A 51,388-nucleotide genomic window follows, 5' to 3' on the forward strand; every position below is an offset into this window, starting at 1 on the left:
TTTGACGTATAAAAATGCCCTTGTGGCGTATTTGCTGAATAAATGTTGAAGAAGTTGAAGAGCGGAAGTCATTCCTTATTTTTGTAATAAAAAAATGTTCTGAAGGTGTTTTGTTTTTTTTCACCCGTCGCTTAATAAGCTTGAATTTTGTATCGCTCTCACTTATAGATACGGCGCACCAAGGTCGAGGTGCAGTGCGGTAGTGTGTTACAGACTTCAGGGTTAGCAACACAACAAAATTGATTGTAATAGAGAGGTAAAGTCCAAGAAAAACACGTACTTATTCTGACATCCAAAACAGATGGCGCTGTACTGCGCCATGTGTTTTGCGGTCACTAAGTTGTCAAACGTCAACTTTTGAAAATCAGTGTTACCGCAAAAATCGCAATATGTATTGAGTAGTACAGCGTCATCTCGTTTACCTGTCAAATTTGAAGCACGAAATTGTCCTAGACTCCACACATCTTACTAAATCAAAGTATCTTTTCACATAACAATATACTAATAAAGAATTTTTATTTATTTACTTACTTCCTATTAAAACATAAACTCCACAAATAATACATACTTAGTATTTTAAATAAAATGAGCCGAGAACGTTAAAAAGGTATCGATGTATCGATAAAACCTAGTAACAGTAAAAATCTTCTGGGCAGCACTAAAACCGCCATGTTTAGTTCTAAGATGACGTCACAGTGGCACGCATTATTCGTTGACGTTTCACTTCCATAGGTTTCATATTTCAGTGGTTAAGCATTGCCACATGGAGTTATAAGGAGTGAACTGTCACTTTTTTTGCCATACTAAATTGAACCTTATCACAGAGCCAGAAAGACGTTCGTACCACTACAGAGAAAACGGTCCACTTGAGATAGCAAAGGTGGGCCGCGGTGTCTCACTGGCACATGTTGCCAATGTTAAAAATATACCATTATGGTAGTATTTATATCAATATACTACTAAAATTAAATACCTTCTTATATTATTTAAGTGCTATATTCAGAGTACGGTTCTGATATTTTTTAGGAAATTTGTAAATAATTATGATGTCAATATTATTAACTGATTTAACCAAGCATGTGCACAACAATAAAAAACACTAATTTTGATATGGTAGACATTGTAGTAGTAAGTTTGAATATTAATTGGTATCCCTAACCTGATGACATATTTACAAAACACGTGAATGCAAAATTTCTTAAAAATGGTGAAGAAATGTTGCGTTAAAGGTTGTGGGAGTGAAATAATTTCTAATTGTGTAATATCGTTTCACAAGGAAGCCACAATTATTACATTTTACGATAAAAATACAAGTTAGACATTGTCAAACTCATTAGGGTGACCATGATGTCGGCACGATGAGAACCAGTTTTACCACTTCCTTTATGGTTTTACACAATTCTTATTACGTACTTAAACGTAAGTTTTCATAAATAGGTATGTATTTATTTCGGCATGTTTAAATTGGTGAAATGAGAGCCAATACAGAATAAATAATTGCAAAAATTGAAATCCAAAGTCCTTAAACATTACAGACACATTTATAAATTGTTATAATAATAAAAAAACACATAGATAATAAAAGAAAAATAGAAGTTTATCGTAATTTACTGACTTTTGGGACGATACCAGAAACGTTGCTGGGAATTTAGCCCTCATACGCACTAGCGCTTTTTCAACGCGCGTTACAAAAGGGGTTGAATCCGTTCACACGCTAAATTCGATTTAACGACCAACGCTTAAAGTCGAAAAAAAAAACAAGGCTTGATAAAAAGCGCCACCACCATCGTGTGAACAAATACACATGTTTCCATTTGTTTCATTCTAACGCGCTTTTATAACGCGCGTTGAAAAAGCCTCGTGCGAATGAGGGCTTACCCTCTTTGGAAAATTTACTGGAAACGGCACATCACTAGTTTCTTTACATTTCACGACTCTTCTCTTTTCGTACAGATGGCCTACCACCGTGAACACCGAAGTTCGCAAATTACGGGCATCTTTCTCTTTTACTTCTATAAAGGAGTAATTACAGTGACAGAGAAAGATGCTCGCAATTTGCGAACTTCGGTGTTTATGGTTTTCGGTGACGCCGAAATAATTTTTAGCTTGTAAGATTTTTACTATTGTACGTATGTTAGTTTGTAAGGTATGTATCTATGGGCCTTAGTCGCCTGATAATAAATGATATTTATTTTTTTAATTTAATTTATGCTCCAGTGATAAGCGTCCTAGTTAAAAACTATAACAAACGGGCGTAGCGGATCCACGCGACCCTGAGGCAGTGGCGGATTTGCTCTAAGGCCGAGTAGGCCCGGGCCTAGGGGTGGCAGTCTATATGATGGGTGCTGAGAAAGGGGCGTCTAGTGCTTGCTACAGGGCCTGGGGCCTAGGACGGCAAATACTGTAAATCCCCCACTGCCCTGAGGGCCTACCCCAAACCACTTTCGACATTTTGTCTCTCTGTCGCACTTGTAAATTCGTACGTAAGTGTGACAGAGAGGCAACACGTCGAACTTGGTTCGCGGTAGACCCTCTGGTTCTGTCACCATATCTGTCTCTCTATCTCTCTCACTCATACCCGTGTTCTTGACAGACGTTACGGCGGACCACATTCCTGACGATCCACCATGTTCGTGGTCCAGTGCGCCTATTAGCAACAGCTTTTAGAACAACTAAATTAAGTGCCTAAGGTTGTGTGAAGCGTTTTACAGAAGAGAAAAAAAACTATATCCATCCCTTTTCAGGCCATAATACTAGTACAGCGAAAATACAGTATGATTATCTATAACTATGCACGAATAAGAAAAGATCCTGGCCAAACTATATATTCAATGTTATCCTAATATCCCACATACATATGACTTATGGTCACCCTAATTAGAAAGAGATGCAACGGCCCACCTTGACTTCTCATGTGGACACACTTTTTGGCTAATGTACTCTGTCCGGTTTACTCTCTAGGTCCGTGCATTGCCATTGTCATATCTGTAGAGCCCTGAACATAAACCATAGACAAACGAATTGACACATTTAATTTGACATTGACAGTAAATTTGAGTGAAGGCTAGCTAGCCGTAGGATGGCGATAAAATTTTAAGAAAAGAAAGGCTGAGAAATTCTGAGCGTAGGTGTAGATTATTAATTAGTGAAATAGTTTGTTGTTTGATAAATTAAGTACTTATTGATAGTTCTAACTTCTCTTAATTATAATAATTCTAACACACAACCCCGTAGAAAAGTTTGTGTACGTACGTGTGTGGAATATTTGTTGTGAAAACTTTACAAAAATAAGTTAATGAAAATGTATGACACAAATTCTGATAATGAAAGTATGGATGTGGCTTCATCTGGTGTATCTGAGTCAGCAGCGAACGATGCTTATCTGGTACCGGAACGATCAAGAAAAGCATATGATAAAATTTACCAAGATTTTATGAACTGGAAAATAACAAACGATATACAATCTTTCAAAGAAGAGGTGATATTAGCATACTTTCGAGAAATGTCGGACAAATTCAAATACTCTACCTTGTCAACAAATTTCTCTATTCTAAAAAATACTCTAGTTCTGAATCATAAGGTGGACATCTCAAAATATTCTAAGGTGATTGCTCTCATAAAAAGTAAAGCAGAGGGCTATACAGGGAAAAAATCCAAGACATTTTCACCTGTTGAAATAAATAAGTTTTTGAAAGAAGCAAATGATGATGAATACCTTGCTGCTAAGGTAACCTATTGTTTATTGTTATCCTACTCTGTGTTTTAAATATTAACACATGTACTTACTTATTCATTCTATGTTACATTTACAGGTTGCCTTGATATTTGGCATTGTGGGTGCTTGTCGGCGACAAGAATTGCACAGACTTCAATTTACAGATGTAGAAGTCTGTGGATCAAGAATTCTTGTGAAGATTTACAACACCAAATCAAATACTAACCGAGTGTTCACTGTCACTGGTGAATATTATGAACTTGTTACAAAATACATAAGTCTGCGGCCTGATCACTGCTGTAGCCCAAGCTTTTTCATACACTACCATGCAGGCAAATACACCTCAATGAGTGTAGGTATTAACCAGTTCGGTAATCTAGGCAAAACTATTGCCAAATTCTTAGGACTTCCTAATCCAGAGTTGTACACTGGACACTGTTTTCGAAGGACATCGGCAACAATATTAGTTGACGCTGATGGAGATATTTTACCTTTACGAGGGCATGCTAGATACAAAACAATACCTGTATCAGAGCCGGAGGACTCTACAAATGACTCAATGCCAAGTTTGGTTGCAAACAAAAGTATTGGAAACAAAAATGATCATAGCACAACAATACAAGAAACTTGCTCAAGCAATGTAACAGAGAATAACATTCAAGAGCCAAATCAGTTTCGGAAGTCCTTTGAGAATCAGAGTATTGAACATGTAAATATAAATATTACAAATACAGCTACAGATGTTGCAGAGAACTCGATGGAAAACAAAGATGAAGTATGGAGTCAAATACAGAATTGTTTTTTCAAGAAGAAAACTGATGTAAGTGTGAACACTCCAGGCACGAGTTTATCAGAAGACTACTTTGATGATTCAATGGAGGATGATGATAAAGTGAGGAATCCATCTGAAAATCCCTTAGAAGACAACAGCAGTAAAATTGTAAACATCAATGTGCCAGGCGCACCCGGCAATTTACAGCAAATGTTGAGTACCTTAGTGCGCTTCAACAATTGCAATATTCAAAATGTTAATATTTATTGCAATAAGTAAGTAATACTTTGAAACTCTCAGGTGGTTATCACACTGGCCCATCAGTGTGCAAGTGAATGACTGCTATGCACCATATGCTATCTGGGATGTCCATTGTCCACTCACACTGTAAACTCCACAGTGTAATAAGCACCCAGAGTCCTTTCCCTAAATCTGACTATTATAATAATAAAGCCTTTATTTCTCGTTTAAAAAGTTGCTTTAAAATATATATTGATTAATATATCTATTTATTTTATTGAGGTACCCAGAGTGTTGGGCAAAGGCTATTATTATATTATAATAATCCAACTATTTTATAAGTAGGTTTAAGAAAAGGCAGGAGTTTTTAATTTGCTATTTGTAATAACACTACTAATTTGAACTAAATAAAGAATTACATACATCTGGTGAACCAATCAATCAGGTTTTAATTTGACAGTTATTCAAAATATTAAAATGCAATATGTAGTGTGCTTAAGTATCCCGGCTCATAGGCTCCTAGAATTAGACCAAGACAAGTCTGCAACGATTTTGACAGCACGCGCAGTGCTAGTGTTAATTTAAACGTCAAACTCGCATGAAATTATGACGTATAAAATAACACTTGCACTGCGTATGCTATCAAAATCGTGTTAATTTAAACGTCAAACTCGCATGAAATTATGACGTATAAAATAACACTTGCACTGCGTATGCTATCAAAATCGTGTTAATTTAAACGTCAAACTCGCATGAAATTATGACGTATAAAATAACACTTGCACTGCGTATGCTATCAAAATCGTTGCAAACTTTTCTTGGTCTAAGTCTAAAATAAATTATATGGACACGTAGGTGGTTTAAGCTCTCCATACCTATACGTAAACACGGTACTCGACTGAAAAGCTCTCCATTATATCACGATGTATAAAATACTAGTGTTTCACTCGGGGGCATATTTTGTTTAACCCTCGTGCTTTAAACCCTCGCAAAGCTCAAGATTCCATTTTTCGAACCACTCGCTACGCTCGTGGTTCAATTTTGGGATCTTTCGCTTGCTCGGGTATCAATATTAGCACGAGCGGTTAAACAACAACTTCCCCCCTTGTAAAACAAATAACTATTTTTTTTTTCAGAACGTCGTCTTTTTTATTCCATATTGTTCCGCTTAAAAACAAACATTTCATCAAAACTATTAGAAAGATAAGAATCGAAATTAAAATTATAATTATCAAGATGTGTCTTCTGGTAGCAGGGCGGCAGCAGCGCGGAAGAGCGTGGAACAGGGAGGCAATAAAGCTTTACAAAATGAAATCCACAATTGTGTCGCTTAAATTCAAACTCGGGTAAATCCATTCGACCCTCTCAGCAAATCTCTACCCTATTACCTTTTCTTAATACCAAAATCGCATAATCTGACAGATGGATTTACCCGAGTTTGAAGTTAAGCGACTCAATTACTATAAATACTTCTTCTCTTTAATAACAATCGACTTGCATGAACTACATAGCTTCCCAATCAAATAAATGACAGCAGCCACAGCCACCATCATCAGTGCTAATGCGTCTAAGTACATCTTCTGGTACCAGGGCAACATCAGCGCGGGGGAGCGGAGATGCGGCGCGCCGCGCGTGCGCACCACGTGCTCCACCCAGTGCACCAGCTCTTTGCCTGGGGGGACTGGGCGGTCGTGGTAAATTAATGATAATTTTTTTGCTCGTTCACTGTACCTGAAATTATAAACTTAATAAGTAGGACCGTAAACAAGTTATGTTTTCATTCCATGCCTAAGGGCCATGGCACACTGCGTCCGATTCGCACGTCGCTCCGAACGACGTGCGAATGGGACGCAGTGTGCCATGCACCTAGTTGTTTTGGATCATGTTTTCCACTACCACCGTAGCCAGTACTACAAACCTGGTATTACTGGTGACCTCGTCAATGGCTTCCTTCAAGTCCTTATCTAAATCGTAGCCTAATTCGACCACCTTGGCGAATCCTTTGTGCGCGGCGCTCTTACTGTTGATATATTGATCTCCGAACACTGGTATAGCGATGATGGGCTTGCCGAAGTGAACAGATTCTGTGGTAGACAGTAATCCTCCGTGTGTTATGAACAGGATGCAGTTAGGGTGTGCTGAAATAGTAGGTACATTACGATACAAGTGCGAAAAATAGCAAATTCGCAATGAGTGGCGATAAATTAAAACACGACCGAAGGGAGTGTTTTAAATCGACACGAGTTGCGAATTACCTATTCGCACGTGTATCGTACAACGTTTTACACTCGCGTGCAAAAGTATTGCATCACTTGCATTTTTTCCTCCGCACCCAATATCTTTGTAATTCTATATCCGTTTCTGAAAATTTTGGTATCAACTGAAAGCTTATAATGTAACGCATTAGAAAAATGGTAAATTCAATGAAATTTCGAATCTGAAGACTAAAAAAAAAACAGAAAACTGAATGTAGTCGCATAATGCTCCAAAAATAAATCAGGAAACTTAAGAATAAAAGTCATTTTTTTAATACAATATCAATTATTATTATTAAACAAGTTTCACAAACCAAGTGGTTTTTCATAGACCTAATTAATTTTGTAATGTGATGATGAGGAATAGCGTCCCACTCCTCCAGCAAGGCTCCCTTCAGCTCCTCAACATTGACCAGGGCAGGATTCCGCTTCCGAACCCTCCTTTTTAGGTAGTCCCACATGTGTTCAAAGGGGTTAAGGTCCGGGGTCATCGCTGGCCAGTCCATGGTGTCGATGCCCACTTCGAGAAGGTAGGCTGCGGTGGCCCTAGCGGTATGACACGGGACATTATCCTGCATTAGGATGAACGCCTCATCAAAAATACCGGCATAAGGAACAACATGTTCCTCCAGGATATCAGTGATGTACTTGGCAGCGGTCAATTCACTGTCACGGCCCCCGCCAGGCACGAAAACCAGCTGTGTCCGCCCGTCGTAGGAAATGCCGCCCCAGAACATTACGGATCCTCTGCCATAGGCGACCCTTTCGGAGAAGTAACATTGAGCGAACTGTTCTTCCGGCCTTCTGTAGACTCTTCCTCTTCGATCACATCCATTCAAGCACATTCTGTACTCTTTCAAGAAGAGAACTGGGGTTCATTGCTCAATGGTCCAGTCGTTGTGATTTTCAGCAAACTCTCTTTAGGCGGTACGGTGTCGCGCCAGCAATATGGGCCCCGCTGCGGGCCTCCTGGGTATCAAGTTCGCTTTCTTAAGTCTTCTTCTTATTGTCCGCTCACTGGCAGCCACTCCTTGTACCTCACGCAGACGCTGCTGGATGGCAATGCTTGTATGGTGTCGATCTCGGAGAGATGTTGTGACAAAGAAGCGGTCGTCCCTCTCTGATGTACACTTTCTGCAGCTGCTTCTTGGTCTTTAAGTAAAGGATCCGGTCCCCTCGAACCTCTGGTAAACTCTGCAAACTGTAGATTGGCTTAAATTGAGCTCGGCAGCTACTCAACTTTGGCTACGCCCCGCTTGCAGGGGCTGGACGATTTGGCGGACTTCAGCTTCAGTGGTTTCCATTTTTCCAGGTCTTCTTCACGGGAAAATACGCGGAAATATGTAACGATCGACTTCTGATAAGTGACTGATAACAACCCCTTCTCTACCCCCCGTTTTATAGGGGTCAAGGGTAGCGCAACTCGTGCGCGTGATAACGTGAAACCGCTCACAAATCGGGAAAATGCCGATAATTTAAAAAATACTGGGCCGATTTCCATGTTTTTTTACTTTTCGTAAAGCTGAAACTTCAAGGAACATGATTACATTTAAAAAATTTAGCGAAATTAACCAGTTTACAAATATATTGGGTGCGGACGAAAAAATGCAAAGTGATGCAATACTTTTGCACGCGAGTGTACAGTACGTATGGCCCTTTAAACTTTTGACATTAATACGCACGAAAAGTGCTATTTTACGCACTAGTGCGGGAAAATAGGACCATATGTACTGTAAAAGTAATACTCGACTCATGTCGATTTAAAACACTCCCTTCGGTCTTGTTTTAAAATTCGCCACTCGTTGCGAATTTCCTATTTTTCGCACTTGTATCGTAAATAACTAATTTTTAATAACGGTACAGCTATCATAACATTTTCCCAAATGCGATAGTGTAGTAAAATAGTAATCTAGAGATATACCTACTCGTATAGTCTACCTATAAAATTATTTCTAAGAACTACATACTTGAAGGAATTTTATAAAAGTAGTCCGGTACAAAATCCAATGCCAAACAATATTACCCAGAATGCTTTGTTGAGGAGCCCATTTCAAAATGTGAACGTTTTCAGGTATATCTGACAGGATTTCTTCATACTTCCACAGAACCGTGTATTTTAGAAGGCCGAACATTTTAAGCAGTCGCTTTTTTAGGTCTTCCGGCATATCTGTACTTTTCAGCTTACTTCCCATGCTGAAATATACGACTCCGTGTTCTGCGTTGTCCATAATCGTTTGTAATTCCTGGACCAAAATTATAAATTATGATTTATTATGATTTAAATTTTAAAGTTAATTATGGATATAACAGTGAAAACTATAAACGCTTTTGTAAACACCATCGCCTACATCAATTCCTGGGATCAGATTCCAAAATGTACCTACTGGTACAGACTGAAAAATATCCTTTTCATATCTCATGCTCTGAAAATGGGTCGTTGTTGTTCTAAAAAGTGCGCAGAAGGTGATACGTTTCTGCTTTAGCGCAGAAAAGTGGTGTACCTACTCCTCTGCGTCCCCGTCCCACAAGTAACTGGGTGGAAACAAAATGGAAAAATAGTGTCTTTATTTCCCCGCTTGGAACAATTATAATTGTTCAATTTTTCTAATCCCGTATTGAATTTTTTTCATCGAAAATTATGTGACTAAATTTTAAAATAAAATTATTCTTGTTTTCTTATGTTGGATTGTATTTACTCGATTAAGTACATAAGGCGGGAACTAAAAGGAATACACCAAAAATTTTTTTAAACCTTACACTTGCGTAAATGAGCAAAGGCAGAATCTTATACAGCCATAGTTAAACGTTTGAACGTTATTAAATAGGGTTTTAAAGTTATTTAGCACTATATTAGTGAAAATAAAATTAAAATACAAGATAAAAATGGCTTATTTCACTCATCAATTGTTATTTAAAAAATATTTAAATTCTTAAAATATTTTTAGTGCGGTAGTGTGTTACGGCTCTAGAACAAAAAAGTAAAAAATTAAAAAGTAAGAGGCAATCCCGCTGATTTTCATACTACATATTAATAATGAACAAATCATTTTAAAATACTGCAGTTTGTTAAAATATGTGTTTTTTCGTAAATATTGCAATATAAATGTTTTTCGCTAGGGGTTATTTATCTTCACACATGTAAAGTCTCCGATTGCAAGTAAGTCCTAAGGAAAAAATCATGGCCGTAAGTCTATTAGGTAAGTACAATTGTTGAATTACTGATTTTGCAAAATTGTCTTGTCTTGTTTGGTTTCCTCGCATTCGATATGAAAAGTAGAGTGTTTAACTCGGGTGAAATGCACCATTTCCGTCTCGGACTATTGGCGCTCGAATGCAGTGAGACTACCTCGACAGAAATTGGTGTCTTTCAACCCTTGGTTAACAATCTACTAAAGCCGTACAATTATCAACTCCGACACCTTCAGAATTTGCTTGTTTTCTGTTTAAAAACGACTCCGAGAAAGTGCTGAGATTAGCAAGGCAGAAATGAAGTATATATACCTGAGGTAACGGCTTAACCTCGGTTTCCACGTGGTAGCCTCCAACAATTTTATAATTCTGTGGAAGACTAGTGGCCTGTCCCAGCGACGCGTGGGAGTCTGCCAGGACGAGCGACGCATTGTACAACACATCGTCATATGAAGGCAGAGGCCTACCTCTCTTTGCCAACACTGGCCCATAAATATCCTTGTAGGCTTTTTCTGCTATTGGATTAAAGTAGCTGTAACAAGTAAATATATTTCATGTTACCTCCGCTTTTGCTGATTGTGTAAAGTGAACATAAGAAAATAAACCAACCAAAAGCTAGATATGGAATAAACTAATGAAACAGTAAAAGCAAAAAGGAGTATACCTATTGTCGACACTTTCCTCCTTTTAGTTACCTCGTCCAAAAATATTACTGCCGTAGAAAAACTAAACCTTACGATTAATATCCCGATTCAACTAAAAATTTAATTGTAGGTAGGCTTAGGGGATTAAATAAGTCGGTTGGACGGATAAGGGTTATACGGGATGGAAATTCGTGATGATGAAATTTTATCCTAAGAAATGCTCACAAGAACTTCGCAAAAGCCACCCTAATGAAAGCCCACAGCTCTTCCACCCGCTGCACCAGCGTAAAGGGTGGCACGTTGAGAGACTTGCAGTTGGCAACGTACGCGGGGTTGCTAGGCTGGTCGATCAGGCGTAGTATCAGCCAATGCGGATCGAACGTGGACGCCCAGATTAAAGGGCAATTGAATACGGTACCCAACCTGAAAAAAAAATAGTTATAGAGAATTTGGGCTCTCTAATATCCTTGAGTTCCTCCTTTCGTACCTACACATCAAAATATTAGGAGAGAGTGGGCATATAATTCCACTTCATTCATTTCATCAAATGGGATGAAGCATAGATACCTAATTATATTGAAAAACTTCACTTTCTATTATTATTTCACTTGGATTGTATAGTCTGGCAAACCAAATTTGTCAGTAAATAAGATTTGAAAAAAACCAGCCCACCCAGCGAGTCGGACTCGCGACAGACATCACACAATAAAATTTATAACAATGTTATTTTTTCTTGACGTGAAACGTGAGTTAAGAAACAAAAATGCGGTTATTAGGGTTAGGCTGTTTTAGGCTGGTTTTAGGGACACAGCCGCAAATGGTTTACGTGAAACGTGGTGTAGACAGCTATTGCGAAGGCCGAAGGGCGAGATAAGCGTACAGCTGGAGGCCCGAAACGTCCCGAAGAGGCGGGCCTACCCGCTGCCGAGGCCAAACGTCGAGCTGCGGGAGGTTAGTGCTCAGACAAAGAACAATAGTACAAGTGTCCAAATTCGATGATCAAAGGCTGAGCCCCGCGTAGAGCCGAAAGCCCGGAGTGTCCGACCTGTGCATGTTTCCTGAAAATTGCACAAGTATCTTAAATGTGATGGCCAAAGGCCCAAAGCGTTCGCTAGAGGCACACCTACACGCGAGGCCAAAGGCCTATGACATGACTAATACTTACCCACTATAAAGTTCATCAAAAAGCCACTCTGCAATAACCACATCAAAGTGCTTGTTGTGGTCCGTTAATAGTTGTTGCACGTTCTTGTTCCTCAGCGACATCTGAGCGACCTTTCCATAGTAACCTATTGTTAGGCTTTGGTCTGTTATGTCATACTCTTTCTTCATGATTCTTCCTAATTTCAATGCACGCCCTAAAATAATGTTACCAGAATATTTGTTAACAGAAAACAAGCTACGAAAATTCAATTAGGTACATTCAACCAGCTCAGCTGTTAAAAGTTAATACCTACACATAAGTCTATTTTATTCTCTAGTTTACCACACTAGACTCTAGTGTGTTTGCTGCATTTCAGAAAGTTGTTTGCTGGTAGCTATTTTATTTTTCTAGAATCCATCTAAGCTAACTATGCATCGTCTTGGCAACCCAACTAGCAAAATAGTCGTATAAGAATTGATTTACTCAGCCTGTAATCGTATAACAGCCGAGTTACGGTTGTTGAAACACCAATATATCGTATAATAGCGGTTAACTCGACTATTTAGCAATTTTCGCTAATTAGTGCTATAATCATGTCGTATAAACGTTTATAGCACTATCTTTTAGCACTTTTATTCCACCTTTTAATAAATGCTGAGTTAGCGCTACTAAATCACCTTTATTCAGCATAATTGTTCTATTAAAATCATATAACAGCTATAGAATAGCTAATTGTCTGAATAAGGCGCTTTAATACAACTGTTACTCAACTCTCTTCTCTGTTGCTATAAAAGCCTATTAAAAGCAATCCAATAACCATTTGGCAACAATGCTGCTGTAACAGCGCGCTTATATCATAATTCGGGTAATGGGGTTCAAACCGCTGTTATAGGAGCTGAAGTGTATTTACAGGTTTTATTCAAAATGTATTCAGCTTAGAGTACTTTTAAAGAGTTTTGAACTACATTAACAGCACAAGTCAGCCATGTTGTCGTTTCAATATAGTCCGGTGGCCAACTGCATGAAACCCTACCTGATAGAAAAATAGAAAAATCCTACTCTGTAGGGGTAGCTGACTTTTAGTAGCATCAACTGCTCTTGGTCGGCCGCGGCTTAATTTGGCAAATTTTGCGCAAATGGCAAAATAGTGGCACAAAAATTCATCAAAAAAAAACCCCATCGTATAATAGAATGAAGCTTGCATGGTAGGATAGCTGCCTTTGAGGACAGCAAAACAAAAGTGGTCAGCTACATTCTGTGTTGGCAGGTTCCTGTGTCCGACCGAATTTGTGGTACCACGTGACAGCTACAATTTACCTCATCGAAAAATAGAATGAAAAAAACTGATTGTAATACCTACATTAAATTTGTTGACGTATGTCTTGGTCGGCCTCACCTTAGCCTGATAGCTTTTGCAGTCCGTCCGCATAAAAAAAATATCAATGGCAGCAATCCTACCATACAAGTGACATTCTATTTTTCGATGAGGTAAATTGTAGCTCACGTGGTACCACGAATTCGGTCGGACACAGGAACCTGCCAACACAGGATGTAGCTGACCACTTTTGTTTTTTTGATGAATATTTGTACCACTTTTTTGCCATTTGCGCAAAATTTGCCAAGTTAAGCCACGGCCGACCAAGAGCAGTTGAAGCTGCTAAAAGTCAGCTACCCCTACAGAGTAGGATTTTTCTATTTTTTTATCAGGTAGGGTTTCATGCAGTCGGCCACCGGACTATAAATCCATAAACATGGCGACATCATGTGCTATAAGTGTAGCAGTAAACGCAGTTACTCGACTTATAGTCGAATTAATGAGATATAACAGAAACTAGATCGTGTAAGCAAATTTTTACTTATTTTAATTAATATTTTTTTATTGAAATTTAAGAAAATAGGCAGCCCATGAATATATATGAACCAGTGCCTTTGGTTTTATCAATAAAGTATTTTTCGCGCTAGGTTTTACTGTATTACGTGTACTCACAGACAGTAAAAACGTATGTACACAATCACGGTAAAAATAAATGTCATGGATGACAGCAGTAAAAAAATACTTAAGTACCTGTTTGTTTTATTAGATACGTGAAGACGATTAGGCCTCAAACTTAATCAAATAATTGAAATATAATCGCTTACCGGAGATCGTTTTTAGCACATATTAGTTGAATAAAAGCATCTTACACATTCAAAATGCCGAGTAAAAGCAATTCGGCTACTTTTACGAAACATTTTTGCTGAGAAAAAGCAGTGCGGCTGCTTTTATAGAACACTTTCACTGAGTAATAGTAAATTGCTAATGTTTATAGAACGAATAGTCGAATAAAAGCACTATCGTTGCTATTAAAACACTAGAAGTGCTTTTATCCACTTTTACTCAACTCTTACAGCATCGATTTGCTTCTTACGTATCAGAGTTGGGCAAAAATTAACTTGAATAAGAATAAGAATAAAAACAGAAATTTTATTCTTATTCAAATCGGTTTGAATTAAAATAATTCTTGCACTAGTTATTTTAGAATAAAATTAAGGTGAATAAATCATGTGACTTTTATTTTAAATGCGGAATAAAAAACAGAATAATTATTCTAGAAGTGGGACCATTCTAAATAAGGTTTTATTCAATTAAAATGTTATTTAGAATTAAGTTAATTTTTGTAGTACAATCGGTTATATTTTGTAAGTTGATTTTCACCCTTCTATTTAAAAGTCGGATTGAATTGATATTTGTTACTTTAGTTTAGGTACAGTACACATTCGCGCTATACACTATCTAGTTCTATCATCCGATCAGGGTGCTTAGCCAATATGCCAAACGTTAACGCTCCGTAGAGTTGCGTATAGTCTCTTTCTATCACTCTTACATATTAGTGCGATAGAGAGACAGATAGCGTTTCGTTGTCGTAGCACAAACGATTGCCATGTTGGCTACGCACCCAAGGTGCCTAGCCAAGATGACAAATTTTCTTTTTAATTTAATAACCAAATCATTAGGTAAATTTAGCTGTTCTGGGGGCCTAGCCAAGATGCCAATCGCTTGTGCTCCGACAACGAAGCACTTTCTGTCTTATCACTCTTACATATTAGTGCGATAGAGAGACAGAGATAGCGTTTCGTTCTCGTAGCGCAAACGATTGGCATATTGGCTACGCACTCAAGGTGCCTAGCCAAGATGCCAATTTTTGTTTTTAATTTTATAAACAAATCTTTGGGTACAATTTAGCTGTTCTAGGGGCCTAGCCAATATGCCAATAGTTTGCGCTCCAACAACGAAGACCTTTCTGTCTCTATCACTCTTACATATTAGTGCGATAGAGAGACTGAGCGTTTCATTGTCATAGCGCAAACGATTGGCATGTTGGCTACGCATCCAAGGTGCCTAGCCAAGATGACAATTTTTCTTTTTAATTTAATAACCAAATCATTAGGTAAATTTAGCTGTTCTGGGGGCCTAGACAAGATGCCAATCGCTTGTGCTCCGACATCGAAGCACTTTCTGTCTTTTCACTCTTACATATTAGTGCGATAGAGAGACAGAGATAGCGTTTCGTTCTCGTAGCGCAAACGATTGGCATATTGGCTACGCACTCAAGGTGCCTAGCCAAGATGCCGATTTTTGTTTTTAATTTTATAACCAAATCTTTGGGTACAATTTACCAGTTCTGGGGGCCTAGCCAACATGCCAATGGCTTGCGTTCCAACAACGAAGCGCTTTCTGTCTCTATCACTCTTACATATTAGTGCGATACAGAGGCAGAGATAGCGTTTCGTTGTCGTAGCGCAAACGATTGCCATGTTGGCTACGCACCTAAGGTGCCTAGCCAAGATGACAAATTTTCTTTTTAATTTAATAACCAAATCATTAGGTAAATTTAGCTGTTTTGGGGGCCTAGCCAAGATGCCAATCGCTTGTGCTCCGACATCGAAGCACTTTCTGTCTCTATCACTTCCACATATTAGTGCGACGGAGAGACAGAGATAGCATTTCGTTCTCGTATCGCAAACGATTAACATATTGGCTACGCTCCCAAGGTGCCTAGCCAAGATGATAATTTTTGTTTTTAATTTAATAACCAAATCATTAGGTACAATGAAGCTGTTTTGGGGGCCTAACCAACATGCCAATCGTTTGCGCTACTACAACGATACGGTATCTGTCTCTCTATCGCACTAATATGTAAGAGTGATAGAGGCAGAAAGCGCTTCATTGTTGAAGCGCAAGCGATTGGCATGTTGGCTAGGCCCCCAGAACTGCTAAATTGTACCCAAAGATTTGGTTATTAAATTAAAAACAAAAATTGTCATCTTGGCTAGGCACCTTGGGTGCGTAGCCAACATGCCAATCGTTTGCGCTACTACAACGAAACGGTATCTGTCCCTCAATCGCACTAATATGTAAGAGTGATAGAGGCAGAAAGCGCTTCGTTGTTGGAGCGCAAGCGATTGGCATGTAGGCTAGGCCCCCAGAACTGATAATTGTACCCAAAGATTTGGTTATTAAATTAAAAACAAATTGTCATCTTGGCTAGGCACCTTGGGTGCGTAGCCAACATGCCAATCGTTTGCGCTACGACAACAAAACGCTATCTCGGGCTCTCTATCGCACTAATATGTAAGAGTGATAGAGACGGAAAGCGCTTCGTTGTCGGAGCGCAAGCGATTGGCATCTTAGCTAGGCCCCTAGACCAGCTAAATTGAACCTAATGATTTGGTTAGTAAATTAAAAATAATACGGTTACTGAAACTATGCGACAGTCAATTTGTAAGGTTTTATTCCATAAAATGGGTATAAATTAGACAAGAGACTAACTACTATTACATCTACCTAACTATACGTAATTAGTACCTATACGGTACCCAGACCACATTTTTATTCGTGGAATATTATTTCGAATAAAAATCATGATTATATTTATTTGATTAAGAATATGTTATTCTCATTCAATTTATTCTCATACGAATTATTCCCGACCAAAATTATTTGAATATTTTTGACGGGAATAAAATCGAGATGATTTTATTCCTACAAATTCTTATTCAAATAATGATTTTATTCTTGAATGCCCAACACTGTTACGTATACAGCGCTTACTCGATTTTTATAACACTTTTAGTCTGTATAAGTGCGCCTTTTTCGCGTTGAGTAAACGCTTACAGGACTTTTATACGACTGTTTTTACACCGTTTATAGCACCAAAAAGCGAAAATAAAAACGTGCTCTCAACTTTTATAGCACATAGATTTGCTAGTTGGGAAGCGACAGAACGCGGAAATGCCGCCATTATATTAGTCAAACTCCTATTTGGATTATGTACCTACTGATCTTTAACTTACCTTTAACGGTAATCAAGTTGTCACTGACGTCAATTTCACGCAACTTGGGGTTTGTGCTGTTTGAAGGGAATGATGTGACAAGCGTTACCTGTTTACATATAAAATTGTAAATAATGGGAAAGAACGCTCCGCACTGAGAAATAAAACCATTAAAACATATTGAAATTGCATTAACGTTTAATGCTTTAAACAGTTCCATATGAGCCTATCGAACAAAGCAGTAAATTTTACCGTTCGTACGTTACGTAGGTACATTCGTATGTACATTTGATGATATTGTATATAGCAGTTAATCTTAAGAGCCAACGGGAGTGGTCATTTCTCCATACAAACGTACTCCTCGTTTTCCTGCGTGGTTTTTGAAGCTAGAGCAATGATTTTTTCAACACAGATTAATATTGTCAATATCTGTGTCGGACCGTTTTGCTTTTTTTGATATTTTTGTTTTTTAAGGCGCTAGAGCCCTTCAAAAATGGCCAAAATGGCCTAATTGACTATGCCGCAATGAGAGGCGTGGCATTCAAAACTGATATCAATTAGCCAAAAAAGCAAAACGGTCCGACACAGATAATTTCATAATCATTTAGATTTCCAAATTTGGTTACGATTGGTTAAGTTTTGGAGGAGGAAACAGAGGAGTACGAAACCTCGATTATTGAGATTTTTACGCAGGATTTTTCGCCTTGTCCTTATCGCACTACTTTTAGGTGCCGCTTCCGTTAGCGAGACGGGTATATTTACCCAAAATATTTAAAACTCAGCTCCTGTTTCGTCTTAATGAAATCACTTTAATGTGAGCTCGATAGATCATATTTTTTTCAGTGTTGAGATGTTAATTCATTTTCACTACATACGGGGAGAAAACTCCTAAGCGCTACGGTGCAGTAGGTCATGGTATAATAATATACTCCGCCTGGTACTCTATTGCGAGATTCGCGTATGACCTAACTGACACGCCTACGCCTACGTCATCATGCTGTTTACAGGTTCTCAAACTTTAAAATGTGGGAGAATTTTAACCAACGGTGAAAATTATTTTAACGGCATTAATTTTAAGTTATTCATGTAGAAACATAGTAAAATAAAACAAATCTAATGTATTAAATTAAACTTTATTTATCTATACAAGACAAACGTTTGAAAAACTAATTCACAGTTACACATTAATTACCAACCTTAAGACGTGAAAAGTTTGGAAAACACTGCGACTGCTGACACTGAGCGAGAAGGAAATAACAATTAACACGCGTTCGACAAGGATGACGGTCAGGTCATGAAGTAATCTAGATCCGAATTGTCAAATGTGACAGCGCTATCCTGTGTTGCCAGTAGTGTAAACAGAATTACCTGAACGTCTGAAATTTATTTCGTGAATCGGAAGATATTGCTAACGAATAATTAAAAATGACGTGTTATTGTAAAATTTAAGATAAAATACATATAAATGAAAATTATAAAATTATAAAGAAATATTTTAACTCATTAACCATAGGTATAATGTACCCATGTAACATGTTATGTTGAAATAAAGTGGCAATGTTATTGTGACGTAGGCCCGTGTCACTCTGGGAAGAGAAGACCATGTTTTATTAGACCATGCAGTAGGTAAGGCACAGTGCCGTAGGTAGGTCTTGGGTTATACGGACTTACAATACAACTGGGACAAATTCAGGGAAACCCGGACTTATAGGTGGCAGCCCTACATTAAGCAACGGAGCCACGCCGTTATGTCGACTAAATAGTGTTTAGTTTTAAGTTTATAAAATGCATATGTATGTATTTGTAATATGGGACTTGTTGCCTGAATTAACTTTCTAAATAAAATAAAAAATTAAGCTAGCTGGTGTGTTTACCTCATGTCCAGCCCTGGTGAGATGCCGGACATAGCCCTGGGCGAGGATGCTATGGCTCTTGCCCGGAGACGGGAACATGACTAAGATCCTGTAGCCATGGCAAGCACAGGCCATCAGAAGTAGCGCAGCTAAGCATCGTTGAATTCGAGGCATCGTCTATAATGACCAAGAAATCCTTAAATTTTGATAAGCGGCCACTTTCCAAAATCACCTTGGACATTTATAGTGAGCACTCGTAATATATCCTCAAATTATATGGTATTACTTTTATTATTAAGTGCACAAATCTCGCGACGATTTTTCGGCTACTTTTTTAACCCTAATTAAGTAAATTTTGACCTAGGTATGTAAGGTACAGATCATTCCTAAACCTTTTAAGGCTTAAGAATAATGAGATTAAAATGAGAATCTGTGTGTTTCTTAAGCCCATTAAATAGATAAAAGGCAAAAACATTAACTTACCGAAAATATTAAGGCAAGTTAACAGGCAGGCACATTAATTTACCGAAAATATAATAGTTCACTACTGCTTATTAACACTTTTTATTTACACACGTTTACTGATTGTTCGATGACTAGACGTAAAATGAAGCCAATTTAAAACAACGATTGTATTAGATATTCCATAAACCTCGACTTCCATGCTCATAACTTATTATCTAATGAATGTCTAATATTCTAAATGATAATTATTTAGATGAGAATACCACTGATCCATTGTGTGAAGGTTAATAGGTACGTCATCCGACTTTAATCGCCGTCGAAGGATTATTTTTAACTAATTAGGTAGTGTCTATCTCTATACGAAACGTGAAGCGTAATAAAAACTGATAATGATCCATATATGTATATTAGGCCATGTATGTTGAACCCTTTAAATTTTAAATGATAATTAATCGTAAGATTAATGTGAAAAAGGTAGTGTATGCGTTCAGTTCCGAAACGTTCAACATCTTTGTTGGCAGACTAGGATAACGATTTTTTTCATATTTTTGGACCCATTGTTCAAAATATGTATGTTGCCCCTTTCAATTTATAATCGAGAAGAGGGAAGAAAGTAAGGAGGTGTGAGGTAAACTTGAAAGAAAAAGAAAACATTTTAAATTCAATTTTAATTAACAACGTGTAGGTGGGTAGATTTCAAAATCCAGCGAAAACTTATGGTTCGGTCTTTATAAAAAAAACTAGTAGGTTGTGCGAGTTGCAACTTTTTTATATGTTTTTAAGAACTATTATCTTCATGTTCCTTCAATTACCATCTCCAATAACTTAATAGTTTTTTTTATATAAAATGTTTTATGTGTCTAAAATCATCACCGTCGACCGGAAAAATCTGAACCTTTTTGTTTGCAGTGAAAATTATAGCATACCTATCGTACGATTGCGATTTTTCTTTTACTTATATCTTTTCCATGTTGTTGTTTAACACATGAAAAAATATGCAATAATTCCTTCACCGAGAAAGTACATTTAAAAATATTTAAAATTTTGTCACGAATATTCGTCAACACCGTCATGGTAATGTCAATGTGAGCTTATCTCGGTGTATGAACAACGAAATACCGCTAAAGGTCCTTGCCCTATTTTTAACTTTAGTATAGAATGCCAAAAATGATTTCACTATAAAGTCACATCACTGAATCGTGAGAAATATTACGAACAAATTTGTAAAACGTAGTTTGTCACAACAGAGCATCATCACCGTTATGCTTTGGTTTAAAAAAGTTACAAATGATATATTAGAAATAATTACTGAAATGAATGGCAAACTACATGAAGTTTATTGTGTAGCATACACATTAACTACTATTATTCGTATTCTAGAAATAAAAACAAGAAACTCTCAAATCGTCAACACCATACCCATCATCACCGGTAAAAAATGACGACCGGTGATGATTTCATGTGTATGGTGATGACGGTTCTCAGAAACTTTTCTAGTTATTTTGCTATAATTCATTATGAAATTAAGCTGTATGTTTGAAAAACGTTCTCTATGTCTTCTAACACTATATAATGTCTACCTTATAAATGTAGAAGAAGATATAACTATTTCTTTCACACTAGAGGATGCTTAGTTTTTAATTAACATTTTGACTGAAGTAGGCAAAATTTAGGTCATTTAGAACTTAGAACATACAAATGTTTTTTTTTTAATAATCTAATAATGTAAATCGTGCAACTTAGAGTCTGTAATTGCATGTTAGTCGTGTTAAAACAAAGTATTTAAACAAGCAACATATATTAAGTTTTAAGCGACCATAGGCTACGGTACTGGCTCACTATCGTGATGGCTTTATGTTTATTGATAATATTATATTAATTGATGTATATAATTACAGCAATTAATAATTATACCATTGGGTAGTCACCGGACCCAATACCTAACATTTTGTAACTTATGACATGCATTACAAGTAGGGGTCTTGCAACTTATAAAACACTGATTATATATTAATGTTTAGCTATTAAACAACATATATATATGGATTTAAATCATTATAGCTATTTTTAAAGTTAATTAATAAAACAACAAAAATACAAACTTGTGCAATGAATCAAACTATCAAAAAAAAGTAATATATCATAAAAATTAAGCTCATTGGTAAGTCAGTAATTTTATAATATGACATAAATACCAAGTTATGCAGTAGATAAAAGAAGATGCGGGTTTAAACTGATAATAAGAGTACAATATTGTTAATATGATTTAACATTGAAAAAACCCAAAAAAATAAATGAATACATAAATTGCCTATTTCGGAACATAAATTATTTAAAATTATACAATAAAAATACTTGTTATATATTTATAATTATATGAATAAAATGTATTTTTTATAATTTTCTAAAAATAATTTATGTAGCTAGTCTTATGTTCAAAAACATGTTATTTGTAATGTTTATTAAAGTTCTAAAGTCTTAAAATTAAAAAAAGTTTTTGTTTTTTTAATACGTTTTTAATACATATGTAAATTAGTTCCCAAATCGTCATTACCGTACATGCAGTGTCATTACCGTCTATAAAAGAGTCATTACCATACCATGGTTGTCATCACCATCTTGCGTTTTTATATTCCGAAAGCGATAACTTCAAATATAAGCCACAAATGATTGTATAAATACCATACATATCCTCAATATACAGCCCCCCATTACTTTACCCAGCTAGAATCGTGTTAAATTAAACATTTAAAAAAAAAATTTTTTGTATGGTGAAATTTTTTGTGCTGAAATCCACCCAGGTACTATTTGAAGTTCAAATTTAAATAATTTAACCATTTTACTTAGTTTTTTTCTTGTTCTTAACAACTGGCGACTTTACTAATCCTAATTGTCTTAAAAATATTGTTCCTATACCCAACAACTTCTTCAATATTAATTTAACGACAAACAACGCTAATAAAACTGCTGCTAGAAGGTCGAGGTACATCTTCTGGTACCAGGGCAGCAGTAGTGCGGGGGAGCGCAGATGCGGCGCGCCGCGCGTGCGCACCACGTGCTCCACCCAGTGCACCAGCTCTTTGCCTGGGGAGACTGGACGGTCGTGGTAAATCTGCGATAGCTGCTTCACTCTTTCGGTGTACCTAATACAAATGATCATAGTTAAAAGAGATATGACTAAAAACAAATATTGTATTAAATAATTCGACATCGAAATGAAAAGATTAACAGTTAACAATATTATATTAGCATAGGTTTTACTTAGTTATTTTTTTTAAGATACTTCTAGTTATCGTAGTTTTACTTTAGCTGTTCAACTTAATAATTAACTCAAAAAAACAAAACGATCAAGCTGCCGACTTACTTGGGGTTACTCAGAATTTCCTCTATGGCTAACTTCATGTGGCCAGCCATTTCGTAAGAGAGGTCGACTTTCAGTGCAAAGCCTTTGTTAACAGCCCTCTCTGCATTGAGGTGTTGGTCGAGTCCATACGGCATCACTACTGCTGGGACCCCGAAGAAAACTGTTTCAGTAGTAGACAGAAGACCGCCGTGCGTAATGAAGACACGCAAGTTCTGATGGGCTGAAACAAAAAGATGGTTGGTGGATTGCAGTAGCGGCGCGTCTAGATTGTTCGTAGGCAAGCCGTAGCTGAGTTATTACCCTTCCTTTTCTTCATAACTTTAAAGAAAATCCCCCATGAGCCTGAATATCAGACAAGCCGATGGAAATCGAGTTCTATGGACGCTCCGCCACCGGTGGATTGTTTCTTAATTATATAATAATAATTCAGCCTTATATACGTCCCACTGCTGGGCACGGGCCTCCTCTCATGCGCGATGCGAGATGGTTCTTGTTAATTAGGTCTTTGAGTACGCTGGAAAAGGCCTCAGGCAGGTTTCCTCCTGGCTTAAAGAAAACCTCCTCACATTAAACCTGGAGAAAACAAATTTCATGTGTTTCGCGAAATACCAAAATACCCAACCAAAACCAGATCTTAAATTAAGAATGCATATCTGTAACGAAAATGAATATTCTTCTTCTTGTGAATGTACTCAACTTACAAAAGTGGCATCCATTAAATACCTCGGGGTCATATTAGACCAGCGACTGAGCTGGCATCCACATATTGAGTACATTAACAACCGCATAAGAAAACTTATATGGATATTTAAAATCCTTAGGCATGTAGCCGACAAAAAATTGCTGGAACAATTATACAATGCACTTGCGCAGTCAGTAATGAGCTATTGTATTGTCGCCTGGGGTGGAGCTACAAAAACAAAATTCTTGCAGGTTGAGAGAGGACAGAGGTCGTTGCTTAAGGTCATGCATAAACTCCCTAGAAAATATCCAACTAGTGATTTATATAAAAAGAGTGATATCCTGAGCATGAGGAAATTATATGTGCTTCTCACTGTACTAAAACTGCATAAGACATTAAATTTTAATCCATCCCTAATAAATCGTAGGCGAAGTCACGCAGTAGCCCCTAAATGGCCAACAAAATCTTTATTTGCTAAAAGACAATTTAATGCAATATCATCACAGATGTATAATAAAATTAACAAAGCTCTCAACATCTATCCAATGCAACGGATAAATTGTAAAAGAAAAATCACAGAATGGTTACTGACACTTACCTATGATGAGACTGAATCGCTTCTTAAGGCTTAATGCCTTAAATGATAAACATAAATGCACACACAAACACACACACACACACACACACACACACACACACACACACACCGAGAGAGACACACACACAAACTTACACCCTATGTAAGACTAGAGTTAGTAAAATAGTATAAGGATAAAGCATACCTACGAATTAATTCTTGATTGTAATTATAAATTAAAAATTTTAATTATGAATTTGTAATTGTAATTATAACAAACTAACTTGAACAATATTTTCCCTGTATGTATAATTTATTATAAATCTCTGAATATTGAATTGTAAAAATATAATAAAAAAAAAAAAACTTATATGAATTAGCTATAGGTATAGTTATAGTTATTGTAAAAATAACAACTATGTACCAATTATAATATGTATCTGGTATTAAACCTGAATCACTCCGTTTGGAAGGAGCGGTACCTCCTAACACAAGTATTGCTATACTTAACAGGAGGTATCCACCACAAATTATTGTATAAATCCACCTAGATACCAAATAAAAAAATTTGAAATTTTGAAATTTTTGAAATTTGAAATACTCGTAACAAAAATATAAATGTGAATTAAATAGTATGTTATACCAAGGATACTGTGTTGCGGCGCCCATTGCAAAATGTGGACATTTTTAGGAAGATTTGGAAGCTGTTCTTCAAACTTCCAGAGTACGGTTTGTTTCAAAGTACCGAACATTTTCAGAAAATCTTGTTTTAGTTCGTCGGGAAAATCTTTGCTCTTGGCATTGCTTCCCATGCTGAAGTAGATGACGCCGTGCTTAGCTTCATCCATAAGTTTTTGTAGATCCTGGAAAAAAAATCCGATTATTTCTGTAAATATAAGTCAACGAAGTGGCAAACGTCCCCATTTTCCTCTCGGGATTAAAACATTATAGAAAATAACGTTTACACAATTTGATGTAATTTAACCACAGCGCTATCAAAGGGGCGTTTGATTATTTTTTTAGGGTTCCGTAGTTTTAATTGGGATGGAATTTGATTTGCGCTTCTAAAAGTTCTAACTTATAAAATAGGTAATCAAAAAATCCGAAAAAGTCAAACGAAGCTGTGGTTAAAATACATTTCATAGGTACCTAGCTATAGGTCTGTACATACATCAAATTGTGTATTGTGTAAAAACATTTTCAATTATGTCGATATCCAGAGAGAAGAATACTTAGGAACTAAATACGTTTGTATGGCGAAGCGATCATCCACTATTAGATTATTTAGATTAGCTTAGCTTAAGAGGAAAGGGGACGACCGATTCTCCATACAAACGTAGTTCCCATTTTCCTCTCTAGATATATATTGTCATTATGGAAAATATTTTTACACAATTTGATGTACCTATATTAACCATAGCTATGGCCCTACGTTTGATCTTTTTCGATTGTTTGATTATTGTAAAAATTAGGAGCGAAAAACAGATATCATACAATTTTTTAAGTGCTCCTAACTATTATAATAATGAAAAATTCTAAATAAGTCAAACGTATAGGGGCATAGCCGTGGTTGTCTGAGAGCGATTGCCGGTATGGCATTCGAATTAGATTTTGGCCCAATTCATTGAAACCAAAATGATGCGACTACTTTTCGCCTTATCATTGTTACGTATCAAATGATAGGGTTCTAGATAGGATTAACGAGAAAAGAAATATAATAAAGACAATAGAAAACAGAAGAGGAGTACTAATTGGACATCTGCTACGACACGACATGTTCCTAAAGACCATCATAGAAGGAAAAATAGAGGGAAGGAGAGGAAGAGGAAGACCGAGAATAAATTATTTCAACCGAGTAAAAGAAAAGGTTCAGGTCGTGTCATACCAGAAGGTTAAGGAGTTGGCTACAAACATTGGATTTGGAGAGCCGTAGAGCCGGGCTTACCATGAATATCGAAAAAACAAAGTTGATGACAAATGGAGAACAAAAGATCACAACAATACAAGGAAAAGAAATATCTTATGCAAAAGAATATATATATCTTGGCCGGCTTATTACATTCCAAGACTCTACAGAAAAAGAAATCGAAAGAAGAATATCCATGGGATGGAAAAGATATTGGTCAAAAAAAGTTGTATTTAAAAGTAAAATACCAATACTTACATCTTAAGAAAAAAATAATGGACAATACGATTCTGCCGACAGTAACGTACGGATGTCAATGTTGGCTTCTCACAGCAAAAACTATACATAACTAAGAACGTTCCAGCGAGCAGCTGAAAGATCAATGATGGGCATAAAACTAATAGATCGCATAAGAAGCTCAGAAATAAGGAAAAAACTAAAATTACGGATATACTCGTATTTCATACAGTATGTAAGCTTAAATGGAGATGGGCATTGGGCAGGCCACATTGCTAGAGCAAATGACGGACGCTGGAGCGAACGCATCATACAGTGGTATGCAAAAGACGACAGCAAGAAAAGTACAAGACATAGCGGCCAACAGAAGACGCGTTGCAAAGACGATGTAGTAAAACTGGCAGGCAAAACATGGCAAAGAATAGCTAAAGACCGACACAAATGGCGTGATATGGAGGAGGCCTTTGCCCAAAACTGGGCGTCCAAACAAACCTAACATAGATTTACCTAACCTTACTCTAATACTTAATATAATTAAATTCTACACTAACTAAAACTAAATACTTGAAATTAAATATGTATGTAAATAGTACTAACTACCTAGGAAAGAAACTGTACAATGTTTGGAAATAAAGAGCTTTATTATTATGTCTTTCCCATCACGGAACAATGGTGTTCCGGACCTTTGGGAGGCATGCGCGGAGCCGAAGCCAACACGTAGAGGCCCTTTTGACACTTTAATGACACTATTATTATTATTATTATCTCCTTTATTCAATTAGGGTCTTAGGTTAGGTTATTTTACAATGTGAGTATAAAAGTAAAATATAAAAACTACAAAACATTACAAAAATATATAAACACATTATAAAAAACCTAACCTAGGGTGCCGCCGGCAGCGGGGCAGGGTCCAAGCTGCCGGTGGTCAGGGCCGCAGAGTGAGGAATCGACGTACTATACGCGCCGTGTCCAAAATTACCGCCCTTTGCATCTGACCCTTGATCCACCCACCCAGCGAGAGTCTCTCTAGGTGTTGGGTTGGTCGAGACTCTTCGCTATGAGACCGTTCGCTGACACGACTATAGGAACAATGATCGTCGAATCAACATCCCACATGGCGGTTATCTCGTGAGCTAAGTCTAGGTACTTGCTGGACTTGTCCTTCTCGGCCTTCACGAGATTCTCATCATGGGGGATGGTGACGTCGACGAGCACGGTCCGGCGCTGCGATCGATCTATCAGCACGATGTCCTGTCAGTGATGATAGACCGATCCCAATAGAGCGTGGCACGACCATTTTCGAGAACTGGGGCAGGTGAGTACTTGTAGTACGGCACTTCGCGGTCCACAAGGCCGTATAGGAGGGCAAGCTGCTGGTGAATAATTCTGGCTACGAGATTATGTCTGTGCAAGTACTCGCCGTTAGCAAGATGAGAACAACCGGAGATAATATGCCTGAGTGACTCTCCGGGACGGCGGCATGCCCGACAAAATGTCGACCGTACCGTCCTCCAGGATATATCTCCGGTAGTTATTCGTCATGATAACTTCGTCCGCGATTGCACAGGCAAAACCCTCGGTTTCTCCGAAGACGTCCCCGAATCGTAGCCAGTTCACCGATGCGGGTAGGTCTACATCGGGCCCCATGAGGGCCTTGTAGAACCGCCCGTGTAGCTGCTTATCCTTCCATACCGCCTTGCGGTCCTCGGTACTTAGTACTACAGGTTTGCGCCAGTTCTCGTTCGCCAAGGAGAGCGGCGTGAGGCCCCTGTCAGCTGCCACCACATCACGATGCATCCCACACTCGTTGCTGAGGAAATAATTCCTGAGATTGTACACCTCACGGTTGTGGAGATTTTTGGCATTTAGAAAGCCGCGACCTCCACATTTCCGTGGGATGTACAATCTCATAACAGACGAGCGTGGGTGCAGCATACGGTGTGTGGTGAGCAGCTGTCGGACCCTCCGATCCAGGGCATCCAGCTCGGTCTGAGTCCACCTTAGTATGCCAAAGGAGTATGTGAGTAGAGGCATTACCCAGGCGTTGAAGGCGCGCACTTTGTTGCCTCCTGATAAAAGACTGTTAAGTACTTTTGTGAGCCGACTGAAAAAGCGCTCCTTCACCGACCGTCTAATACCCTCTTCCTCAATACCCAACGACTGTGACATACCAAGGTATTTATAGGTTTCTGATTCAGAGATGGATCTGAAAGACATTGTCTCAGAAAGTTGTTAATTAGTTGAATTTACAGCTTTCCCCCGCTGTACATGCATAACCGCACATTTATCGACACCAAACTCCATGTTGATGGCATTACTGAAGACTTCAGTGGTTTTCAGTAGCTCCAGCAAGTCTTGGCTATTTGGTGCAAATATTTTGAGGTCATCCATGTACAGAAGGTGAGAAATGACTTCACCCCCTCTCCGAAGCCGGCAACCTAGTTCTAAATCCTTCAGCAATGTACTGAGAGGATTCAGAGCTAGGCAGAACCACAGGGGACTCAGAATATCACCCTGAAATATTCCTCGCTCAATCCTTATAAAATATATTGACCTTAAGGATGAAATAGCCAGGATGTGGAAACTCAGAACCGTTACCATAGTTCCTATCGTTTTGTCCACTACAGGTGTTATCCCACAACAGCTACATGCCTCGATAAAAACCCTGTCTTTGCCGCCGTCTTCATATGTAGTAATGCAAAAAGCAGTTATTCTGAACACATGCCGAATAGTTAGGAAATTTCTTCAGAATGATCTACAGCTCCCTAACATACAGAATCAACGTCCATCTGTTACACAAACTCTACCCGGATCAAACCAAACCCACAACAATTATTGTGTATTACTGCTTTAACGGTGTTTCTTGAATTCAACTGGGTTTTGAATATGGAGTGAAGTCTATGCTTGAAAATAGCCTAGATACTGTACCCTGTGTTTTCATCTAGTGGATCTATTATTTCTCCTGACTCTAAGGTATAACTGTGTTTGTAGACCCTTCCTGCTTTAACTGAGTTGATAGAGCACAGCCCTTAAATATAAAGAAGAAGAGAAGATTGTTACGTACTGCTGGTAAAGGTTTCGGGTTAGGTTCAATATGGTATCCGGAGATTTCCTTGGTGTTCGGAGGCACGCTCACGGGCTGACTCAGCGAAGAGTGAGAGTTAGTTAGGAGCAAAGAGCCGTTGTGTAGAACTTCTTTATATTCTGGCAGCGATCTTCCCCTCATTTGAACGAATGGACCAAAATATTCTTCGTATATTGTTTTTTCAGCAGGATCAAGGTAGCTAAAAATAAACTAACATTTTACTCTTTATTAAAATAAATTGCCACTTTATCTTAAAAACCGGTCAAGTGCAAGTCGGACTCGCGTTCCAAGGGTTCCGTACTTACATTACTAAATTTTTAACAATGTATTTTTTTATCTGGAACGCCGCTATAACAACAAATACTAAAAAGTACGGAACCCTCGGTGGGCGAGTCCGACTCGCACTTGTCCGGTTTTTTCCTTTTGAGGTGCGGAACCCTTAAAATCGCGTCTTATTTTCACTATTTTATTCACATTTTTAAGTTAGTAAAACCCGATTATCCAGGGCATACGGAGAACAATGCACTTACAAGTATTTGAGGGCTGAAAACATAAACACGCCTATCAAGCTGGTAGCTCGCTCAACGAAAGAGAACGGTGGCGACGATGTGGACATGATGCTCGGGTTGAATGCTGGGTTTGAGGCCTCATGGACCAGCTTCAGGACCATCCAGTGAGGTTCGGTGGACGAGAACCAGATCAACGGGCAATTGTATACAGTGGCGAATCTGTAAAAAAAAAATTTCTATTAAAAAAAAATAAAAAATGCACCTAGAGTTAACTGCCAGTGTCTCTTCCTTCCTTGCCGCATCCGGCAATGGCGACTCCATCAACAATCCTTATCCGGATTATGAAATGCCCTAATGTGGCTCGCAAACCCAAACTTTGTCTTGAAGATGCGGTCACACGATGCGCAATGGAGTTCAGTCGAGTTGCGGGTGTATGTGTAGGAGGGCTTAGGTCGCGTTTTGCGGATATGACGCTTAGCATCTAGGTCATGAAGCATCAGCTAAGGTGGTGTGGCCATGTCGTGCGTACGGAGAATAACTGCCAGTAGAAAGGCTCGATTCATACCATCCTGTTGAAATTCGCTCCGGCTTACCCAACGTTGCCCAACGGCTATGAATGCTGCAACGCCACTGTTAAAAATTCAGTAAACTTGGGATGGAGCGATATGTCTTTTATTCGACGGATGATAGAAAGGTACGGATATATAGCCTGTCATCTCTTCACTCACGCTCCTTCCATTTCTGTTTGTTTTAATTAATAATGAAGTAACATCAATACGGGTAAGTGTGGCTGGGTGCCATTAAACGCAAATAGCAAATGTAAGAACTCGCAATAAACACCAATAAATGTGTAAACAGACCCCAATGTAAAGGCCAGCCGCACTTATCCCTTACCCGTATGCCACAGTCCACACTTACCCGGCATATGTATCACTGAACAGCCACTCTGAAATGACGGCGTCGAAGTGCTGCGTGGTGTCTCCGAGAAACTTCTTCAGGTTGTCATTGTCCAGATTCATCTTTAACATTTCTATCATCTGTGGCAACAGGCTTAACATTTCTTGTTTACCGGTCTTATCAATCACTGTCTTCAGGTTAAATATCTCATCTTTTTCTAAAATAAATAAAAAAAAGGTGTATGTAAGTACACATATATCTTAAATACAGTGTAAGTATACATATATCTTAAATAGTCCCAGAGAAAATTACTGACTTTCATAACGACTCCCAACTTTAGTGTTTTCCTGGTAGCATTTCTAATCCTAGATTTAACGCTAGCACTAAATAATTAAGCAATAGGTACATAATGTCTGCTACCTAACCAACCAACGTACCTATTTATTAGCCTGGTCTTCTTTGGCGTAGGGTTTTACGCACACATTTTCTTGTAAAAAAACCGGCCAAGGGCGACTCGGACTCGCTCACCGAGGGCTCCGTACAAATTAACTTTTATTTTTTACAAATTAACAGTTCAGATTTTTAATGTAAGACGATACTTGCCAAATTTCATAGTTCTAGGTCAACAGGAAGTACCCTATAAAATTTGATTCCCGTGAGAGTGTCGAAGATACGTTTTTTGCGGCATAAACGGACGTATCTTTTAACGTAACGTAAAAAAATTTTAAGTAAGTTAGAATTTTATTCACAGCTTCAAGGGGCTGTAAACCTGAAGTATATGGTTTTAATTTCAACTCAATTACCTCCACGCGTTCCCGAAATAAAGGGTCTTGACAGACAGTCGGACAGAACGGACGAACGGACAACAAACTGCTCCTATAAGGGTTCTGTTTAATTTGAGGTACGGATATACATATTAACAATACAACTTACTTTTATGGGTCTCCAAATTCTTGCTGAGATCGACTTCGTGGTATTTATCAGTCATTTTGCCGGTGGGAAAAGGTGTAACGTATGTGACCTGAAAAGGATTGAGTAATTTATATTGAAAATTTGCTCGTAATTATAGGTATAGGTATTGTAAACACGAGGAAACTATTTTTGCCCAATAATAAAACCAAATTAGGCTAAATTGTTGCATTCCACGAGCATGAATCTTGGCTGGGGGTCTAGCCGAGATGACAATCTTTTGCAGAAAACAAAACGAAACGCTATCATTTCCATACATTATTTAGGTTTATCTTAGCGTTTCGTTTTAACTGGACTAAGAAGACTAAAGAAGTTAGGCCCCCCAGTTTCACTATACTAATTATTTTTCGATCTGTCCGCAGTTTTTCGGCGACATCGCACATCGCACATCCCTTCAAAATGTCTTTAGTGATCACTGATCAGTCAAAGCGCCTCTCTTCACAATCTCGATGTGTCTTTTTGTTGAAAAACACTTTTGAAAAATAAGTCACGGCAAATATGTAACAATTATGAATCATATATTATGTACGATTATTTACATTCTTTCGCTTTCATAGGTAGGTAATAGTTACTGATTTTTAAAAATCGTTTTTCAATTAAAAGACACGTCAAGATCGCGTAGTTTTTTTCTAATGCTAAAAAAAACGAACCATATATGCGGGTGAGAAGAGAGGCGCTTTGACTGATCAGAGTGATCAGTGATCACCAGAGATCGGGCAAATTTGCGTCATTGCTCGCAAGAATGTGGACATGACTCCAAAATTGATTAAATAATTAATCATTCAATTAATTTCTTACCTGAGGTTTAATTTTGATTTCTAATCAATAAATAACACAAAGATTTCTTATAATGTAAATTTATTAAAGAAAATATTCAGTATGTTTTCCAAATTTTCTGTAGGTACTCATTTTTTATATCAAAAATATATTTAAGTGCTATTTATTGACTAGGGAACAAAATTAAATCTCAGGTAAAAAAATAATGAAATGATTAATTATTTAATCAAATTTGGAGTCATGTCCACATTATTGCGAGCAATGACGCCAATCTGTCCGATCTCTGGTGATCACTAAAGACAATTTGAAGGGATGTGCGATGTCGCCGAAAAACCGCGGACAGATGGAAAAATAATTATAGTGAAACTAGGGGCCTAACCCTAAGGAAAATATTAAGTGTGAAATAAAAGGAGCACAAGTGACGACCCACCTCATGTCCTGCATTCAAGAGATGCTTGACAACCGCCTGTCCGAGAATATTGTGACTCTTGCCGGGCAAAGGAAACACCACGAGAACTTTGTACGGAGTACATGCTTGTAAAAGCGTCGCTAATATAATCAGGTACGTTATTTTTTCCATACTAAACTGAAATGAAAAACAAAACTTTCATAAAATATGTAATATAGTTAATTCGACATTAATTTCAGTTAGATACGGTACAGTTAGCGATATAGATTACTTAAACTTTCAGCGACTTAGTAAGTACTTACCGTCTTACTTAAATGAGTAGGTAGTACAATTATGTTGATTTAAATATTAGTTTAAAATTCATAGTTCACATAGGTAGAGGTATATTATTATAGACGGTCAAGCAAATCTTGTCAGTAGAAAAAGGCGCGAAATTCAAATTTTCTATGAGACGATATCCCTTCGCGCCTACATTTTTCAAATTTGCCGCCTTTTTCTACTGACAAGATCTGTTTGACCAAGTTTATTAAACTAATGAAACTAAATGTTAATTTATCTACCTACACACATATCATAGTCCCTCTATGATGCGTTCAAAACCCCCAAATCACGGCCAGCATAAACACAAACTATTAGAACAAACTGCTTATCTGTGAAATTACGATACAAGTGCGAAAAGTATGAAATTTGCAACGAGTGGCGATAAATTGAAACACGGCCGGCATTGAGTGTTTTGAATCGACATGAGTTGCGAATTACCTTTTCACACGTGTATTGTACAATTTTACAGTACATTATGGGCCTTTTAAATTTTTGACATAGGCACGTATTTTCCTTAATCCCTAAAGTAAAGTTAGTTCCACACAGAAATGTTAATTCCACACAGTGTGATCAATGCAATGCAATGCGCAGTGGAAGCGTGCTGGGCCCATAACCTATTAAAACACGTTGTATATTCGCAACAGACTGACTTTTATTCAACAAGTAACGGTACTTATAAGTTACATACACATTGTGGATAGATGGCGCTAGTAGTACTAAGTACTAAGTATCATAAGTACTTAGTACAGTCGCCATCAGATATATCGGAGCGTCCAAGATGTTCACAATATCTGAACACGCACTCTAACGCCCTGACAATAGAGGCGTGTTCAGATATTTGTGAGCGCCTTGACCGCTCCGATATATCTGATGGCGACTGTACTTATCTAGTATTGGACTATAGTTAGGTAGTTTTACGCCACCTAATACATAGTTGATAATTGATAAATTCTATCACTTACACTGATCTTCAGAATTAGAAGAAGTAGGGTAGGTAACTACCTACATAAATAATTATAGATAGGTACCATGGTCTAATAAAACATGGTCTTCTATTCCCAGAGTGACACGGGCCTACGTCACAATAACATTGCCACTTTATTGCAACATAACATGTTACATGGGTACATTATACCTATGGTTAATAAGTTAAAATATTTCTTTATAATTTTATAATTTTCATTTATATGTTTTTTATCTTAAATTTTACAATAACACGTCATTTTTAATTATTCGTTAGCAATATCTTCCGATTCACGAAAGAAATTTCAGACGTTCGGGTAATTCTGTTTACATTACTGGCAATACAGGATAGCGCTGTCACATTTGACAATTCGGATCTAGATAACTTCATGCCCTGACCGTCATCCTTGTCGAACGCGTGTTAATTGTTATTTCCTTCTCGCTCAGTGTCAGCAGTCGCAGTGTTTTCCAAACTTTTCACGTCGTAAGCTTGGTAATTAATGTGTAACTGTGAATTAGTTTTTCAAACGTTTGTCTTGTATAGATAAATAAAGTTTAATTTAATACATTAGGATTTGTTTTATTTTACTATGTTTCTACATGAATAACTTAAAATTAATGCCGTTAATATAATTTTCACCGTTGGTTAAAATTCTCCCACATTTTAAAGTTTGAGAACCTGTAAACAGCATGATGACGTAGGCCCGTGTCAGTTAGGTCATACGCGAATCTCGGAATAGAGTACCAGGCGGAGTATATTATTATACCATGGATAGGTACGTAAATAATAAGACGTTTATGACAATATATCTCTAAACACTCTCAATTACAAGAAAATTAGTATGGCACAATGCACAATCCACTATCTTGGCTGAAATAAACACTTCACGCATCCAATTCGTGTTACATCTAATCAACGGAAAATTATAAATTACACACCTTAATTAAAGAAAATAATACTGGACACAAATTAAAAGTAGAAACACTACTGTATATTTGTATTAATAGCAATCAACCATTTTCAAATCTACAAGGGCCACCGGCAGGCATATCATAACAAAACACAACAGATACTGAATCAGCGCACAGTCAACACAGTGACACTTTAGTCAATGAGCACTCATTTGCGAAGGTCACTAGTGTCAGCATACAAGGATCTAGCCCATAGTTAGGGAGGCGAGGTAGCTAAATGGCGTAATTCAACGGCGCCGTCGAGACCTATCAAAATCGAAAGATAAAATAATTTCGAAAAGAAAAGCTCGTATGGCAAAAACCATTTTAGCGGTGGGTTTGGCGTGTACGGTTTTTCAAAAATGTTAAAAAAAACAGTTACTTGGGCATTCTCGAGCGCGTCAGATATTCATACTACGTATGCCCCGAGTGCCTCTGATAACAACGGTATACTAATCTGCCGGTTTGCGTGGTGGGGGTAGGCATATAAAGTAGTCAAAAATGCAAAAAAAAAAAAAATTTACTCGAGCGCGTCAGATTTTCGGAAGGGGTGTTAAGTAGGCCCCAAGGAAGCTTCCTTTAAAAAAACTGACGATTTCGGCGTGACGATAAGTTACGATGAATTTTTGAAAATGCAAAAAAAAAAGTTTTTTTGAAATACTCGAGCGCGTCAGATTTTCATAGGCGAGGTTTATCTCGGTATCCTGAAAGCATATTTTTTTAATCTGACAAAAATGTTGGTGGGTTCTCTTAATCTGACCGAAAAAGGTTTTTTGGTTTCTTTTTTTTCCTTTCTTTCTTCTTGATAAAACGGGGAATTTAAGAATGACAATAAAATTACCTTTTTTGTTAATTTAAACTTTTTTTTTGTAAAATGTATCGTTCGCGACTTATATGCCGCAACGCGTTCTTAGGGAGACGAAATGGCTCCTCCACACTTCCGGTCATGCGGAAACCGGCAGATTTTGTATTTTTAGTAAGTTTTAGATTATATTCTTCAAAATAAAAAATAAAAAAATCGTGCTCGAGAATGCCGGATTAACGTTTTTTTTTTACAAGTTCGCGACCCTATAACTCGGCGGCGTCAAAGACTTATCGTCAGATTAGTTAAATTTAGTCTTTAAACACTAAAATCAACCCCCAATATCTTAATCTGAGGCGCTCGAGTATTTCAGACTATCCATTTTTTTTTACTAATCTGATCGTCTATCCTAGGCGCGCGTCACTACATATAGAGCTAAATACTTTACAAGGTTGTTCTATTAGGTCTAAGGTATCTCTCATATCTTAAACTGCCACGCTCGAGTATTGCCGAAAATTCCCCTATTCGCCTCCCTAACTACCAGTATAGATAGGGTTGCGTAAGACATTAATTTATAATAGCCTGATTTTATCATTCTTGAATATTTATTTGTTTTACAGGGGGCAAAGTTGTTGTTTAACCGCTCGTGCTAATAAATACCCGAGCAAGCGAAAGATTCAAAAATTGAAGCACGAGCGTAGCGAGTGCTTCGAGAAATGGAATCGTAGGTACCTACAGTCACGCTCTGTGATTGTTGAACCATTTAGGGTTCTAGCTAAGTTGGACATTCCATTGCTTAACTATTGAACAATCAATTTAGCTAGGACCCGTAATGGCTAAATAATTGCGGAGCGTGATGGTACATTAAATTTGTTATTTAAGTATGAACGACTATTTACTTACCTACACGTAAGCTATGTTATCGTACCACAAAATACGGACTGACTTCTTATAAGCATTACCTTGATAGCGATAAACGGTTAGATTTTGGTTCTGAATCAATCTGCCTGTTCGTATCTAATCAGTTGTACACAATGTTAGGCAATATCGCCCAATTTTAATATTAGTTGTGAAATTTAATATTATCTAACCCGGATATTTTTAAACCACGGTAGCATAATGGATGACTCACACCAGAACGGTCCGCACTTTCCGAACTTTTGAAATACGCACGAAAAGTGCTATTTTACGCACTAGTGAGGGAAAATAGGATCATATGTACTGTAAGACACTTTATAGTTCTTCAGTGTATAGTGTTTTTAATCATTTTAATTTAAATCCTGTGGTCGGGTGCACTGGTGCCGGCGAAGAAATCAACAACTGACACTAAATGTCTATAATATCTACTCGTACATAAACGATAGGTGCTGTGAAGGCTGCGATCATATATAACCATGGATACCGCCTTTAGGAACATTACCGTTCAAATTCTCGGGCCAAATTAGCACACATACACAATTACGCCTACATTCAAATAAGACGACGCGTTTACAGAGCGTGTAATCAAAGCTGGTAAACAGAATAAGAGTCATCTTTATTACACTAATGGTACATAGCTAAGTGTAGATGAAATGCATATAATGTCAATAACTACCAATCAGCGACATTAATCCGCTAATAACCTTCTTGCTGTGCGTACTGGCCGCTGAGAGTTCGCGGTTCATATTTGATTAGAATATGACTTGGACAGGGATAGGTTTATGCCATACAGTGAAGAACCAGTCAAATAATTCACGTATAATAATTTAATGCAGATTAAAAGATAACTAGTTAAAATGTTGTTATGACATGACAGACTAACTCAACATAAGTAAGTAAATATATCATTGTTGTATAAATGTATTCCGCTATAATAAGTATTTTGTATATTTTATTATCAATCTGCATGGCAGTGCGAAGTCACGTTCAGGTATAGTCTGTCCGTTTTTCTAAGATCAAGTACGCCATAGTAAATGTATGGCGAAATTGATCTTAGAAATCGGACTGGCTATACAGTCTGCAAAATTTACATGGGTACACGAATCGGGTCAAAAATATTTGAACAGGCGGAGTCACAATAAATCCCCACTTTCAGTCCAGAATATTTTATATGTATATAGCCGGTCAAGCAAGTTTGTCAGTAGAGAAAGGTGCAAAATTAAAATTTTGTATAGGACCAAAGCCGTTCGCGCGCTTACATTTTCTAAATTTGCCGCTCTTATAATATTTTAAACTTTCGCGTTTTGAACACATATTTAAACATCGGTATCAACGTTCAAATTTCGTGGCACTTGGTAAGGGTCGCAAAAAAAGAAATACATAGGTATCATTGTTTTATTTATTACTAATAAATAACATTTAATTTATTTTTATTCTTAATCGTACTTTGGTAAACTGTACATATATTTAAAGAGGTTTATATTCTTAATACGTCATAGAACCTCAATACTCATTTCATTATCCATTTGTAAAAAAAATTCTAAATGCCAAATAGGCAACAAATGTCAATTTAATTGTCATGCAAAATAATATGTGGTAAAATCTTCAACGATAATAGTTCTTAAAAACACTTACAACTACAATTTAGCATTGATAAATCTTTACCCAACTCCCTATCAGACTTGAGAAAATGGATTTGACGCAGTATACTGATTTTATATTCACTAACGAAGGTGCTTGCTGTACTATTTGCGAAATGAATATAAAAAAGAAAAGGTACAATATAGAGAAACATTTGAAATCAAAATCTCATCAAGATAAATTATCTGATTCACGCTGCCATTTACAGGATATAATACGAGATAATGCTGATTTCGAAATTAAAGACGATATCGTATATTGCAAATTGTGTAATTCGAAATTATTTCCCTCTAAATCTAGTATCGACCGCCATTTAAAAACAGATTTACACAACAAAATTCATAAAAATAATGCACAAGAAAAATTTAATAAAGATTTAACAGAGTTTATGATTTGTTCGAATATACCGTGGTCAAAATTAGACAATCCTAAATTTAGAAATTTTGTAGAAAACCTTTTAAATCATAAATATGGAAACGATATTACTGTGCCGAGTGAAACAAAAATACGAGTAAAATGCTTACCTGAATTGTATGAAAAGAAAAAAAATGAATTGAAAGAGAAATTACAAAATAAAATGATTTACCTCAGTGTTGATGAAACATCAGATTCCGTGGGAAAAAAAGTGGCAAATATTTTGATCGGAGCTCTAGATGGAACTAGTACCCAGCCACATTTATTTGCTTCTAAGGTATTGGAGGCGACTAACCATTCGACAATAACCAAACTCGTTGAGGAAACCCTTGAAGATCTTTGGGGCGATGAATACAAAAAAAACATGGATAAATTATTATTTTTTATAACGGATGCCGGTTCCTACATGGTAAAAGCAGCTAAAAACCTTGTTCAGAAATATAAAAATATGACTCATGTAACATGCATAGCACATGGATGTAATCGAGTCGCAGAGATAATTAGAAGTATTTACCCGACCATAAACAGTTTGATTGACTGTATCAAAAAAATATTTCGTAACGCTCCTTCAAGGACAAAATTATTTCATCAAATGTGTGTAAATATTCCTCTACCACCCCGACCCGTGATAACAAGATGGGGAACATGGTTAAATGCTGCCTCATATTATCACATGCATTATGATAAAATCAAATCTGTCATCGATGCCTTAAATCCGCGTGAAGCGAGTGCAATTTCTAAAGCAAAAAAAATTTTCCGTAACCGGAATTTAAAAACTGAGTTACTATTCGTCGATACACACTTTAGTATAATTGCTAAGTCAATAAAATTATTGGAGGATCCAAAACTGAGTCTAGCAGAATCATTAAACATTGTTCATGGTTTGCAAAAAAAAATATCAACGTTAAGGTTACATCAAAATGCCAGAAAAGTTTATTTTAAATTAAAAAGTGTATTAAAGAAAAATCCTGGTTATAAGACTGTACAAATAATTAACCAACTATCTAAAAACAACGAGGCTGAAATACCAGAAAGTGTAAATAAAAACTGTGTGCAAAATTTTCAATGCTTGACATACCTTCCTATTACCTCAGTCAGCGTGGAAAGATCTTTTAGTCATTTAAAATGGATATATTCTTACAGACGTCAAAGATTGACAGCAAAATCTATGGAACAAATTTTAGTGATCTATTCTAACTCGTAAAATATTGTATGCCACACCTGGACATAAAATGGCTTTTTCCGCACGCTACGCGTACGGATAGAGCCGCTTTCTGGCCAAATGTGCACATATTTTTCCAACACGGGAGGTAATAAAGAAAGCCCTCGATCGCATAATTACGTCCCTCGCTTGCAGCTTGGGCCGCAACAATTGCGATTGCGCGGCCTTTCTTTGTTTTACCACCCTAATTAGGAAATGTACTATTTAGGGGCTTTTTTATTTACATATACAAAATAAAGGTTAAAAATACTAAGTGATTTGTTTGTATTTATTTTTCTGCCAACCGTACATTGCCACGAAATTTGAACGTTGATACCGATGTTTACACATATTAACTCACATTATACGAAACGAAACTGATTTACGTCGGTAAATCAAGGTAATTGAATATAATTCGCGTTAGACCCGTCTATAATGTGAGTGTTTGCCGCTCTTTTCTACTGACGGAAATGGCTTGAGAGAGAACCTACATATATGTGACAGTAGAGGGTGGATTCAAATGATCAACATTTTCAGATAATGTGTGTATTTGTTAAATTAATTCAGTGAAAGCATGATAGGAAAAATAAAATAAAGTATCTACATATAGGAGACCGGGTATGATTATCTCACGGGTTATATCTCATGAATAGAACATATTCTAGATATCTTGCCAGGCATCCACTCAATTTCATGTCTCTCAAATCGGACAGCTTTTTTCCATAGTTCTCTGCGAATAGCATCTTGTGGGAATCTGAATGGAAAGTAATGTAAAATGACAATACCAAATTTCCAAATTTGATTATTAATTTGAAATAACTAGGTACTTTTTTTATAGCTCCATCTCATGAAATAAAAAAGGAAAATACAAATCTGTAAGAAGGAATTTATTACTACATTTATAATTATATAGAAAATACGTAAACCAAACCCAAGTTAATAAAATAGTCTACTTCATTTAGCATAACACCATCCCTATTATCCTCGCAATTTGAAAAGTCGTATGTTGTTATGAAAGTCGTATGCAGTTGTTACGTTTTAGCTTAGCACGGTAGTATTGAAAACAAATCGTCGTGTTTTTTCCAAATTCTACTGAAGTTATCTGTTTACTACAAGTGAAAAGTGATTCCACTGTCCTTGGTAGGAACTAAAATAACTTCTGCACCACTTCACGACACATGAATATATTTTTAATTACAAAAAAAAACGTTGTTTTTATAAATCAATGTAGCCATTTGTCACTGACTGTCATCTCGGTGGTACTGAGATTGCCAATCGAGCAGTTTGTAAGTACCGCCTATCGCGGGGTAGTTTGCGTTGGGTCATAATTGAGCGGACAGAATACTTCCATGTATAGCATTTCGCTGTGTGAAGGCCAATATAAGTAAACATGGATCGAGATAGACGTTCATAGCGATAATTCGACCTTAACCAATTCGAATTTTAAATTGTATTGTTGCCAAGGGTTAATGAAAGAAAGCCATTGCACCCTTAGAGGATATAACCAAACGGAGACGCAATGTCTGTAATTATCGGTACAAAATAGTCTGCCGATTTTTGCGAGGGAGGGGCACGTCAAATGTACCTATGTATACGTAACGTAAAAATAGCCATGTCAGATAAACGTCAGTCCATACAATGTATATGACCATTGGCCGCTTATTTTCGACAGAGGGGAAATAATGTTATAATGCCTGTTAATGGCTACTCCGTTTGTCGATATCCTCTACGATTGCACCAGAAACATTTTGGCGCGAGAACGAAGATAGTTCGAAGGTGAAATACCTACTGTTCTTAGGGTAAATTATAAAACACTATATGGCGCAATTAAATAAAAAGATTTTTATTATGTTTTAAAATTTAAATCTACTTTTGTGCCTAGCGATCAGGCAAGTCCATACCTACACATGTTTCGAAATTCTAGCAGTAAAGTTACAAGTTTCATACGCAAATAACTAAAATATATACAGTAAGTATGTATATTTTATTGAAAGTTGAAAGTGTGTCATTATGTACTAGTTGACGTTTTTTTGATAGATCCACAGAAAATATTAAATTCTTAGTTCTGTGATCTGTACTTATTTACAAATTACATTTACTTTATCGTCATTCATACAACTATAATTAATTCGTTTTCTTTTTAGTAATAGGCACTTTTGTGCTTCCTTTCCTAAATAACAATTGCAATACTACTTTTATGACATACAAAGCAACTACAACTAATGCTAATAAGTCGAAGTACATCTTCTGGTACCAGGGCAGCAGCAGCGCGGGGGAGCGCAGATGCGGCGCGCCGCGCGTGCGCACCACGTGCTCCACCCAGTGCACCAGCTCTTTGCCTGGGGAGACTGGACGGTCGTGGACCAACTTTGAAAGTTCTTTGACCTTCTCAGAATACCTAAAACAAATAGTGAGGTCAACATATGATTAATAACATATTTATTTTATTTTGTAAATCGAAAAAGCCGCCTGTTTTACTTACTTTGTACTAGTTAGCATTTCTTCTATAGCAGCTTTCATTTCACCAGCCATTTCGTAAGACAGGTCGACCATCTTCGCGTATCCCTTGTTCACAGCTCTCAGCGCATTGACGTGCTGGTCGACTCCGTACGGAATGACGATCGTGGGGACTCCGAAGTAGACTGTCTCGGTGGTGGACAGGAGACCGCCATGGGTGATGAAAAGACGCATGTTGGGACGAGCTGAAACGTAATTCCAAATTTTAATACCTATTACTTAGTTTAAAATTTGGATATTTGAAACCAGGCGCAAGGTAACATTGTGTAAGCACGCCACCGGGACAGATAATGTTAAAAGGTTTGCTGGAAGCGATTAAATGAGTAACGTAAGCCTTAGGATAGGATGTGTTCAGAAATTATCATATAAAGTTATATTTTTCTCCTCATCATTCATGGATAGGTTCATAACCGTTACTGTAACGGACTATATTTTCATATTCAGACCTGTGCAGACTTCAGACAGAAAAGTTATTGGAGCTGGATGAGAGGCATAAAACGTTAGCGCCCTGAGAACGCTGCTATCGACCGACAATTAAGATAATTTAAAGCGTGATAGTAAATCTCAGGAACCCTTTTACAGAATCGGAACCTCAGTGATCTTAAATGTCCAATGTCTCACCAAGAATACTTTGTTGTGGCGCCCACTCCAAAATATGAACATTTTTAGGTAAATTTGGTAATTGTTCTTCAAACTTCCATAGCACAGTTTGCTTCAATCCACCAAATACTTCCATGAATTCTTTTTTTAAAGATTCTGGCCAGTCTTTGCTCTTGGCATTACTTCCCATACTGAAGTATATGACTCCATGCTTTGCCTCATCCATAATCTTTTGGAGATTCTGTAAATGTAACATTGAGATACAGCGCATATATGACATAGTTATAATTTAAAATATAATACTCAGATAGTTCTTGTTAAAATCACATTCATATTTAAAACTTATTTGAAGTGGATCTTCTTTGTTTGAGTTCTGAAATGAGGCTAAGTACAGTTTAAAATTTAGTACCATCCGAACATTCCCAACGAAGAAAGATAGGAAGTGAGATACTTAACGAAAGCTAATTTAATTTTTAATACACTTATAGTTTAATTTAATTTTTAATCGTTCTTTATTTGGTGTAAGTTTGGTATGATCATTTAATTACAAAACAACAGAACGAAAATATTGAAATGGCTATGTGCCGTCATTGATTTTGTTAACAAGCTCAGGGGCCATCGACTAAGAAGAACTTACGATTGAATCTCTAACACTTAAGGCCTGTGCACACCGGCTGCGTGTGCGTGACGTGCACGTGCGCATGCGGCGTTGTAGTATACAGATCCTTATGAGAGACGGCACACCGCTTGCGTGACGTGTGCGGGTCCAATATTTTAGCGCACGTCAGCACGTCACGCACACGCAGGTCGGTGTGCACAGGCCTTACGGCAGAATATTAAATAAAACAATTTGAAAGAACTGTGATTGTGGTTCCTTACCGCTGGAAGAGGCTTGGTGTTAGGATCGATATGATATCCTCCAATTTCCTTAACGTTCGGAGGCACACTGATGGGCTGGCTCAACGAAGTGTGGGAGTTTGTCAGCAAGAACGTGCCGTTGTACAATACTTCCTCGTATGAGGGCAACTGCCTACCCCGTTTTGCGAACAGGGGAGTAAAAAATTTTTCGTACATTGCGGTCTCTTTCGGCAGTAAGTAGCTGAAAAGTACATGGTCTATTTTACACTCTGCTCGATTCGAACTTTAAGATACGTCAATTAATAGATCTAGAAACGATATGGATTAGATGTGTCAGTGTCAAAAGTGGCGTTTTTGTTAGAAGAAACGTCACATTTGACACTGACATATCTAATCCATATCGTTTCTAGATCTATTCATTGCCGTATCTTAAAGTTCGAATCGGGCCGACTGTCTGGGTACAGTGACACCTTAGATAGGTATTCTATATTTTCAAGACCTACATTTACTATAAGGCTACGAGCGCTAATATTATTTAAGTTAAGATAAGTAGGTACAAAGTTACGTTTATTAATAAAGTTCGGGCACCCCTGAGCGAGTTTTCAAAACTCACTATACATAATGAGTATGTTTAAACTTACAAATATTTTACAGCCTTGAACGCAGCCATGGAGAATAAGTTGGTAACTCGCTCGAAGAACGTATACGGTGGGAGTTTTCTGCTGATGGTAGAAAAGACGTTCGGGTTAAACGAGGGGTTCGATGGCTCGTGTACCAGCTGGAGCACTAACCAGTGCGGCTCCACGGACGACGACCAGATCAGTGGGCAGTTAAACAGGGACGCTATCCTGCAATGGTTATACCATTATTAGAAATGTATTTAATGTATATAGTTCAGTAGTTATCTATGTATACTGATGTGGTCGAAAAAACATGAAAAATAAATCACAGCAAATAGTTTTTCTTTATAGGTACACTTACCCGGCAAAAGCATCGGTGATAAGCCACTCTACAATAACAGCATCAAACTCCTGCGTAGGGTCGCCGAGGAAATTCACGAGGTTTTCATTTTTTAACATGGACCACATCATATCAACGAACTGGGTTAACATGCCTAGTACATGGGGGTTTGTTTCCTTGTTCAAGATAACCTTTAAATTTATCATTTTGCCAACTGTAAAATAACAATTACATTTTTATATAAAATATATAAAACGCGTTACCACATAGCAATGCCATTTTATGTAAAAAAAAAGATAAAGCTTTATATGACGTAATATTACCTTAAAAATAAATACAACGAGCAAACATTTGAGTAGATCAAGCTTCAAATACTGATGGTAGTCAAAATCGACTTATAGATAAACAGGGCGACTGCGACAGTTATTGGGCATACTATAGTATAAATTGGCCACTGTTAACAATAAGACTATCGTCTTGTTTCATTCTGATTTCTTAAGAGTGGCCAATTATGTACAGTCACCACACGGGATTGTTATGCCATTTAGGATTTTTGCTAAATTGGAAACTCTATAGCGTAAGTATTGAACAACTAATTTAACTAGGACCCTAAATGGCGCAACAATCGCGGAGCGTGATCGTACTATGAAGGCGCCAATAATTATATCAGTCACCCTAGTCCTCCTAAGTCCCGATGGTCTAAAAGGACAAATTAAAATCGAAGATTGAACTTTAATGGAATAAAAGAAGGTTCCAATTTCAAACCTGTAAAAATGACTCTGGGACTTACGAGGAATATCGACGATCATGGAAACTCACTTGCTTTGTCGAAGAAATCTATATATTTGCTAAGATCAACTTCATGATACTTATCCGTCGTTTTGTTGGTCGGGTACGGGGTTGCATAAGTTACCTGGAAGTTTAACAATTCCATGAAACATATTATACTTAACTTTTGTGGCTACCACAAGTACGGTTACCATCAGTTTGTCACTGACATAAACGCCGTCGAGAACGTAATTTACTTTCTATACATCTCGCTCGCACTCGCATATTAGTGCAAACGGGATGTATAGAAAGTAAATTACGTTCTCGACGGCGTTTACGTCAGTGACAAACTGATGGTAACCGTACAGTTTGGCACCGACATAAACGCTATCGAGAACGTAACTTTCTATGCATCTCGTGCGTACTCGCATATTAGAATGAGCGAGATATATGTATACAAAGTAAATTACGTAGACGTTAGCGTATAGCGTAAATGTCAGTTTTGACACTGTCAGTGACTCATTGTAAGGGTACAGAGGGCTGACCTGTATTTCAGAGTATCAGAGGGAAAATGCTGCCAGCCTTCTCAGCTCAGCCTTGAAACCCTTGCAACACGTAGGGTTAAAATTGTATGTACGGAAGTTACTTCAGAGATCATGCTACCATCGCAAATTAACTTAAAGGGGCCCACTGATTACCAGTTCGCCGGACGATATCAGCCATATCAATCAACTGACAGGCTGATATCGTCCGGTGAACGGGTAATCTGTGGGCCCCTTTAAGAGATCTTTAAGTACATAACATTGGACATCTTTATAAATCTAACTACACTTGTGGCAAAAATCAACGTGCCGGTAAGGTAATAAAAGGGTCAATTTTCAAATAGGCATTTTTTGCTGTCCCACGGCTATAACTCGTAGTCCATAGGACTAAAAGACTGGGTATGTATATACTTTCATCCAATGTATTGTAAACTTTAAATATAATGTACAACTGTACCTTAAATATTATTTGTTTCTGACAAAATTTCATTTGAAGTTCCAAAAACGGAGAAATTTGCCGTTTTTTGCGTGTCCCAGTGGCGGCACACACCCAATTAAAAAATCATAACTTTGGATGTAGGCAACGTATTATGAATAACTTTATATTTTTGTAGAGAGCATTTTCTATAGAATGGATTTAATAATTTCGATAATTTAATGCGTTATTCAATACAACAAGGGAAGCCTTTTTATAGTTGTCCCGCGCGGCACTTGTTTTGTTATGACTTAAAGATACCCCCCAAATTTTTCTTAGTCTATTGAATAACGTTTAAATTAAATTTACGGCGCAATAGTGCGGTTAGTTGGGCGTCGATCAACATCGAATGTGGACGTGGATCCAGTTTTATTTATATAAAAACAGACAAGAATCTCTTTCGACATATTTTGGTACAACTACAACGACATTTGTATGGACGCTTAATATGTTGGTATACAGTCGAAATAAAAATATGTATTTTACAATAATAGTTACAAATAAGTGTTAAAATATATCGTAAAATAAATAAGTGAATCGGTTATATTGTGTAGGAAATTTCGCAAAAAAATATTATTGGCAACATTTGTATGGCGACATTTGTACGGCTATTTTGACCATATAAATGTCGATGTGGCATACAAATGTCGATATACTGCCATACAAATGTCGAAAAGGTGCCATACAAATGTTGTCAGGGTCTTACAAATGACACACAAACAATAAATAGTGCCATAAAAATGTTGATACTACCATACAATGTCGAAAAAATGCCATATACATGTCAAAAGCGCCTTACAAATGGCTAAATAGTGCCATACAAATGTCGATATTTAAACGTCCATATCTAAGCTAACTATAAAAAGTAGAGTGGTGCCTCGTACAGTATATTTTTTGTTGCTAAAAACCCTTTTTAAAACGATGATTATAAATCTGATTTTCCAAAAATTAAAAATTGCCATACAAAGGTCGAAAAAACACCCTCTTCAAAAATTGACCCAAAAACAAAGTGAAAGCTGCAACACGCATCGAGAAAATGAATTGCACTTACCTCATGTCCAGCATCCAACAGATGTTTGACATAGCCAGCTCCAAGTATATTGTGACTCTTATTAGCTACCGGGAATACTAATAAAATCTTGTAGCCGTCACATAGGTGTAATAAAGCTATCAGAACTAGAGACGATAGCACTATGTTTGCCATGGTGTTAACTGAAATCAAAATAGTTATTCGTTTTACAAGGGGGCAAAGTTGTTGTTAAACCACTCGTGCTAATATTGATACCCGGCAAGCGAAGGATTCCAAAATTGAACCACGAGCGTAACGAGTGGTTCGAAAAATTGAATCTTGAGCGTTGGGAGGGTTTCAAAGCACGAGGGTTAAACAAAATTTGCCACCGAGTGAAACACAAAATTTCTCACCACAACCCGAAGCAAATATGAAATGTAAAATATCATACAAAATCAAACCAAAACAATCAAATGAATGTTATTAAATATTTATCATCCAAAATCATCATTTAAAAGTCAATTCTACCAGCAAACATAAGAAAACAACTCAAAATTTGCATTTGATTACTTTGCCTCACATGTACCTAAGTAATATGCAACTTTGCTATCAGTTTTTGAAATGCAAAGTAAGCCTTTCCGAGCTGGTGTGGTGAAAAATTTGTTTCCATATTGATGCATTTAATACTCTAATGTAGACAAAATACCACTCATAAACATTAACAAGTTTTTTCTTTAGGTAGTGTTACATCGTATATTTGTTTTATTTTAATGTGTCTTTGTTATGATTTTTAGGAGCCTATCGAGCAGACAAATCGCATTTATAAAAACTTACCCGGTTTTATTCTCTACATAAAGAGAGTCGGTCGATCGTAAACTATCAATCCAACTATTAAAAAAAACTATAAACAATCATCTAATACATCATATATGGCTACAACATTTCTACAATTAAACCAATATTTATCAGCACTTTTATTTATATCAAATTAGCTTAGGATCTTTACGTAAAAATTGCCGTACCTGATTTTTTTATTTAAGTCATCAATCATTTGACTATTTTGTGACCACGTTCATATTAAGTGTGATTTCTTTTTTATCCTATATCTTTTGCTATTCATATTTAAACGTAAAAGTTCGTTAATATTGATACCTAAATAATCTAAATATTCGTTATTACCAGACATAGGAGTTTTTGTGGCAAAATAAAGTGATTGGCAAAATGAAATATCGACATGTCTGTTATCGATGTTATATACCTTAACGTTATACTTAGATATTTACAAAATTTTATAAAAAGTTAGCTGCCGCGAAATACACAACACGTTCGATATCTTTTTCTCTTTTGATATATATATTGGTAGTCTTCTATTCTTTTGGCACTGTACTACAGTTTACGTGTTAAAGTTTTAAGTACTAAATATATGTATGTAATAAAGTAATGATGTACCGCTTTGTAATTGATTTGAATTATTGAAATTTCTCGGTAACTTACCTACAGCAAGTAGAAGTTACATATTTTAAATATTAATCTATGACTTATCGATAACAGATTTATCGATGTTTCATTTTCTCAAACACTCGTTTTTCCCCCAAAATTTCTATGTCTGGTTATTACTTATTAGGTATTTCAGGTAATCCGCTGAACAAATACGAATAGAATAGAAGTACTTAAGTAGCTTAAAACGAAGGTTAACAAAGAAACAAGGCTGCGGTAGCCGAACATTTGCTAGTCAGGAGTGTCAGGACTAGAGATGCCCCGAATAGTGAATTTGGCCGAATACCGAATATTCGGCCCCTCTCTCGGCCGAATACCGAATATTCGGCATGACATGCGAACATTTTGAGTCACAATTATTATGAAAACAGTTCGCCAACAAAGCAGAACGTTTGCTAAGATATATTTTTATGTTGAACAGAATTAATGAATTTAGATAGAGTCAATCAAATCAGACCCATGATAAAAATAAAAAATTTGTAATCAAGAAATGATCAAAATGGTGCCTTCGTATTTAACTACTTTCCAAGAATACATTTTTAATATTAAATATACCTAGTTTTAGGTTTTTTTCTGTGTAATTTTTCATTTTAGGTAGGTAGGTGCAACAGATATTCGGTATTCGGCCGAATGTAGCCTACTATTCGGCATAGTGGCCGAATAGGCCGAATACCGAATATAGTTGCCGAATATTCGTGGCATCTCTAGTCAGCCGCCCTAGCCAAGGTGACAATCGCTATCGCTTCGCCATCGAATCGCTTTGTGATTCGAATCGTTTTAGTTTTCTCTCTATCACTCTTCCATATTGGTGTGATAGTGACAGTTGCGTTTTGTTCGCTACGGAGCGTTAGCGATTGGCATGTTGTCTACGGGGCCTGGACTCAGGACAGGACAGCTTCCGAATCCAAAAGTCATCTTTAACGGAACGTCTTTACCACAGCAGAAAATTGTGAAGAAATTTAAATCAGGAAGCATCGTAAGGTCATGCCATGATAAACTCAATGATTTAAACCCCAGCGTTTCAACTCAGACGAGTAGGTATTAGATAAGTATGTACTTAATTTTTTTAGATGGTGTGATCGGACGGGTGTTCCGAAAGGTCGCAAGTTCGAATCTTACACGAAGCGGTGAATTTTCCCATTTTGAAGACCGAAGATTTATTGAGAAATATGTTTATACCGTAGATACTTACATTCCAAATTCCGAGAAATGTCTACAAAATTTTTCGTGACAACTACTCCATATAAATAGTGAATGCAAGAGGCAATAGCGGTACGTTACATACTCGTTACTCTCAGTTAATTTTTTTTACACTCGGTATTTGAAGGTCTGAAAATTTAGATTCGAGATTTTTCAATACGACCGTAACATGATACTCATACTGATATTTAATTCGATTCGATAGGTAGTTCGTGATGCTTATTCATTGTTACAGTGCATTTTCTTTTATTCTGTGCTATCAATGTAGATAGTGTTATCGATCAAGGGTGCATATGGCAAGCATATATATGGGTATATATAAACACCTCAATATATTATAGTACTAGTGTCCTTATCTATAGCTCGTGTAAGCAGAAGCGTTTTTCTCGAAACTTACTATTTGCACTTACTGTTGTTTAAGTATCGCACGGCAGTTTTACTAAGTTTTATTTACACACACACGGATTTTTGCTAGCGCCATCGCCATGTCTGGCTGCTACGCAGTTAATAGAGCTTGAAGGTCAACGTCATCCTTTATTTGGTAATAATTATAGTTAGGTACATAAGAATTACATTCTCGTGCATGAGAGGCCTGCCGCCGAGCAGTGGGACGATGGTGGGACGATTTCAATATGGCGGTTTGTTTACATAGTTAGCAAGTTTCATAGAATGACACTTTAGGCTGAATATAATCTGAAATTTTGCATGATTTCTGTATGAAACAAAGTTTTTCGAATATTCGAAAGTAG

The 51,388-nt window shown here is 37.1% G+C and overlaps 4 protein-coding genes across 4 annotated transcripts; 1 reads left to right on the forward strand and 3 right to left on the reverse strand.

The window, feature by feature from the left end:
- Positions 1-3,071: 3,071 nt before the first annotated feature.
- Positions 3,072-5,001, forward strand: LOC134789884 (uncharacterized). The gene is made up of 2 exons (XM_063760562.1): positions 3,072-3,727; positions 3,813-5,001. The coding sequence occupies exons 1-2, from the start codon at positions 3,296-3,298 to the stop codon at positions 4,764-4,766; spliced, it is 1,386 nt and encodes a 461-aa protein (XP_063616632.1). The 5' UTR covers positions 3,072-3,295; the 3' UTR covers positions 4,767-5,001.
- Positions 5,002-6,184: 1,183 nt separating this feature from the next.
- Positions 6,185-48,141, reverse strand: LOC134803764 (UDP-glucosyltransferase 2-like). Its single transcript, XM_063776945.1, has 12 exons — positions 47,985-48,141; positions 31,781-31,868; positions 30,869-31,064; positions 29,972-30,169; positions 29,421-29,640; positions 24,857-25,076; positions 22,955-23,174; positions 22,433-22,733; positions 10,484-10,711; positions 9,006-9,225; positions 6,646-6,865; positions 6,185-6,458 (listed from the first exon to the last, which is right to left on the reverse strand). The coding sequence occupies exons 1-12, from the start codon at positions 48,135-48,137 to the stop codon at positions 6,188-6,190; spliced, it is 2,535 nt and encodes an 844-aa protein (XP_063633015.1). The 5' UTR covers positions 48,138-48,141; the 3' UTR covers positions 6,185-6,187.
- On the reverse strand, positions 11,004-19,283 carry LOC134790151 (UDP-glucosyltransferase 2-like). Its single transcript, XM_063760954.1, has 4 exons — positions 19,147-19,283; positions 17,294-17,381; positions 11,981-12,173; positions 11,004-11,238 (listed from the first exon to the last, which is right to left on the reverse strand). The coding sequence occupies exons 1-4, from the start codon at positions 19,258-19,260 to the stop codon at positions 11,037-11,039; spliced, it is 597 nt and encodes a 198-aa protein (XP_063617024.1). The 5' UTR covers positions 19,261-19,283; the 3' UTR covers positions 11,004-11,036.
- Positions 42,322-45,321, reverse strand: LOC134790062 (UDP-glucosyltransferase 2-like). The gene is made up of 6 exons (XM_063760823.1): positions 45,170-45,321; positions 44,830-45,036; positions 44,210-44,429; positions 43,352-43,571; positions 42,696-42,915; positions 42,322-42,611 (listed from the first exon to the last, which is right to left on the reverse strand). The coding sequence occupies exons 1-6, from the start codon at positions 45,298-45,300 to the stop codon at positions 42,338-42,340; spliced, it is 1,272 nt and encodes a 423-aa protein (XP_063616893.1). The 5' UTR covers positions 45,301-45,321; the 3' UTR covers positions 42,322-42,337.
- Positions 48,142-51,388: the final 3,247 nt, after the last annotated feature.

This window comes from Cydia splendana, chromosome 1 (assembly GCF_910591565.1).
Source record: "Cydia splendana chromosome 1, ilCydSple1.2, whole genome shotgun sequence".
Classification (NCBI taxonomy): domain Eukaryota; kingdom Metazoa; phylum Arthropoda; class Insecta; order Lepidoptera; family Tortricidae; genus Cydia; species Cydia splendana.

Bases quoted from the DNA above. Each gene is read 5' to 3' on its own strand.
- LOC134789884 (XM_063760562.1), top strand. From the start codon at position 3,296: ATGAAAATGTATGACACAAATTCTGATAATGAAAGTATGGATGTGGCT. The intron at 3,728-3,812 runs GTAACCTATTGT...TTACATTTACAG, and splicing joins ATGAATACCTTGCTGCTAAG to GTTGCCTTGATATTTGGCAT.
- LOC134790151 (XM_063760954.1), bottom strand. From the start codon at position 19,260: ATGGCCTGTGCTTGCCATGGCTACAGGATCTTAGTCATGTTCCCGTCT. The intron at 17,382-19,146 runs GTAAACACACCA...ATATGTAAACAG, and splicing joins TCACCAGGGCTGGACATGAG to GTAACGCTTGTCACATCATT. The intron at 12,174-17,293 runs GTAAGTTAAAGA...ACATTATTTTAG, and splicing joins CAACTTGATTACCGTTAAAG to GGCGTGCATTGAAATTAGGA.
- LOC134790062 (XM_063760823.1), bottom strand. From the start codon at position 45,300: ATGTTAACCCAGTTCGTTGATATGATGTGGTCCATGTTAAAAAATGAA. The intron at 45,037-45,169 runs GTAAGTGTACCT...TAACCATTGCAG, and splicing joins ATCACCGATGCTTTTGCCGG to GATAGCGTCCCTGTTTAACT. The intron at 42,612-42,695 runs GTAAGTAAAACA...TATTTGTTTTAG, and splicing joins GAAATGCTAACTAGTACAAA to GTATTCTGAGAAGGTCAAAG.
- LOC134803764 (XM_063776945.1), bottom strand. From the start codon at position 48,137: ATGGCAAACATAGTGCTATCGTCTCTAGTTCTGATAGCTTTATTACAC. The intron at 30,170-30,868 runs GTAAGTGTGGAC...TTTTTTTTACAG, and splicing joins TTCAGTGATACATATGCCGG to ATTCGCCACTGTATACAATT. The intron at 10,712-22,432 runs TAAAATGGTTAA...AATATATTTACT, and splicing joins AGAACAAGAAAAAAACTAAG to TGTTACAGCTACTTTAATCC.